The 55,872-nt window shown below is 44.0% G+C and overlaps 7 non-coding genes across 7 annotated transcripts; 5 read left to right on the top strand and 2 right to left on the bottom strand.

Moving 5' to 3' along the window:
• The first annotated feature begins 32,108 nt into the window (after positions 1-32,108).
• TRNAA-UGC (transfer RNA alanine (anticodon UGC)) lies at positions 32,109-32,180 on the top strand. Its single transcript has one exon. It is a non-coding gene; the product is annotated as a tRNA-Ala (tRNA).
• Positions 32,181-32,745: 565 nt separating this feature from the next.
• Positions 32,746-32,817, bottom strand: TRNAA-UGC (transfer RNA alanine (anticodon UGC)). Its single transcript has one exon. It is a non-coding gene; the product is annotated as a tRNA-Ala (tRNA).
• A 337-nt stretch (positions 32,818-33,154) lies between these two features.
• Positions 33,155-33,226, top strand: TRNAA-UGC (transfer RNA alanine (anticodon UGC)). Its single transcript has one exon. It is a non-coding gene; the product is annotated as a tRNA-Ala (tRNA).
• A 1,285-nt stretch (positions 33,227-34,511) lies between these two features.
• TRNAA-UGC (transfer RNA alanine (anticodon UGC)) lies at positions 34,512-34,583 on the top strand. The gene has a single exon. It is a non-coding gene; the product is annotated as a tRNA-Ala (tRNA).
• A 1,676-nt stretch (positions 34,584-36,259) lies between these two features.
• TRNAG-UCC (transfer RNA glycine (anticodon UCC)) lies at positions 36,260-36,331 on the bottom strand. Its single transcript has one exon. It is a non-coding gene; the product is annotated as a tRNA-Gly (tRNA).
• Positions 36,332-36,668: 337 nt separating this feature from the next.
• Positions 36,669-36,740, top strand: TRNAA-UGC (transfer RNA alanine (anticodon UGC)). The gene has a single exon. It is a non-coding gene; the product is annotated as a tRNA-Ala (tRNA).
• Positions 36,741-37,302: 562 nt separating this feature from the next.
• TRNAA-CGC (transfer RNA alanine (anticodon CGC)) lies at positions 37,303-37,374 on the top strand. The gene has a single exon. It is a non-coding gene; the product is annotated as a tRNA-Ala (tRNA).
• Positions 37,375-55,872: the final 18,498 nt, after the last annotated feature.

Raw genomic sequence — 55,872 nt, 5'->3', positions numbered from 1 at the left:
TCCGCCGCGAAACCAGGTTTTATAATCCGGACACAGAGTCGGACATGCACTACTCTGTGTCCGGATAAAAAAATCCGGTTTCACACGGCCGGACCCGGTCTATGGTTTCCGTCTTCTGCCATGCAGAAGACGGAAACCATAGTACGGAGACATGAACGCAGGTGTGAACCCAGCATAAGAAATAGAATAATACGGTGCAGTATTTGTCTGATATCCATTGTCTAAGTGTGTTGGGCCCTAATACAGAGATCATAAATAGATCGGTAGACGCCAAATAAAGGAATAATAACACAAGCTCTTAATTTTTCCGGATACAAACCCCTTCCTCTTGAAGGGCAGGTCCTTGGAGCTACAAAAATCTGTTCCACCACACCAAATTACCCCCAGCCACAAGCACTGGCTCAGGGGCCCCAAACACCCAGAATGGCAGTTTTCCATATATAATAAGCCACTCCCCGGGACACCCCCAGCAAGAGCCCAAAGACCAGCCAGACCAAGAGAAATAATCCTAGGGGAAACTAACCACCATGTTTACAATTTCAACCAGCTCCAAGAACCCCTTACCAATTAAAAATAACCTGTATACAGTATAGCTAGTATATACAGTATGACCTGTATACAGTATAGCCAGTATATACAGTATGACCTGTATACAGTATAGCCAATATATACAGTATGACCTGTATACAGTATAGCCAGTATATACAGTATGACCTGTATACAGTATAGCCAGTATATACAGTATGACCTGTATACAGTATAGCCAGTATATACAGGATGACCTGTATACAGTATAGCCAGTATATACAGTATGACCTGTATACAGTATAGCCAGTATATACAGTATGACCTGTATACAGCCCTGAGAAATTACATAGAAATTATTAACTTTAACTTATCCCCAGCATGGTCAGTATTATCAGAGCTGGAGGTGTATACAGGGAGTATCAGTGCGGCCGCCATTACCCTCACCACACTGTACCAGGCTGTCCCTCTCTCACCACAGGACCTCCATTACATGTGTCCTCTCAGCTCCACCATAGAGACACCCTCAGTCCCCAGGAACAGTCTGTATTATATAGTAGTATTTATGAGATATCAACTATGTCTGCTGTGTGAGGTAAATACATAAGGGCACTCTGTGCCTGTATATACCCTGAGGTAATATTGTAGTATATATGATATGTCAGCCATGTGTGAAGTAAATACATGAGGGGACTCAGCCATGTCTGCAGTGTCTATGGCAAATACATGAGAGGACTCTGTAGCTGTATATATCCTGAGGTAATATTGTAGTATATATGATATATCAGCCATGTGTGAGGTAAATACATGTGGGGACACTGTGCCTGTATATATCCTGAGGTAATATTGTAGTATATACGATATATCAGCAGTGTGTGAAGTAAATACATGAGGGGACTCAGCCATGTCTGCAGGGTCTATGTCAAATACATGAGGGGACACTGTGCCTGTATATACCCTGAGGTAATATTGCAGTATATATGATATATCAGCCATGTGTGAGGTAAATACATGAGAGGACTCTGTGACTGTATCCTGAGGTAATATTGTAGTATATATGATATATCAGCCATGTCTCCAGTGTGTGGTAAATACATGAGGGGACACTGTGCCTGTATATACCCTGAGGTAATATTGCAGTATGACGAAGGCTAGCGTCGAAACGCGCGTCGGGTTGCCGGGTTGGCGCCTTCCCCACTTGTCTCTCCTACACTCTCATACAGCATGGGTGAGTAACTTTGGATGTGCAGCTTTTTTCAGTGCATATATTGCCAATACAAACTATGTGAGTCTATCCATTTAATCTCCCTGGTGTGTTATAGCAATTTAATATATGGGATACAATTCTTAGGTGTGTATATAGCCACATTACTATATGGCTGGTTTCTGAAATTCCAGTGATGTGAGTGTATACAATAGTAGCACTTTCTTTGCCTTTATAATAATCCCTATATGTCCCTATTCACACCATACTCTTGCCATCACAGTTTTTGCACGTTGGGTCCAATTCTTGGAGATTTAAATTACCACCTGGTTCACATATAGATCTACATTGCCACCTTGTGGCGCTTTGTATGTAGTACATTCCCATTACATTGTGTTTTGGTGAGTTACATGTGGGTTTATTTTGTATACTCTGTTTTTCCATTTGTAAAATAGTTTTTGTACATTTAATATACTCCAATCCTGGCCCATCGGGATAGTGTGTTTTTGTACTTTTTGAATGGTTTTGCTTATCTCAAAAGCTGGTTTCCACTTTTTTTGTGCATTCACGTTTTCCAAGTACTAGTCTTTTTGTTTTTATTGTTTGTGTGTTAAAGGGGCTCTGTCAGCAAAATCATGCTGCTAGAGCCCCACATATGCGTGCATAGCCTTTAAAAAGGCTATTCAGGCACTGTAAATGTTATATTAAACTACCCCCCTGTTTTAAAATAATAACCTAAAAAAGAATGTGCTCTACTTACCGAACGTGCACCCTGGGCGGGCATTCAGGGTGTGTCTTCATCTTCATCCCCGCCTCTTCTTCCTCCGATGTCCTCCGGTCCCGTCTTCCACCAGCGCTCGCGAACGGGCAGTGATAGCCGGGGCGCATGCGCAGTAGCCGTACTAGAAGCCGCATGCTACTGCCCATGCGCCCAGGCCGTTTTTTCATATCAGTGTCCGCGAGCGAGACACTGGTCTATGCAGACCAGTCTAGGCTGGTCTATGCAGCCTGCAAAAGAAAGGCAGATTTTTTGCAATGCATTAGCATTGTAATGCATTGCATTAGTGATCAGACCCCTTGGGGTTCAACACCCCTAGGGGGTCTAATAAATGCAAAAAAAAAACAAAAAAAAAAACACATATAAAAGTAGTTCAAAACTGTGAAACCCATACATGTTAGGTATCCCAGTGTCCGAAATCGCCCGCTCTACAAATCTATGAAAATATTTTTCCTGTTCGGTAAACGCCGTAGCGGGAAAAATAGCCAAAAGTGCCAAACCGCCGTTTTTTTACTGTTTTGATTCGGATAAAAATTTGAATAAAAAGTGATCAAAGCAAGAACATTTCCCGAAAATGGTAGAACTAAAAAGTAGACCTGGCCCCGCAAAAAAGACGCCCTATGCATCCCCGTACACTTATGTATAAAAAAGTTACGGCCGTCGGAATATGGCGACTTTTAGAAAAAAAAATTTTTTAACACAGTTTTGGATTTTTTTTAAGGGGTCAAAATGTAAATAAAACCATAAAAATTTGGTATCCCTGGAACCGTACCGAAACACAGAATATAGGGGACATGTCATTTTGGCTGCACAGTGAACGCCGTAAAACCGAAGCCCGTAAGAAAGTCGCAGAAATGCATTTTTTCTTCAAATTAACCCCATTCTGAATTTTTTTTCCTGCTTCCCAGTACATTATATAGAATAATTAATGGTGGCATCATGAAGAAAAATTTGTCCCTCAAAAATTAAGACCTCATATGGCTCTGGGAGCAGAGAAATAAAAATGTTATGGGGTTTAGAAGGAGGGGAGTAAAAAACGAAAAACGAAAATCAAAAAATGCCATCGGCAGGAAGGGGTTAAAAAACATATTTAATGTCAATATTACGAATTATAATGCACAACAATAGCTATAGTTTAGGATTATATTTAAGCTAAAGTATTAAGAAAACACATTAGTAAATAACTATATTACATTCTGTTATACATGTTTGAAGAAGAAGTGGCAAAGAAAAAAAAAAAAACTTGTTAGTATATCGCAAACCACCTGTTACATAGTGGCTTGGAAGCACTTGTATCCGTCCCACTCCTAAGCAATCATATCATTTAGAGTTACATAATAAGGCAAGGCCAGTGACAGTAACAAAGTAAAACACTGGCCTAAAAATTGGAGCCCCAGACACACAAGGTCCTCTCTTCTACTCGTACTAGATCACTCAGCTAGTTAGACATGTATGTACAGTATTGTACTTATGCTGGGACTATGCATGAAAATCCCTATATATATATATACTGTATATAATATATATATATATATATATATATATATATATATATATATATATATATATATCAGCATGAAATTAAAGGTGCTCTAAAAGAAACAATAACTTACATGGCTCACCCTAAATACTGTACAAGCAATAATACTAAGTCATACCAGCTCCAGAATAATCCAGAGTCATGTAGGTAATAAGGAAAGACCTAGCAGCTGTCAGTGAGTACATTACACTGTTATAGGACCCCACTGAGAAATATCCCATCACATAGTATATGCCATAGTAATGGGGCCGGCTGCATTATATGATGTAACATAATGGGGATCCATATACTTATCTGGATACAGACTGTACATGCTCTTAAGACACCGGCTACATGCAGACTAAGAAATACAATAATCCGGTGCAGTATTTGTCTGATATCCATTGTCTAAGTGTGTTGGGCCCTAATACAGAGGTCATAAATAGATCGGTAGACGCCAAATAAAGGAATAATAACACAAGCTCTTAATTTTTCCGGATACAAACCCCTTCCTCTTGAAGGGCAGGTCCTTGGAGCTACAAAAATCTGTTCCACCACACCAAATTACCCCCAGCCACAAGCACTGGCTCAGGGGCCCCAAACACCCAGAATGGCAGTTTTCCATATATAATAAGCCACTCCCCGGGACACCCCCAGCAAGAGCCCAAAGACCAGGCAGACCAAGAGAAATAATCCTAGGGGAAACTAACCACCATGTTTCCCCACTGTTTACAATTTCAACCAGCTCCAAGAACCCCTTACCAATTAAAAATAACCTGTATACAGTATAGCTAGTATATACAGTATGACCTGTATACAGTATAGCTAGTATATACAGTATGACCTGTATACAGTATAGCTAGTATATACAGTATGACCTGTATACAGTATAGCTAGTATATACAGTATGACCTGTATACAGTATAGCTAGTATATACAGTATGACCTGTATACAGTATAGCTAGTATATACAGTATGACCTGTATACAGTATAGCTAGTATATACAGTATGACCTGTATACAGTATAGCCAGTATATACAGTATGACCTGTATACAGTATAGCTAGTATATACAGTATGACCTGTATACAGTATAGCCAGTATATACAGTATGACCTGTATACAGTATAGCCAGTATATACAGTATGACCTGTATACAGACCTGAGAAATTACATAGAAATGATTAACTTTAACTTATTCCCAGCATGGTCAGTATTATCAGAGCTGGAGGTGTATACAGGGAGTATCAGTGCGGCCGCCATTACCCTCACCACACTGTACCAGGCTGTCCCTCTCTCACCACAGGACCTCCATTACATGTGTCCTCTCAGCTCCACCATAGAGACACCCTCAGTCCCCAGGAACAGTCTGTATTATATAGTAGTATTTATGAGATATCAACTATGTCTGCTGTGTGAGGTAAATACATGAGGGCACTCTGTGACTGTATATATCCTGAGGTAATACTGCAGTATATATGATATATCAGCCAGTTGTGTGAGGTAAATACATGAGGGGATTCTGTGACTGTATATACCCTGAGGTAATATTGTAGTATATATGATATATCAGCAGTGTGTGAAGTAAATACATTATTATACATTAGTATAAGTAAATACATTATGTATTTACTTCACACACTGCTGATATATGATATATACTACAATATTACCTCAGGATATATACAGTCACAAAGTCCCCACATGTATTTACCTCACACATGGCTGATATATCATATATACTACAATATTACCTCAGGATATATACAGCTACAGAGTCCTCTCATGTATTTGCCATAGACACTGCAGACATGGCTGAGTCCCCTCATGTATTTACTTCACACACTGCTGACAGTTTATCAGTCTTTTATCTCAAACCGTCGATAAACTCTTGTCACAGCTGTCTCATTCACATGGGTTTATGAACAGAGATTGTTGTTAGAGATGAGCGAACACCGTTCGTTCGAATAGGTATTCGATCGAATATCATGGCGTTCGATGTATTCTTTCACAATCGAATACCAGGCCGCATATGCAGTAAAAATTTGTATCCCCTCCCACTTTCCCTGACACGTTTTTTGCACCAATAACTGTGCAGGGGAGGTGGGACAGGAACTACGACAACGGAGGCAGTGAAAAAAATAGAAAACACCCATTGTCTGCCAAAAACATGTGACCTCCCATTCATAAGAACGGCCACCGCCCTATTCATGTCATTTCAGTTTTAGAGTGATAGAGAGAGTGTGGTGTCAGACTGTCAGTGCAATACAGGGCTTTGGTTAGGCAGCAATTGACAATAATAACAGCTCTTTTCAGAGCTCAATAATAGCTAGCTAGAAAATCATGCAACGTGGGCGAGGACGTGGACGTGCATACCCAGCTGGGTGTGTAATCCACAGTCCAGGTACTGGAGAGGGGCTGCCAGCAGTGTCCTTCGTCATTATGAGCAGGGGACGTGGGCTAGGATGTGAATACCCAGCTGTATATCCACTCCACAGTCCAGGTACTGGAGAGGGGCTGCCAGCAGCAGCAGGAGACATGGGTGCGGACGTGCATACCCAGCTGGGTGTCTAGTCCACAGTCCAGGTACTGGAGAGTACAACACTGCTGCTGCATGGCTCTAGTCACCCCAAGGGCATAAAACACTGCTTTATAAAGGCTCTACTCACCCAAAGGGCCAACAAATCTCTGCTGGTGCAAGGCTGAACTAAGTTAAAGGGCCTAAAACTCTGCAGGTAGAGGCTGAAGTCACCTAAAGGGCCTCAATCTCTGCTGGTAGCTCAGCTTAAGGGCCTGTAACTTAATTTGGAAGGGCTCATGCTAAGGGCTAGAAAAGTGAATTTTGGAAGGTCTTACCACATCACTCACACACACACACACACACACACACACACACACACAATGACAGTTGAGGGTGGGTACTGTTGGATTTCCCATTGCCTATTCCATCTGTGGTTGTCATGGGCAAAGTGATTTAAAGGGGTGCTTGTTAATGTTTATTTAGCTTAAATTGGGGTTTGTGTCCATCCATTTTGGGAGTAAAGAAGGTTTCCAGATATTTTCCCACTTTGGTAGAGGTTTTTTGAGTGTGGAAAGTGTGTAGTTGTTAGGCTGTGATAGTGGGGTAATACAGGGACTTTGGTGTGTTAGATGTCCCCAGACATGCTTCCCCTGCTGTCCCAGTTACATTTTAGAGGTGTAGGCATAATTTGCTGAGGTTTCATAGTGGACTTGGTGACTCTCCTGAGTCGAATGGTGGGATCCCCTGAAACGAAGCATTTTCTCCCATAGACTATAATGGGGTTCGATATTCGTTCAAATAGTAGAATATTGAGATGCTATTTTACTGTTCGCTCATCTCTAATTGTTGTAACAAGTGGTCGTCATGCCGGAAGTAGTATGGTAACATTGTAACATGCCGGAAGTAATATGGTAACATTGTAATGGTAAAGCAGGGTTTGCACAGAGTCCACAGGTGTTGAAATAGGGTGCCCACCTGAACAAAAATGTAGTATCAATGAATATTAATGCGTCCTAGGAGGGTTATGACTTATCTTCATTCTCAAGTAGTAAGTAGAGGTGAGGTAATCAAAAAAGATTAATTTAAGGTTTGGGTCCAACAAGTTCAGTATGATGCGCACCTACTAAGAACTATCTATATAAAACATAGTGTAGAACACTCTTACAGCTTGTTAGGACAGTGCGGCAGCTGCGGCCGAGGGGTCAGGTCACAATCCGCTCCTCAGTTGTTGCGTTTTGCCAGCTGTCACATTCCCTTGCATCAGCTGGGCGTGGTTGGTTGTCTAACTGACCAGGGTGTTAGCCAATGTGCGCCCGGCGTGTGCAGCTGGGCTGGATGGTAGGGACCGCCCTTTCCCTATTTAAGGAGCCACGTCGCTCAGCCTGCTGCCCTAGTCTCATTCCAGATCCTCATTTCTGTGTGTGTGAATGGGTTCCAGGCTCCTCAGTTGACCTTAGCTAGAATTGCCCCTGAGATAGAATCACACGGTTAGTTGGGCAGTAAGCTGCCTTATTCTGAATGCTCTGGTAGCACACACTGTGTACTAGTCTCTGTCTAGCTCAGAGGTTCTGACTAGAAAGTCTTGTTTGCTGTAGCGGCTGCTCTGAGCTGCACAGGCCGCATCTGTGATTTAACATAGCACACCCGGTTGGTGTAGTGATCTGGCAGTGACACTTACTGCCAGACCTTGTTCACACCAGGCTGTTCCTGAAGTTCAGAGCCCCATTGGGCTCCTCAGGGATTTTGTTTATTAGGATTTTTTTAATAACCCTGCTGACCATAACACAGCTCCTAGGAACCTATCTATAAAACATAGTGTAGAATACTGTCAGGACTCCTAGGAACCTATCTATAAAACAATGTAGAATACTGTCAGGACTCCTAGGAACCTATCTATAAAACATAGTGTAGAATACTGTCAGGGCTCCTAGGAACCTATCTATAAAACAGTGTAGAATACTGTCAGGACTCCTAGAAACCTATCTATAAAACATAGTGTAGAATACTGTCAGGGCTCCTAGGAACCTATCTATAAAACATAGTGTAGAATACTTTTAGGGCTCCTAGGAACCTATCTATAAAACATAGTGTAGAATACTGTCAGGACTCCTAGGAACCTATCTATAAAACATAGTGTAGAATACTGTCAGGGCTCCTAGGAACCTATCTATAAAACAGTGTAGAATACTGTCAGGACTCCTAGGAACCTATCTATAAAACATAGTGTAGAATACTGTCAGGGCTCCTAGGAGCCTATCTATAAAGCATAGTGTAGAACAGTGTCAGGGCTCCTAGGAACCTATCTATAAAACATAGTGTAGAATACTGTCAGGACTCCTAGGAACCTATCTATAAAACATAGTGTAGAATACTGTCAGGGCTCCTAGGAACCTATCTATAAAACAGTGTAGAACACTGTCAGGACTCCTAGGAACCTATCTATAAAACATAGTGTAGAATACTGTCAGGGCTCCTAGGAACCTATCTATAAAACATAGTGTAGAATACTGTCAGGGCTCCTAGGAACCTATCTATAAAACATAGTGTAGAATACTGTCAGGGCTCCTAGGAACCTATCTATAAAACATAGTGTAGAATACTGTCAGGACTCCTAGGAACCTATCTATAAAACATAGTGTAGAATACTGTCAGGACTCCTAGGAGCCTATCTATAAAACATAGTGTAGAATACTGTCAGGGCTCCTAGGAACCTATCTATAAAACATAGTGTAGAATACTGTCAGGACTCCTAGGAACCTATCTATAAAACATAGTGTAGAATACTGTCAGGACTCCTAGGAGCCTATCTATAAAACATAGTGTAGAATACTGTCAGGGCTCCTAGGAACCTATCTATAAAACATAGTGTAGAACACTGTCAGGGCTCCTAGGAACCTATCTATAAAACAGTGTAGAATAATGTCAGAGCTCCTAGGAACCTATCTATAAAACATAGTGTAGAATACTGTTATACATCCGCCCGGAATGAGGGATGGACTGAATGTTCCCTGAACCCAACCTTAGGAAGATAGCTTACAATTAAAGCTTACTTCCAGTTATACAATACATGAATAATATGGGGGAATATAAGAAACTTTGTAATACATTTTAAGAAATATTTTTCCCTTCAAGTTCCGCTTCACATACAGATGTAGCCAAATGTAACTTGACTCTTGATATGTTAAATAAATAAGAATAAAGAAACAGTTTTCTTCTTCTCATCAAGGAACTTATTGGCATATTGTTTCCCAGAATTCCCAGTAAAGAATATATGACCTGTCCGACTCTGCACACCTGAAATGTGGCCGACAAAGGAATTCTCCTTACAGAGACTTAGTATTCCCCCTGACCCAGGTAACGGGAATCTGAATATTGTCTATTGTGACTGCAGGTTTATAGGATATTAACAGCGAGGTAAAGCACAAATCATCTGGGATTTCGGTGCATTTGTTATTCCAATGTCAGGTGTCATGTCCACCTCAGTGACCCCTGGGGGAAAGGAGAAGGTGAATTTCTGCAGAAGGATTGTGATAAAGATGAGAAGCTCCATTCTTGCAAGTGTCTCTCCGGCACAGGCTCTACGACCTAAAGCACAAACATGACAGATGTAGCATAGACAAAGAAAATTGTACAAATGATGTAAAAACCTACAAACCATATTAGATGTGTGTACATATTACATATACATACAAGGGGTTGGCCAAATAAGGAAACAATATTTACTAAAAGCCCCAAAACTCTTTGTTCAGTCCCAAACAGCCATCATATGTTCCCTCCATCACCCAGATGAAGACTCCTGATCCCCCATCTTTGGGCTGTATAAGCACAACAAGCCGCGCTATCAATATTAATACTGTGAATGGCCGCCATGTGATTCACCCATGTGCTCACTTTTCTAATGTGTCACCAGTAACAACTTGGCCAATCCCACTATAGTCTATAGGTCCGTGGGTGTCTGTGGGTAACCGTTTTTTTAAGCAGACAGGACCCTCCATCTTTCAGACATAGGAATACATAATGTCTATGTGTTACACTATATTTATGTATTTTATATGTAGTCTAGGCAAAGGGGGAGGGGGGATTTATATTTGTAATTATTTTGCTTTTTATTTATTTGTCATTGTTAGACGCTCTTGGGGTCTTGAATCCCAGGGAGTCTTCTGATCATTAATACAAATCCTGTATACTGTATGTGTATATTCCATATTCAGTATATGTTTGCATATCTTCCATAAGTGTGTATATTCTATAGATGTGTGTGTATATTTACAAATTTAAGTAAATTCAAAGTGAGTGAACCCTTAATATTTACCCAAAATTGGCAGATGGCATGAAAGAAAGAATAGATTCTGAAGGAGCAAAGCATTATAATATAAGGAATAATATACTGCCAGCTATACATTATACGGAATATGAGAGTCACCTGCAGATCTATATGGTCACATAACTCCACTGTGAGCTCTATTAGACTTCTAGTTCACAGGAGGGAATATATTGTCCCATATACTGAAATATTTTTATTAAATTTTTTTTGCACACACACACACACACACACACACACACACACACACACACACACACACAGTCACATGACCTTACTTCTGTGATGTCATAAAACTAGGATCTGCTTACCTATTATGTGAGGTTCTGTTCACATTTGCATATGATGATGTCATAATGCACATATTTGCATATGATGATGTCATAATGCACATATTTTCATATGATGATGTCATAACGGAACCCTGAGGGTATATAAACCCTGAGCGCTGTGACATCACAGCCATTTCTTGAGTTGATGCTTTTGCTGACACTTCACTTTGGTTCTGGAAGAGCGAACTAGTTTGTACTACATATCTAGTGATTACTTCCATTCATTCTTACTGATCTTTGATCAGGGCCCAGTAATATCGGAGCCACCTGAGAACTTAGTTCTCTAATATTTCATCAGATCCGCCTTGGTAACTAAGCCATGAGCGCCCGAGAGCTGCGTCAGCTGATAGCTGACAATGATACATGGCTGCGCCGACCGGAGAATCAAGGTAAGTGAATTGTTCAGGAAGAGAGAGACAATATTCCCCCCACCCTAGAGGAGATTTCCTGGGAGGAGTTATCCCTGGGGTCTGCTGAGCAATGTTTCAGGGTAAACAGCACATTTTCCATTCCTAGTCGTTTGGGGTGGGTTTTACTTTCCTCCGAATTCCACCCCTGCCCATGATAGAAAACAGAAGTTCTTTATTCAGGCAATTTGACAAACTGGGCCCCATAATCACAAAACAATAACCCGTCTAAAACATAACTGTTATTCCCAATAAATCAATAAAAGAAATCCCAACAACGTTAAACCCCCCACTCTAAGGGTATGTTCACACAGAGGAAAAGGTCACAGAACATTCCGCAACAGGAAAAGACAAAAGGATATATCCAGCACTCGGAATCCGGCCTAATAAAAATAAACTTAACTTTTATTAAGAATTGGTCATTCTTCCATTAACATTTTTTGATCATACGAGGGGTAAGCTAATGTCCCTTGTATGATCATAATTTTTTAATGGAAGAATGACCATTTCTTAATAAAAGTTAAGTTTTATTTTTATCAGGCCGGATTCCGAGTGCTGGATATATCCTTTTGTCTTTTCCTGTTGCTGCATTTTGGCTTAGCCGAGAGAGCCATTATCCGTGCACCGATCTTTTGGAATCCTGCTACAACGCTGACGGCTCTGACACGTGAGTAGTGCACTTCTAAATTATTATCATTTTTTCTATATTAAGAGCTGTGACCTTCATATCTTTTTCACGGAACATTCCATTTGAACATTCCGCGACGAAATGCCGATGCAGCATCAGCTTTCTATCGCGGCAACCCACTCCTGTGTAGGCCCGAATAAATGGTCAAACCATGGAATTCACGGCTGATTCTGCGCAGATAGGGCATGTCGCTTCTTTTTTCTGCTACTAGCTACCGTTCGGTCCAGTTTCTTCATATCTCCCATCACTACCTTGTTCAGAAAAGAAACTGCCACTCCCCAGACCCTTAAAGAGGACCTTTCACCGATTTGGGCGTAGGCAGTTCTATATACTGCTGGAACGCTGACAATGATCTGAATTCAGCGCACTGTCGGCTTTCCCAATCTGTGCCCCGGGTAAAGAACTATCGGCCCTGGTACCGTAGCTCTTTACAGTCAGAAGGGCGTTCCTGACAGTAACTCAGGTACATCCTTCTCCGCAGCAGTGCCTATTGCGCTGTACTGGGTGAGCTGGGAGGAACGCCCCCTCCCACCAGATAATATTTGTCTATGGACAAGCACTGTCAGCTTTCCAGCAGTATATAGAACTGCCTGTGCCCAAATCGGTGAAACGTCCTCTTTAAAAGGGGCATCCTGAAGGGGGGCAGTTCCTCTGTATACAGAGTAACTGTTCAAGCATACATCAATATGATCAGCAAAGTGAGTTTTTGCTGAATAGATTTCTGGCGAGAGGTTACCCTCTTTGAACGGGCACCGGAACAAACAAGGCTAACCCCGAGAGAAACTGCTGCTATTATTATACCCTGGGGTCTTTTCAGACCCCGGAGTATAATAATCAGAGACTCAGGGATGGTGAAGAAGCATAATAAACAGTGTAACTCACCTCTCCGGGATCCATTGTTACTCCTAGCACAGGCTTCAGGAATTTAGGGCAATGTCCCAGACGTGACGTCCCCACGTGACATCTGGGACATTACTGCTCAGATCTTTTTTCAGGGCATCCTGTCTTGGGCTGGTTAAGAGAAAAAATAAGGAAAAAATAAACTGGTAAAATTGCCGCCCCTTTGAAAGTGCTGCCTGAGGCGGCTGCGTGACCTCGCCTCAGAGGTGCGGCCCTGGTTGGGGGAAAGCTAGCGCTCACCTGTGTGGAGAGAGAACTTATGGGCTTTAATCCTTGGTGGCCAGCGCACATACAAGTCTATGACAGGGAGAGGCTGTTGCTTGTGTTTCCAGTTAATTTAGGGAACTAACAGCCCATTGGGGTTAGTGTTTACTGGGGAGAGTGCCTTCTATGCCTCCCTGTTGTTCTTAATGGCATATGCTATGGACATGCATTAATCCCCGCAATTATCAGGTTGGGCAATTATATCTCCCAAAGATCTTTGTTTGGCATTAGATTAGGCTTCTAATAATCTCTATAAATCCCCATTAGATTATTATTGTTTTGGTCCCTGTATGATTACTATACACTATGAGCAGTGGGACCGTTAGGGCTGGTTCACACGGGGGGCAATGAGGCAGATTTTGACAGCAGATTTCGCCTCAAAACCTGCCTCCATACAATGGTGGTCTATGGAGACTGCTAGCTTTCGTTTTTCTGCTAGCAGTTTTTTGCTGCTAGCGGAAAAAAGAAGCGGCATGACCTTTCTTCAGGCGGATTCCACCTGAGGAAAGCAATAGAAGTGAATGGGAGGCGAAAAACGTCTAGCATTTTTTTTTGCAAAACAAAATCCAGACCGAAAACGCCTAGCGTTTTTTTTTTTTTTACAGTCTATTCACTTTAGGAAGCGTTTTTTTTCGGGACCAAAATAAGCCAGGCGGTTTTTACGTGTGAACTAGCCCTTAGCATTGGGGATTTAACATTGCTGGGAGTTCTTTTATTTATTTATTGAGAATAAAAAAAAAAAAATTCAGACGACTTATTGTTTTGTGATTATGGGGCCCAGTTTGTCCAATATTAGTTGATGGCGTCCCTTCATCCAGTGAATGATATATATCTTTATTCAGGTTACTGTTAAACTTAACTATACTGGGGTCTCTTCTCCTCAAAACCCTTAGCAATAACAGGATCCATTCCTATGGGCTAAATGTGTTACCTTTATATATTTACAGGTCAGGCAGCAATTGTCCACAGACTGAGGTCATCCCAAGGACATCATGGAGAACCTTCTACTGGACATCAAAGAAGCAGGAATCCTATCACTGCGAGGACAGGGAGACGCGACAGAGCTCCTCCACAGCACAGAGGACTAGAAGAGAGCAGGGAAAGAAGCCGCTCTCCATTAAGACCCGCCCCTGCAGAGCCCTCCAGAATAATAGGAGAGAGTAGCAGTGATAACAACCGTCCAGCAAGTGGATCCACAGCTGACACCACTGAATTTCAAGGGCCAAATCCGGTTCCACCCCCTGAAGATCCAATTCCAAGCAGATCTCCTGTATACTCCTACCCTGCAACCCGTGCATTCAGTAGATTCATTCAGCTGCTGGACATGGGTGGGATGACCCCAACGTCACCGGCAATGCCACAGGGGCAATCACTTGAACCACATGCACAATATCTACTTTGGCACGAGAGACGGCAGGAGAGACGGCAGCGTCCGCCCAGCAGGAGAACTCTGCAAATTCAGAACTTACCCACTAGAGAGGTAATACCTCAGGAGGAGGCCCAGTCATGTGTAATCTGCATGACTGAATATGACATCGGAGAGCAAGTCACAGAGCTTCCCTGTACTCATAACTTTCATCAGGGTTGCATCTCGACCTGGCTCCGCTCTCACTCTCAGTGCCCCCTGTGCCGTAACCACTGCTTCCAATGAAGCCCCATGAAGGGCTATGAACAGAGAAATCCCAAAATAATGGAAGGTAAGCCATCTATATTTCATCTTTTCCCTCCACCCTATCAGATGTATGTGACATGTAACATAGAAATAATAACATTTTATCTTTTTCTATCCAGAAAGAATATCCAAGCCTGGAAAAAGAACAGCCTGAACTACAATCCGTTACAGGACACGGCAGCTCCAGACCCGGATGGTGCCATATATTTTATTCCATGGCAAATTCTTCCTAAAAAAAAAAAATGTAAATAAAAAAAAAAAAAAAAAAAAAAGATTGTGTAAATTGTTTTTCCTTTTTTTACTGTATATAATAATATTTTGTGATCTAGGAGCCTATAATGATAAGTAAGACAGAGGTATCAGTTACACCAAATACACGACCGCACCAACAGATATACATGGGCCTAAGTGCACAAGGAGGCTCAAGGCCCCTCTGTTATTCTCCAACTCTCTCAAAACACCTGGGAGGGGCCCTCAGAAAGGTTGACTGCCTGGACTCCCAGGGTGGACAAGTGTCCTCAGCCCAGCAGAATAACATAACATGAGCACTCTATGTGCCAGTCATATCAGAAAAGCAATGTGACTGACACATTTAGCATTAATGTCACAAAAATGGGGAGTCATCTGCAAAAAGGGGGTCTTCTCCCAAAAGGGTTTGGGCCGCCGGACAATTTTTACAAAACGCTTTGTGCACCAGGTCTCCCAGAGGCCAATATGTCAAATTTAGCAAGTGTTTGTATATGTAGACACAAGTATAATAAATGGCACATGGTAGGTGGGGCCCTGTTTCAGATTTTGAAACTGGTCCCAAAAACTGCCTGTATGATGGTGAAGAGGGGACTAGAACACATTCACATTCAGACACTACAGACCTACACAATTCTGGACTCCTAAAAATCTGTTACAATCGTTCACCCCCTTCTGCTGCTCATACAGATGCTCCAGCATGTTTAAGGGGGAGTTTCATCAAATCAGAAGATGGCAGATAAGCCAGTCCAAGAGCAGATTATTTGTCACTGCTAGAGATGAGCAAACAGTAAAATATTCCATGTTCGTTATTCGTTACGAATAGCAACTCAATATTTGACTATTCGAACGAATATCGAACCCCATTATAGTCTATGGGAGAAAATGCTTCGTTTCAGAGGATCCCACCATTCGATGCCAACACGTCTGCAATGCAACTGGGACAGCAGGGGAAGCATGTCTGGGGACATCTAACACACCAAAGTCCCTCTATTACCCCACTATCACAGCCTAACAACTACACACTTTGCACATTCAAAAAAACCTCTATCAAAGTGGGAAAATATCTGGAAACCTTCTTTACTCCCCAAATGAATGGACAAAAACCCAAATTTAAGCTAAATAAACATTAACAAGCACCCCTTTAAATCACGTTGCCCATGACAATCACAGATGGAATAGGCAATGGGAAATCCAACAGTACCCACCCTCAACTGTCATTGTGTGTGTGTGTGTGTGTGTGTGTGTGTGTGTGTGTGTGGATGTGTGTGTGTGTGTGTGTGTGTGTGTGTGTGATGTGGTAAGACCTTTTAAAATTCACTTTTCTAGCCCTTAACATGAGCCCTTCCAAATTAGCTTACAGGTAGGGTTGAGCGATCGTGTTCGGAAAGATCTGATTCCGATCAGCAATAGAGAAAATTTCACGATCACCATCGGAATTCCGAACACGATCTATTTATGTGGGATCGAGATCGATGAACTTTTCCCACAATGCTTTGCTTTGCCTTCACACTGAGTATACGCTGTATACTCAGTGTGAAGGCTCCGCTACAGTTCCATAGGATTGAATGGAAGCAGCCGGCACACAGCCTTAACCCCCTGCGCACTGGCTGCCTCCATTCGTTCGAATGGGAGGCTAAACTAAACATTTCTAGCAGCTACTTACCTCTAGAGATGGCTGCTCCGGTGCCCTCCTTCTTCTTGCCTCGCTGCCCCGCCTCCCAGGTTAGTGTTTAAAGTGCTAGGTAGGCAGGGCTTGCGACTTAGGAGAGTGTGGGCGGGTACAGGGCGGGGAGACTTGATGTCTTCCTTCCCAGTACCCGCCCACACTCTCCTAACCTGGCAGGGAGGGGGCAGTGAAGGGAGAAGAGCAGCGTGGAGCGGCAGCGAGGCAAGGAACAAGGAAGGCACCGGACCAGCCATCTCTGGAGGTAAGTGGACACCAGGGGGGAGTAAGTTCACCATCATCATCCTGCTGAGATGGAGCCACTAAACGAACCCTTGCCTTCAAAGGCATGTCCTGGAGCTGCGACTGAGCCAAATCTAAACACAGAGTCTTTTGGAACTGAACAAAATTCAAAGTGTCCAAAGACTTTAGAGACTGTTGAAAGTAATGGGATCCAGAATGAGGAGTTCATCACAAGGCTGACAGACACAACTCCACATGCTGCAGCACAAGCAACCAGCAGTCAGACTAAGATGGTCTCTTCTTCGAGCAAAACACAAGATTCTTTGGCAGCCTGCTTTGTCTCCCCGCCCAATATTCCTGGCAGGAGTGCTGAAACACCACTCTCTTCCTCCTCCGCCGTTGAATCGACCTCAGCTACTGGCATGGGGAGATGTCAGCAAGCCGCGCTGAAGCTCATCAGCTTGGGGGACAGACAGCACACTGCCTCCAAGGTCAGGGATGCCATCCTGGCTGAGATGGAAATGTGTTTTTCCCTGCTGCACCTGGGGCCAGGCATGTTTGTCATGTGTGATAACGGCAGGAACCTGGTAGCGGCTCTGGAGTTTGCCAGCCTCCAACATGTTCCATGCCTGGCCCACGTCTAACTTAGTGGTGCAACGTTTTTTGAAAACATATCCAAATGTACACGAGCTACTGGTCAAAGTGCAGCGGTTGTGCGCCCACTTTCGCAAGTGTACAGGAGCTTCTGCTAGCCTCCGAAGCCTCCAGCAATGCCTCCATCCGCCAGAATAGAGTGTTTGAGCAGCAGAGACCTTTGATGGAGTACCATGTCCAAAACCCAAAGGTTCCTCAGAGTCAGCTCTCCCAGTTTCTGCACCATGAGTTTCCATGGGTGGCAGACTTATGTGAAATCCTTTCCCATCCTTTCCACTGGACACAAAACATTAGCATGCGCTCATCACAACTCCGGATATGGCAGCTGCGTTAAGCAGGGTGTAGGGTACAACGCAGACCAGGCCTGAGCTGTGGTTATGTTAGGGAACCCTGGAACGAGGACACAAGAGACAGTGAGCCCTAAGCTTATGCCCCCATCTGTCCCTTCCTATTGCCAGGCCCTATTCTAAGTAATAGGCGACAACCACGAAGACAGACCCTCCCTGAGTATGTGACACACAAAACGCAGACAAGACAAACAACAACAATGGGAAGTCAACTTAGCCAAGGGTCAGTAACGAACGAGCGATGCAGTACCAAATCAGAGTCCAAAAAGAGAAGTCAGTGAGGAAAGCCAAAGGTCAAGTATAATAGAGTAATCAAAACAGAGACAGTAAGAGCAGGTATGCGCACGGCAATAGCAAGCGCTGGTGTGAATAGGAACCAAGGTTAAATAGGGAGGAAGAACCCACCCCTGGAGTTGACAGGAAGGCAGCTGTCAATCACAGGGCAAGGCCAGATTAACCTCTAGAGGATCAGAGCAAACTGAAGGTGAAGGAGATGGGTGCGGTGGAAAATCAATTACCAAGGTGAAAGAGTAGGGCAGTGTTCAGACAGTGCAAGGAGAACCAAACGGAACAAATCACAACCAAACACATCTCCTGCGCTGCAGCATGCGGCCGGATGTTACAGTACCCCCCCCTTTTACGAGGGGCCTCCGGACCCTCGCCAGATGGACCAGGTTTCGAGGGATTTTGGCGATGAAAAAGTTTGACCAAACGTGGCGCATGGAGATCCACACCAGAAACTCAAGTCCGCTCCTCTGGACCATACCCCTTCCAATGTACGAGGTATTGGACTGAATTCTGCACTCGACGGGGGTCTAGAATTTTTTCTACTTCATATTCTAGTTCCCCTTGAATCACCACAGGCACAGGTGGACTGGACAAAGGAAGGACGGGCGAAACATATTTTTTCAAGAGTGACTTATGAAAGACATTGTAGATACAGAAAGTATTAGGAAGTTGTAATTTAAAAGAAACTGGATTAATACGTTCTGTGATGACATAAGGCCCAATATAACTCGGCGCAAATTTCCCTGAGGGAACTCTAAGATGCAAATTCTTGGAGGATAACCAAACTCGATCTCCCACCCTGTATTCTGGACCAGGTAAGCGTCTTTTATTAGCCTGACGTTTTTGGTATTCTTGGGCTTTTACCAGGCTCAGGCGAGCCTGGGCCCAGACTGTGCACAGTCGTTGATAAATCTGCTCAGCATTGGGATTAACAGACTCAGTACTATAGAGAGAGGAGTACCTGGGGTTAAAACCATAATTACAATAGAACGGCGACATTTTAGTGGTGGCATTAACCCTGTTGTTTATTGCAAACTCTGCTAGAGGAAGAAAGGCTCTCCATTTTTCCTGAGCATCAGACACAAAACACCTTAGATATTGCTCCAAGGTTTGGTTGAATCTCTCCGTCTGACCATTTGTCTCAGGATGGAATGCTGATGAAAAAGACAGAGAGATTCCCAAACGACCACAAAATTCTCTCCAAAACTTAGATAAAAATTGCACACCACGATCAGATACAATATTTTCAGGGAAGCCGTGTAGGCGGAATATGTGATCAATGAAGTGCGAGGCTAGACGTGGAGCACTTGGGATTTTCTTGAGCGGTACAAAGTGACACTTTTTTGAGAATCTATCCACAACCACCCAAATCGCAGTTTTCCCTTGGGAACAGAGCAAATCAGTAATAAAATCCATTGACAGATGGGACCACGGTCTGCTAGGTACAGGAAGAGGATGAAGAAGGCCCTCTGGTAACCTTCTAGGTACCTTCATCCTAGCGCATATCTCACAGGCTGTTACAAACTCCTGTACATCCCAGGACCAACTAGGCCACCAGTATGAGCGAGAGAGCAAATACTTGGTACCAGAGATGCCAGGATGTCCTGCTAAAGGGGAGCAGTGAATCTCTTCCAACACACGGAGACGAAGGTTGGGGGGTACAAATAGTTTCCCAGTCGGCGTATTTCTGGGAGCCAGATCTTGCAAATTAACCACAGACGTAGCAAGATCAGGGTTTATAGTGGCCATTACCACACCAGGGGACAGGATTTTTTCTGGCACAATCTCTTGGTCCCCACTGGGACAAAAACTACGGGAGAGAGCATCGGCTCGCACATTTTTAGTACCAGGACGATAAGTTACAACAAAATTAAAACGCATGAAGAACAAGGCCCATCGAGCCTGTCTAGGGGAAAGTCGTTTAGCCCCATCCAAATACAACAGATTCTTGTGATCAGTAATTACTGTAATTTTATGTTTAGCCCCTTCAAGGAAGTGTCTCCATTCTTCGAACGCCCATTTGATGGCTAAAAGTTCGCGATTTCCTACATCATAATTGCACTCTGCAGGGGAGAACTTCCTGGAGAAAAATGCCACAGGTTGCAAACATGTGAGAGTCTCTGGACCCTGGGACAAAACCGCACCAACCCCCACTTCTGATGCATCAACCTCCACCATAAAGGGTTGCTCCAGGTCTGGTGGCACTAAGACCGGAGCTTCCGCAAAACATGACTTTAATCGTTCAAATGCCTGTTCTGCCCCCAAAGACCAGTTGGTCAAGTCTGCACCCTTTTTTGTTAAATCCGTTAATGGCTTGGCAATTATAGAAAAGTTTTTTATAAATTTTCGGTAGTAGTTGGAAAAGCCCAGGAAACGTTGCAGTGCCTTCAGACTAGAAGGGCGTTCCTACTTTTTTATTGCCATGACCTTAAGTGGGTCCATACAGAATGAATCAGGGGTAATGACATAACCCAGGAAGGTGACTTTTTGGACTCCGAACAGACATTTGGATAATTTAGCAAACAGATTGTTTTGGCATAATAGCAACATAACATTCCTGACGTGTTCCACATGTGTAGCCCAATCTGGAGAAAAGACCAAGATGTCATCCAGCTAGACCACCACATAACGACCTAAGAGATCTCTGAAAACATCATTCATAAAATGCTGGAACACTGCTGGGGCATTACACAGACCGAAGGGCATAACCAGATACTCAAAATGCCCCTCCGGAGTGTTGAATGCAGTTTTCCACTCATCTTCCTCCTTGATCCTGATCAGATTATATGCCCCCCCGGAGATCTACCTTAGAAAACCAGCGGGCACCCACAATCTGATTAAATAGGTCTGGAATCAGTGGAAGTGGATACTGGTTTCTAACAGTAATTTTGTTTAGTTCGCGATAATCTATGCATGGTCGTAAACCCCCATCTTTTTTATCCACAAAAAAGAAACCAGCTCCCATGGGAGAATTAGATGGACGAATGTGACCTTTCAGAAGGCTTTCCTGGATGTATTCCCGCATAGCCTTACGTTCAGGGGCAGAGAGATTGAAAATCCTTCCCTTTGGGTATTTAGAATTCGGAAGGAGCTCAATCGCACAGTCATACGGTCTATGCGGGGGTAACACCTCAGCAGATTTAGCATCAAATACATCACAGAAGTCAGACAGGAATTCAGGAATAACCGTCTCCTCACTGAGACAATTGGAGGTACACAAAGCTATGCAATGAGAAGAGCATTGATTTCCCCACTTTACCAATTCTTTAGTGGCCCAATCGAAGGTAGGGTTATGGAGACTTAACCAGGGAAGCCCTAAGATAATGTCAGATGACAAATTCTCCATAACAAAGAAGCTTATGATCTCAGTGTGTATTGAGCCCACTTGTAATGAGATCAGTGGTGTTTTAAAACGAATTTTACCCCTGGCCAGGGGAGTAAAATCCGCTCCAGTCACCACTAGGGGAGTGTCTAATGGCACAAGATCAAGACACACAGCAGAAATAAATGAAAGTTTAACAAAGTTAGTGGCCGCCCCAGAGTCTACCAGGGCCTGCCCAGACACAGATCTGTCACCACAGGACAGAGAAACAGGTAATGTCAATTTATGAGAGTATTCAGAAGATACCTGGTTGCCTGAGTGGTTCTCCCGATTACCACTCAGGCCCTGAAGTTTTTCCGCCGGCGTGCGTGGTTTGACGGAACTGTCTCGGACGAAATGACCTGGTTTACCACAATACAGACAGAGGTTATTCTGGACACGATATTCCCGTCTAGCCTTGGTATTCAGCGCTCCCAGCTGCATAGGCTCGTCCCCAGGGGTGACAGGAGAAGAATTAGAATTTTTAACAGGAAGAGAGTGGTAGACAGAAGGCTTAACAGAATCAGACCCTACCCTCTCTTTACGTCTGTCCTGGAGTCTCCGGTCAATGCGAACAGCTAGGGTCATGGCCTGTTCTAAGGTGGGGGGATCCGGGTGACCTACCCAAACATCTTTAACTGAGTCATTGAGACCTTGTTTAAAGAGAGCCCTCAATGCTGCATCACACCAACCTGTGGTTATACTAAGTTTCCAAAACTCAGAGCAATACAGTTCAGCGGAGTGTTTACCCTGCCAGAGGGTAAGAAGTTGTCCAATTTGGTTCGGCTCTGCGTAAAGATTTGAAAAATTTTTCCATGTCTGTCCACTCCTCTGCCTCGGGGGGAAGTTTAAGGGCCCAAGTCTGTGGATCCCCCTGTAAGAGAGAGATGACCACCCCCACCATCTGAGACTGAGATGCATGAGGATTGACACGAAAGTATAACATGCATGACTCCCGAAATGTCTCAAACTTCCCTCGGTCCCCAGAAAACCGATCCGGGAGTAACATTTTAACCCTGGGAAGGGAAATTACGTTAGTAGGTGTAGCAGCAGCCTCTGCTTGTTTTTGGGAGAGGTTGTGCACCTGATTAGCCAGTTCAGACAACAAACCTGCTAAACCCTCCATCCGAGATACCAGGTTTTGCACAAAAGCCATAGTAGGAGGGGAACCCCCCCCCCCCCTTTTTTTTTTTTTTTTTTTTTTTTTTTTTTTTTTATGGGCTTGCTATTATGTTAGGCAGTGTTAGGGAACCCTGGAACGGGGACACAAGAGACAGTGAGCCTTAAGCTTATGCCCCCTACTGTCCCTTCCTATTGCCAGGCCCTATCCTACGTAATAGGCGGCAACCACGAAGACAGTCCCTCCCTGAGTATGTGACACACAAAACGCAGACAAGACGAACAACAACAATGGGAAGTCAACTTAGCCAAGGGTCAGTAACAGTCGGGCAATACAGTACCAAATCAGAGTCCAAAAAGAGAAGTCAGTGAGGAAAGCCAAAGGTCAAGTATAATAGAGTAATCAAAACAGAGACAGTAAGAGCAGGTATGCGCACGGCAATAGCAAGCACTGGTCTGAATGGGAACCAAGGCTATATAGGGAGGAAGAACCCGCCCATGGAGTTGAAAGGAAGGCGGCTGTCAATCACAGGACACGGCCAGATTAACCCTTAGAGGAGCAGAGCAAACTGAAGGTGAAGGAGGTGGGTGTGGTGGAAAATCAATTACCACGGTAAAGAATAGGGCAGTGTTCAGACACAGTGTTCAGTGCAAGGAGAAACCAACGGAATAAATTACAACCGAACACGACTCCTGCGCTGCAGCGTGCGGCCGGATGATGGCACCAACACCCGGATGGGCAAAGATGTTACAGTATCACACTTAGCTTTTGGGGGTAGACCCTTAAAAATTGGATTGAGCTGATATAGCGTGACTGAATTTCTGGGTCTCCCACCTAGGTTTTTGGGGTACACACCCTGAATATCTGGATTGAGCGTACATAGCCTGAACTAATTGCTCTGTATCCTTGTTTTGGGGTTACACAGCCTGAAAAGCTGCTTAGCACGTATGTAGCAAGAAGTAACTGCTGTGGATTGCTGCTATGTTTCAGGCCCCCCAAAAAAATTCAAGGCTTTTTCCAGCTTTATGAACTTGTAATTGCTGTGGATTGCTGCTATGTTTCAGGCCCCCTCCCCCCAAAAAAAAAAATAAAAAAAAAAAATTCAGGGCTTTTTTCATCTCTATATGAATTAGTCACTGCTATGGATTCCGGCTATTCTGTGTGCGGACAGCTAAAAATGAAAGCTGTTTCTCCGCTATATATGAAGTTGTATCTGTTGTGTATCCCTGTTTTCCACCGTCCGGGGAAAGCTGGACTGATGTCCCTACAGTGTATAGCTCTGAGAAGAGCTGTTGGCTTTCTTCATTACTTCTTGCCTGCCTATCTGAAGCTAATTGCTATCTAGCCCTCATCAGATATGTTTCTCTCCATATATCTGACTGCAAAAATGTCGAATAGGGCGGCGGCCGTTCTGATGAATGGGAGGGCACATGTTTTCGGCAGACAATGGGTGTTTTCTATTTTTTTTCACTGCCTCCATTGTCGTAGTTTCTGTCCCACCTCCCCTGCACAGTTATTGGTGCAAAAAACATGCATGGGAAAGTGGGAGGGGATACAAATTTTTACTGCGTATGCGGCCTGGTATTCGATTGTTAAAGAATACATCGAACGCCATGATATTCGATCGAACGGCGTTTGCTCATCTCTAATCTTCAGGAAAAGTTTCGAAGCTTACCAACAGTGACTATTTGCATGAAAGAACTCATAACGTTCATAGATAACTGATTACAGCATAAACAGATTCAACAGTCGCTTAAAACATTTAGAATAATCGATCTGCCATTGCAAACTCACCTTGATTCAGCATCGCAGGAAATGACAGAAGTTGGTGTACGGTTCTTTTGCAAAGTTCTAAAGAGTTTTCAAACGATGAAGCCAAATTTGCAAATTTTGTAGAATTCCGTAATCGAAACATGCAATGGCGATCACTCAAAAGCTTACAACAGTTCTGTTAACTTGTGTAACTGCAGTTTCCGGCTACAATATTGTGTTCCATGCAGACACATGCTTTTAATGAGAGAAACCGAATCAATCCCTTTGTATGATAGGAACTGCTTCCACAAAAATACTGGGAAAATTTGCAAATTGAGCCTAGTTTTGAAGACACAGAATTTGATTTATATTGTGCTGTGGAAGAACAAGAGACTATTGACGAAGAACCACGCAGTAGTACTGCTAAGTACAATCTGGCGTTACAATCCCTATCTCAGTTGGCGGATATTTTATCTAATCACGGAACCTCAACCTTTCTAAACTACTTGGAAGAAATCAAGGTTATCCAAAACAATGCCAGACGAGGTTCTTCGTTATTACAACCCAGCTTGTCATAGAACCAGTCTGTACATCAAGATGTTGCAGGTGCTGGGACTTCAAATGTTCCGGATATAGTTGATGGAAATACGCCACCTTCTACAAGCTGCAAATCTTCATCTGCGCGTCCGCAGGTAGTTGTGCCTTTTCAGGCTATAGGCAAAGATATGCATTTCACATCTAAAATTAGAGTAAAAGGTCGTCCTAAGAAAAAGACCAAACAATTAACATTCAACAAGAAGGAAATTGACCATACACCTAAAAATTCTTCAAACAAACGCCCCTTAGAAGGTAACAAAGTGCAGAAGGTATCCACAAAGAGGAGAAAAAGGGAAACAACCAAAACACAAAAAAAATTGCAAGGAAATGGAGAAATGTCTGATTTGCCACTTTGATTTGGGGAAAAAGTCTAAAAAATTGACAACTTGTTTTTCTTGTTGTTCCACACTACATGAAGATTGTTATAGAGTGGATGGATGTCCGCAGTGCGAGGAAGATTAGCCATTGTAACATAAATGTCCTAATAAAGTGAAAATTTACTGGGATAAATATGATACATCTGCAGTTCATTTAAGTTTATAGGCACGGTACACGGATGGTACCTAAAAATAGCCAGGAGTTCATAGGTACGGTACCTAGAAATAGCCACATCCAGATTTTAATTCAAATTATTATTATTATTTTTTTTTTTTTGCACACACACACACACAGTCACATGACCTTACTTCTGTGATCTCATAAAACTAGGATCTGCTTACCTATTATGTGAGGTTCTGTTCACATTTGCATATGATGATGTCATAATGCACATATTTGCATATGATGATGTCATAATGCACATATTTGCATATGATGATGTCATAACGGAACCCTGAGGGTATATAAACCCTGAGCGCTGTGACATCACAGCCATTTCTTGAGTTGATGCTTTTGCTGACACTTCACTTTGGTTCTGGAAGAGCGAACTAGTTTGTACTACATATCTAGTGATTACTTCCATTCATTCTTACTGATCTTTGATCAGGGCCCAGTAATATCGGAGCCACCTGAGAACTTAGTTCTCTAATATTTCATCAGCTCCGCCTTGGTAACTAAGCCATGAGCGCCCGAGAGCTGCGTCAGCTGATAGCTGACAATGATACATGGCTGCGCCGACCGGAGAATCAAGGTAAGTGAATTGTTCAGGAAGAGAGAGACAATATTCCCCCCACCCTAGAGGAGATTTCCTGGGAGGAGTTATCCCTGGGGTCTGCTGAGCAATGTTTCAGGGTAAACAGCACATTTTCCATTCCTAGTCGTTTGGGGTGGGTTTTACTTTCCTCCGAATTCCACCCCTGCCCATGATAGAAAACAGAAGTTCTTTATTCAGGCAATTTGACAAACTGGGCCCCATAATCACAAAACAATAACCCGTCTAAAACATAACTGTTATTCCCAATAAATCAATAAAAGAAATCCCAACAACGTTAAACCCCCCACTCTAAGGGTATGTTCACACGGAGGAAAAGGTCACGGAACATTCCGCAACAGGAAAAGACAAAAGGATATATCCAGCACTCGGAATCCGGCCTAATAAAGATAAAACTTAACTTTTATTAAGAATTGGTCATTCTTCCATTAAAATTTTTTGATCATACGAGGGGTAAGCTAATGTCCCTTGTATGATCATAATTTGTTAATGGAAGAATGACCATTTCTTAATAAAAGTTAAGTTTTATCTTTATTAGGCCGGATTCCGAGTGCTGGATATATCCTTTTGTCTTTTCCTGTTGCTACATTTTGGCTTAGCCGAGAGAGCCATTATCCGTGCACCGATCTTTTGGAATCCTGCTACAACGCTGACGGCTCTGACACGTGAGTAGTGCACTTCTAAATTATTATCATTTTTTCTATATTAAGAGCTGTGACCTTCATATCTTTTTCACGGAACATTCCATATGAACATTCCGCGACGAAATGCCGATGCAGCATCAGCTTTCTGTCGCGGCAACCCACTCCTGTGTAGGCCCGAATAAATGGTCAAACCATGGAATTCACGGCTGATTCTGCTCAGATAGGGCATGTCACTTCTTTTTCCGCTACTAGCTACCGTTCGGTCCAGTTTCTTCATATCTCCCATCACTACCTTGTTCAGAAAAGAAACTGCCACCACCCAGACCCATAAAGAGGACCTTTCACTGATTTGGGCGTAGGCAGTTCTATATACTGCTGGAACGCTGACAATGATCTGAATTCAGTGCACTGTCGGCTTTCCCAATCTGTGCCCCGGGTAAAGAACTATCGGCCCTGGTACCGTAGCTCTTTACAGTCAGAAGGGCGTTCCTGACAGTCACTCAGGTACATCCTTCTCCGCAGCAGTGCCTATTGCGCTGTACTGGGTGAGCTGGGAGGAACGCCCCCTCCCACCAGATAATATTTGTCTATGGACAAGCACTGTCAGCTTTCCAGCAGTATATAGAACTGCCTGTGCCCAAATCGGTGAAACGTCCTCTTTAAAAGGGGCATCCCGAAGGGGGGCAGTTCCTCCGTATACAGAGTAACTGTTCAAGCATACATGAATATGATCAGCAAATTGAGTTTTTGCTGAATAGATTTCTGGCGAGAGGTTACCCTCTTTGAACGGGCACCGGAACAAACAAGGCTAACCCCGAGAGAAACTGCCGCTATTATTATACCCTGGGGTCTTTTCAGACCCCGGAGTATAATAATCAGAGACTCAGGGGAGGTGAAGAAGCATAATAAACAGTGTAACTCACCTCTCTGGGATCCATTGTTACTCCTAGCACAGCCTTCAGGAATTTAGGGCAATGTCCCAGACGTGACGTCCCCACGTGACATCTGGGACATTACTGTTCAGATCTGTTTTCAGGGCATCCTGTCTTGGGCTGGTTAAGAGAAAAAATAAGGAAAAAAATAAACTGGTAAAATTGCCGCCCCTTTGAAAGTGCTGCCTGAGGCGGCTGCGTGACCTCGCCTCAGAGGCGCGGCCCTGGTTGGGGGAAAGCTAGCGCTCACCTGTGTGGAGAGGGAACTTATGGGCTTTAATCCTTGGTGGCCAGCGCACATACAAGTCTATGACAGGGAGAGGCTGTTGCTTGTGTTTCCAGTTAATTTAGGGAACTAACAGCCCATTGGGGTTAGTGTTTACTGGGGAGAGTGCCTTCTATGCCTCCCTGTTGTTCTTAATGGCATATGCTATGGACATGCATTAATCCCCGCAATTATCAGGTTGGACAATTATATCTCCCAAAGATCTTTGTTTGGCATTAGATTAGGCTTCTAATAATCTCTATAAATCCCCATTAGATTATTATTCTTTTGGTCCCTGTATGATTACTATACACTATGAGCAGCGGGACCGTTAGGGCTAGTTCACACGGGGGGCAATGAGGCAGATTTTGACAGCAGATTTCGCCTCAGATTTCGCCTGCTAGCGGAAAAAAGAAGCGGCATGACCTTTCTTAAGGCGGATTCCACCTGAGGAAAGCAATAGAAGTGAATGGGAGGCGAAAAACGTCTAGCATTTTTTTTGCAAAACAAAATCTAGACCGAAAACGCCTAGCGTTTTTTTTTTTTTTTTTTTTACAGTCTATTCACTTTAGGAAGCGGTTTTTTTTTCGGGACCAAAATAAGCCAGGCGGTTTTTACGTGTGAACTAGCCCTTAGCATTGGGGATTTAACATTGCTGGGAGTTCTTTTATTTATTTATTTATTGGGAATAAAAAAAAAAAATTTCAGACAACTTACTGTTTTGTGATTATGGGGCCCAGTTTGTCCAATATTAGTTGATGGCGTCCCTTCATCCAGTGAATGATATATATCTTTATTCAGGTTACTGTTAAACTTAACTATACTGGGGTCTCTTCTCCTCAAAACCCTTAGCAATAACAGGATTCATTCCTATGGGCTAAATGTGTTACCTTTATATATTTACAGGTCAGGCAGCAATTGTCCATAGACTGAGGTCATCCCAAGGACATCGTGGAGAACCTTCTACTGGACATCAAAGAAGCAGGAATCCTATCACTGCGAGGACAGGGAGACGCGACAGAGCTCCTCCACAGCACAGAGGACTAGAAGAGAGCAGGGAAAGAAGCCGCTCTCCATTAAGACCCGCCCCTGCAGAGCCCTCCAGAATAATAGGAGAGAGTAGCAGTGATAACAACCGTCCAGCAAGTGGATCCACAGCTGATACAACTGAATTTCAACGGCCAAATCCGATTCCACCCCCTGAGGATCCAATTCCAAGCAGATCTCCTGTATACTCCTACCCTGCAACCCGTGCATTCAGTAGATTCATTCAGCTGCTGGACATGGGTGGGATGACCCCAACGTCACCGGCAATGCCACAGGGGCAACCACTTGAACCACATGCACAATATCTACTTTGGCATGAGAGACGGCGGCGTCCGCCCAGCAGGAGAACTCTGCAAATTCAGAACTTACCCACTAGAGAGGTAATAACTCAGGAGGAGGCCCAGTCATGTGTAATCTGCATGACTGAATATGAGATCGGAGAGCAAGTCACAGAGCTTCCCTGTACTCATAACTTTCATCAGGGTTGCATCTCGACCTGGCTCCGCTCTCACTCTCAGTGCCCCCTGTGCCGTAACCACTGCTTCCAATGAAGCCCCATGAAGGGCTATGAACAGAGACATCCCAAAATAATGGAAGGTAAGCCATCTATATTTCATCTTTTCCCTCCGCCCTATCAGATGTATGTGACATGTAACATAGAAATAATAACATTTTATCTTTTTCTATCCAGAAAGAATATCCAAGCCTGGAAAAAGAACAGCCTGAACTACAATCCGTTACAGGACACGGCAGCTCCAGACCCGGATGGTGCCATATACTTTATTCCATGGCAAATTCTTCCTAAAAAAAAAAAAGTAAATAAAAAAAAAAAAAAAAAAAAAAAAAAAAGATTGTGTAAATTGTTTTTCTTTTTTTTACTGTATATAATAATATTTTGTGATCTAGGAGCCTATAATGATAAGTAAGACAGAGGTAGCAGTTACACCAAATACACGACCGCACCAACACATGCTCCAATATATGGCAGATATATGTAAATGTGTATATTGTGTAATGAGGAGATCATAGCTCCAGGGGCTGCGGGGAGGGCAGATATACATGGGCCTAAGTGCACAAGGAGGCTCAAGGCCCCTCTGTTATTCTCCAACTCTCTCAAAACATCTGGGAGGGGCCCCTGGATATGATAAAGTGGTATAGGTGAACTGTCTGGCGGTATTATATGAGCAGGGAATACAGGGCCGCATCTTTTTTGATTGATTATTATGTAACACAAAACATCGAGATGCCGGGGATTGAACCGAGGGCCTCATACATGCAAAGCATGCGCTCTACCAGTGAGCTACATCCCCTCATACACAGTGTGAAAACGCTCATATTTCTGAGACTACATACCACCTATATGGCAGTATTACATTGGTATTATTATTATTATGGGCAGGTATATGGCACTTATATATGCTGGTACTATTCTGTCTACATTTCAGGTCTGTTATCAGGGGTTGTAACTAGCAAAGACTGGGCCCCATAGTAAACACTGACTGGGCCCCCACAGCACCTACGGGGTATAGTGCACATAGAACATATAGGGGGTTAAAAAGGGTCTCAGACCCCACAACATTGTATATTCATGATCTTTTCTTAGGACAGAACATCAATATTTTAGTCTCTGAAAAATGACATGAAAGTGTTTTTTTACGTGTACTGCGTGGTAGCACTACTAATGTGTATAGTATGGGAGTATTATCCGTGTGCACTATATGGTGGTATTATTGTTTTGCACAGTGTGGCAGTATCATTTATATGCACTCTATGTTTTTACTATTTATTAGTATGACAGTGTTATTTCGGTGTGCTGTATGTGGGCGCTGTATGGCTACATTATATCTATATGGCGGTATTATTATTATTGGAGTATTTTCAGAAGTTTCTCATATGGGATGTAGCTCAGTGGTAGAGCGCATGCTTTGCATGTATGAGGCCCCGGGTTCAATCCCCGGCATCTCCATGTTTTGTGATAAACAACTACAAAAACATCAAAGATCCATAAAACTGATAAATGTGCCGGAATTCAGAAAACATCTGCCTGTCTGTATTATAAAGGCTGAATATTATCTGTCCACCATTTTAGAATCCTATGTCGATAGTGACCACTAGGGGCGGTGTAGCTGACACAATACATGTATAGAAATACATGGCCAGTGATGTAATAAATAGTCCTCCTTATCTCTATAGCGCCATCCTATGTCATTGTGGTTTCCAGCTCAACTCTAGGAGCCTATATATAGAAAGAAAGCTAATAAACTGTTACACTGGAGCCTTCACACCCCACTGTCAGTATGAGTGCCCTGGATATGATACGGTGGTATAGGTGAACTGTCTGGCGGTATTATATGAGCAGGGAATACAGGGCTGCATTAAATATAGGGCATATGGTGCACTCCTACTGGGCCCTATGGTAGCGGGGGCCTCTTGGGACACCAGGACAGTCCCAGTTTACATCTGCTGTGAGGCATTAGGAGGCAGATTGCTGAATCCAGGAGGGGCAGCACTGAGAGCATTTGTTGGGGGAACCTTGCGAGATTTGTCTCATGAGATCTCCCGGTGGTTTCGTCCAGACCGGAAATGTGCAAAATGGAACTGCTGTACATGTCACTGAGCTGTTAGTGTCCTTGTGAACACGATATAGACTGGTGTCCCTTCTATAGGGGATGTAGCTCAGTGGTAGAGTGCATGCTTTGCATGTATGAGGCCCTGGGTTCAATCCCCGGCATCTCCATGTTTTGTACAGATTATCTACATACAATACAGATGCTACATTTCAGAGCTCAGGTGTCTGGATGATCCTCAAACAACTGGATTCTGTCAAAAAATAAGCTTCAAAATAAAAAAACATTGTATCGTTCACCATCATATAATGTGGAAACATAAGCGCATGGTGGACAGTAGGGGGCAGTCAACTCAAACACAAAAACATCCATGTACGCACTTCAACTTGTAGGGACATATTGGATACGGATCCTTGTAGACCAGGGCTCGGCTCCACAGTGACAGGAGGCGCAAGATGTCGGGCACATGACAATTTATACAGGATTTCTGGCATATCACGTTCGTGGTAGGATGTGAAGTCACCAGGTGCTGCAGGGTCACCGGCAATGTATTACTGTACATGTATTGTGTGGACTAGACTGCCCCCTAGTGTCCATCATTTTCTCTACAGACAAAAGGTTATGCTCTTTTACATTAAATTCCGTCTTCGTATTATCCCCGAACATATTTCGTGAGACTTCATGCCTGTATATCAGTTTTACTGTCCTTGTTTTGTAGTTGTTTGTCTGAAAGGGTGGAGATGCCGGGGATTGAACCCGGGGCCTCATACATGCAAAGCATGCGCTCTACCACTGAGCTACATCCCCTATAGAATATTCTTACCAATGCTCCCAATGCATCTGGGAAAAATAGTCTTGGTATCCATCATTCGCTTACACTTCAGCCCTCCAGGGGGCCCTGTACGTTGCATACCACGTTGCTGCCAACCACATCCTGACACTGTTCAGCCTCAGCTACATGATATGAGACGTATGGGGCCCCCTAGAGGACTGAAATGTAAGGAAAGGTGGCTGTGGGCAGCGGCAGGGATCGGTAACTAAACAGGGCCTAATACCTGCTGGGGTTATTTCCCCTCAGTACAGGAGGTCAATGGAACGTGTTGTTTCATCTCAGAATTGGGAACATTAATAGAACAATTATATAGGGGATGTAGCTCAGTGGTAGAGCGCATGCTTTGCATGTATGAGGCCCCGGGTTCAATCCCCAGCATCTCCATGTCATGTGATTAACACGTACAAAAACATCAAAGATCCAAAAAACTGATAAACATTCAGGAAACATCTTCCCGTATCCTATTAATATTATAAAGGTGAAAATTTGTGAGTTTGGATGTTTGTGGGTTTGTGTATTTGGATGTTCCTCAATCACAGCCAAACGGCTGAATGGATTTTGGGGAAATTAAACACACACACACATATTTGCCAGGAAAAGGTAGTAGGCTACTTAAAATGTGGCATATATGAAGCAGAGCACGGCCCGGCGTCATAGCACCCGGACGCCGGGGCCTCGCTCTGCCTCATATAGGACACACACAGGCAGAAGCCCGAGAACTATATGCACTGAGCGAGCAGAGAGAGCGGCGGGGGAGCGTGGCCAAGGTGAGTGCTACTACACTGGGGCCGATGTAGGAGGGGGACATGAAGCTGGGGGCAGAGATGGAGGGGGGACATGAAGCTGGGGGCAGAGATGGAGGGACAAGAAACTGGGGGCAGAGATGGGGGGACAAGAAACTGGGGCAGAGATGGGGGGCAAGAAACTGGGGGCAGAGATGGGGGGACAAGAAACTGGGGGCAGAGATGGGGGGACAAGAAACTGGGGCAGAGATGGCGGGACAAGAAACTGGGGGCACAGATGGGGGGACATGAAGCTGGGGGCAGAGATAGAGGGACAAGAAACTGAGGGCAGAGATGGGGGTACAAGAAACTGGGGCAGTTATGGGGGGACAAGAAACTGGGGGCAGAGATGGGGAGGGACAATAAACTGGGGGCAGAGATGGAGGGACAAGAAACTGGGGGCAGAGATGGGGGGACAAGAAACTGCGGGCAGAGATGGTGGGACAAGAAACTGGGGGCAGAGATGGGGGGACAAGAAACTGAGGACAGAGATGGAGGGACAAGAAACTGGGGGTACAGATGGGGGGACATGAAGCTGGGGGCATTTATGGGGGGACAAGAAACTGGGGGCAGAGATGGGGGGACAAGAAACTGGGGCCAGAGATGGGGGTACAAGAAACTGGAGGAACAAGAAACTGGGGGCAGAGATGGGGGAACAAGAAACTGGGGGCAGAGATGGGGGGACAAGAAACTGGGGCCATAGATGGGGGTACAAGAAACTGGAGGAACAAGAAACTGGGGGCAGAGATGGGGGAACAAGAAACTGGGGGCAGAGATGGGGGGACAAGAAACTGGGGGCACATAATGATATCCAGTAGTATCAACACAATAGGGCTACACGTAGTATATTGTCTCAGGAATTGGAGTATTTTTAGAGGTTTCCTATAGGGGATGTAGCTCAGTGGTAGAGCGCATGCTTTGCATGTATGAGGCCCCGGGTTCAATCCCCGGCATCTCCATGTTTTGTGATAAACAACGACAAAAACATCAAAGATCCATAAAACTGATAAATGTGCAGGAATTCAGGAAACATCTGCCCGTCTGTATTATAAAGGCTGAATATTATCTGTTCACCATTTTAGAATCCTATGTCGATAGTGACCACTAGGGGGCGGTGTAGCTAACACAATACATGTACACTCACCGGCCACTTTATTAGGTACACCATGCTAGTAACGGGTTGGACCCCCTTTTGCCTTCACAACTGCCTCAATTCTTCGTGGCATAGATTCAACAAGGTGCTGGAAGCATTCCTCAGAGATTTTGGTCCATATTGACATGATGGCATCACACAGTTGCCGCAGATTTGTCGGCTGCACATCCATGATGCGAATCTCCCGTTCCACCACATCCCAAAGATGCTCCTCTATTGGATTGAGATCTGGTGACTGTGGAGGCCATTGGAGTACAGTGAACTCATTGTCATGTTCAAGAAACCAGTCTGAGATGATTCCAGCTTTATGACATGGCGCATTATCCTGCTGAAAGTAGCCATCAGATGTTGGGTACATTGTGGTCATAAAGGGATGGACATGGTCAGCAACAATACTCAGGTAGGCTTTGGCGTTGCAACGATGCTCAATTGGTACCAAGGGGCCCAAAGAGTGCCAAGAAAATATTCCCCACACCATGACACCACCACCACCAGCCTGAACCGTTGATACAAGGCAGGATGGATCCATGCTTTCATGTTGTTGACGCCAAATTCTGACCCTACCATCCGAATGTCGCAGCAGAAATCGAGACTCATCAGACCAGGCAACGTTTTTCCAATCTTCAATTGTCCAATTTCAATGAGCTTGTGCAAATTGTAGCCTCAGTTTCCTGTTCTTAGCTGAAAGGAGTGGCACCCGGTGTGGTCTTCTGCTGCTGTAGCCCATCTGCCTCAAAGTTCGACGTACTGTGCGTTCAGAGATGCTCTTCTGGCTACCTTGGTTGTAACGGGTGGCTATTTGAGTCACTGTTGCCTTTCTATCAGCTCGAACCAGTCTGGCCATTCTCCTCTGACCTCTGGCATCAACAACGCATTTCCGCCCACAGAACTGCCACTCACTGGATGTTTTTTCTTTTTCGGACCATTCTCTGTAAACCCTAGAGATGGTTGTGCGTGAAAATCCCAGTAGATCAGCAGTTTCTGAAATACTCAGACCAGCCCTTCTGGCACCAACAACCATGCCACGTTCAAAGGCACTCAAATCACCTTTCTTCCCCATACTGATGCTCGGTTTGAACTGCAGGAGATTGTCTTGACCATGTCTACATGCCTAAATGCACTGAGTTGCCGCCATGTGACTGGCTGATTAGAAATTAAGTGTTAACGAGCAGTTGGACAGGTTTACCTAATAAAGTGGCCGGTGAGTGTATAGAAATACATGGCCAGTGATGTAATAAATAGTCCTCCTTATCTCTATAGCGCCATCCTATATCATTGTGTCACCGGCAATGTAATCCTTTACATGTATTGTGCAGACTAGACTGCCCCCTAGTGTCCATCATTTTCTCTACAGACAAAAGGTTAAGCTCGTTTACATTAAATTCCGTCTTCGTATTATCCCCAAACATATTTTGTGTGCCTTCCTGCCTGTACATCAGTTTTACTGACCTTTGATGTTTTGTAGCTGTTTGTCTCAAAAGGTGGAGATGCTGGGGATTGAACCCGGGGCCTCATCCATGGAAAGCATGCGCTCTACCACTGAGCTACATCCCCTATACCATGTCTCTATTAATGCTCCCAATGCATCTGAGAAAAATAGTCGTGGTACCTATCATTCGCTTACACTTCAGCCCTCCAGGGGGCCCTGTGCATTGCATACCACATTGCTGTCAACAACGTCCTGACACTGTTCAGCCTCAGCTACATGATATGAGACGTATGGGGCCCCCTAGAGGACTGAAACGTAAGCAAAGGTGGCTGTGGGCAGTGGCAGGGACCGGTAACTAAATAGGGCCTAATACCTGCTGGGGTTATTTCCCCTCAGTACAGGAGGTCAATGGAACGTATTGTTTCATCTCAGAATTGGGAACATTAATAGAATTGCTATATAGGGGATGTAGCTCAGTGGTAGAGCGCATGCTTTGCATGTATGAAGCCCCGGGTTCAATCCCCGGCATCTCCATGTTTTGTACAGGTTTATCTAAATACAATAAAAATGCTAAAATTTAGAGCTCAGGTGTCTGGATGATCCTCAAACTACTGGATTTTGTCAAAAAATAAGCTTCAAAATAAAAAGATTGTATCGTTCACCATCATATAATGTGGAAACATAAGCGCATGGTGGACAGTAGGGGGCAGTCAACTGAAACACAAAAACATCCATGTACGCACTTCAACTTGTTGAAACACAAAAGTGTTTTTTTACGTGTACTGCGTGGTAGCACTACTAATGTGTATAGTATGGGAGTATTATCCGTGTGCACTATATGGTGGTATTATTGTTTTGCACAGTGTGACAGTATCATTTATATGCACTCTATGTTTTTAGTATTTATTTGTACGACAGTGTTATTTCGGTGTACTGTATGTGGGCGCTGTATGGCTACATTATATCTATATAGCGGTATTATTATTATATATTTCCACTTTACTAATCACATAATGATATCCAGTAGTATCAGCACAATAGGGCTACACGTAGTATATTGTCTCAGGAATTGGAGTATTTGAAGAGGTTTCCTGTAGGGGATGTAGCTCAGTGGTAGAGCACATGCTTCGCATGTTTGAGGCCCCGGGTTCAATCCCCGGCATCTCCATGTTTTGTCTTACATAATAATTTGTTCAACTTTAAGCAGAAATATCTGGATGTGATCCAAGAAACTGTAATATCTGATAAAGCAAGTATCAAAATATCCTTCACTGTCATGTGCAGTATTCCTAAAGATGTATACATAATGTGGCCAGTAGGTGGCAGTGCGCTCATACACAGAAACATCCAGGTATCTCCATGTTATGTGATAAACAACTACAAAAACATCAAAGATCCATAAAACTGATAAATGTGCAGGAATCCACAAGATGTCTGTCTGGACGTAACACAAAGGACGGATTCAACTATCAAAATGTCATCCTGCATTTACGAATCCCCAGTACAGTCAGTGATGGACACTAGGGGGCATTATAGTCAGCACAATACACTGCCTGTGGTATAATGAACAGGCATTTTTTATTTATATAGGGCCCATCATATTCCTCCATATAACATTGACAGCCCTGCTGCCTCCACTTCTGCTTCAGCCCTCCAGGGGACCCCGTCTGCCCCACATGATGTCAATGTTTCCTATTGGGCCCAGTCTTTACCAGTTCTGTCCATGGTTACAGACCTAAAATGTAGACAGAATTTTTTTCTGCCCTTTTGTATTTGGAGATGCTGGATCTGTGTATGTAGATATAGATATATCTGAAGACGGATACTGAGTGCGACATCTATAAAATAATACCGCCAATATAATAGAATAAATTAATCGAAAGTTACAGAAGGAGACGTAACAAGGAAATCCAGTATAAAATAACACGTGTCAGACATCTTGCACCGAGCCCCGGTCTACAAGGATCTGTGCCCAATATGTCCATATAGAAGCTGATCTCATCCTTGTGTGTTTCTGTTTATGAGCAGACCTACTGGACACTTTATGCCTATATCTCTACAATCTAGTGTATGGTGTGAAGGATATTTTGATACTTGGTTTATCAGTTAATACAGTTTCTTGGATCACATCCGGATATTTCTGCTCTGAAGTTGAGCAAATTTATCTTTTTTTACTGCCTATGTAGGCACACACTCTCCCTGATGTGGACGAGTGTCCCCAAACCCTGGTCTATAGTCTTTCACTCTGCCAATCAGTATCCCTACGCTATGCTGAGGATGGCCCAATAGGCCGAAACAGCGCTGTCCATAGCTGGGAATCTGTTCCTTTTGGGACAGAAATACTGATTTGGCAATTAAATCCACATGATGATTAAAAGACTTTATAACTGAGTCATTCATGATGTTAAGGATGCTGCCCTCTATAGGGTGGTGTACAGAGTGCACTCTGTTCTCCTAATTCCATCCAGGAGAATAGATTTGCATATTTTTTACCCAACTTCCTTTGGGATCTCAGAGGAGGTGGCCTCAGTGCCGAGAAACACATCTGAGTCCCCTTAGCAATATGCATTAAGAGAACCGTGAAGCAACCAAGTGTAGTCAGCTAGCATAGCATCGAGCATGGCTAAATGCAGAGAAAGACGTTGTACCACTTTCAGTGATGGTAACTTCAGTGCTGCAGTTGGCAATGGACGGTGTAACGGGATTAGCTGAAGGATCGCTGTCTTGACCACTTTTTGGCACAAAATGAAAGTCCAATCAAGCCAAGTATGGTGCAAGGATATGATGCAAGGACACCTACACATCTGTCTCTGACACATTGGGGAGTTGACGCTGATTCGCCCTTTTGGCCTGCACCATCATGCGCTTCTTCCCAGCCACTCCCCATCTCCCAGGCGTTTCATTGCAGGCAGAAGTACAGTGCAAGCCACCCACATGCCCAAGCCTTTAATGGCGTCATCAAAAAACTGCAGGCCCTGGAGATGTTGACGTTTATGCTTCTGGATACCCAGGCCTTCCGTCACCAGATGGCAGCTGGGGCACCTCCCTATGCTGGGCCTAGCCATTACTACTTCTCTTGGTTTGCTATCCCTGCTTTGCGCCTGCACGTGTCCCATAACATCAGTCGGGCCCAGAGCTCCGCGCTTTGCTGCAAGGTCCACTTGACCACCAATGCATGGACAAGCGCCTGTGGTCAGGGATGCTGCTTATCTTTAATGACAGGAAGGGTGAATGTAGGGGAGTCTGGGTGTGCAAACTGGGGTGGCCTATCTCCTCTCCCAGCCCAAAATTCATGCCACAGGTTATCTGAAAGCCTACTGCGCTGCAACCTCCACCCCAGCTACAAGCTGGAAACGCTGTAACACTGGCGTGGGGAGATGTCAGCAGGACATGCTGAAGCTCATCAGCTTGGGGGACAGACAGCACACTGCCTCCAAGGTCAGGGATGCCATCCTGGCTGAGATGGCAATGTGTTTTTCCCTGCTGCACCTAGGGCCAGGCATTTTTGCGTACAGTGGGGCAAAAAAGTATTTAGTCAGTCACCAATAGTGCAAGTTCCACCACTTAAAAAGATGAGAGGCGTCTGTAATTTACATCATAGGTAGACCTCAACTATGAGAGACAAAATGAGAAAACAAATCCAGAAAATCACATTGTCTGATTTTGTAAGAATTTATTTGCAAATTATGGTGGAAAATAAGTATTTGGTCACCTACAAACAATCAAGATTTCTGGCTCTCACAGACCTGTAACTTCTTCTTTAAGAGTCTCCTCTTTCCTCCACTCATTACCTGTAGTAATGGCACCTGTTTAAACTTGTTATCAGTATAAAAAGACACCTGTGCACACCCTCAAACAGTCAGACTCCAAACTCCACTATGTTGAAGACCAAAGAGCTGTTAAAGGACACCAGAAACAAAATTGTAGCCCTGCACCAGGCTGGGAACACTGAATCTGCAATAGGCAACCAGCTTGGATTGAAGAAATCAACTGTGGGAGCAATAATTAGAAAATGGAAGACATACAAGACCACTGATAATCTCCCTCGATCTGGGGCTCCACGCAAAATCTCACCCCGTGGGGTCAAAATGATCACAAGAACGGTGTGCAAAAATCCCAGAACCACGCGGGGGGACCTAGTGAATGAACTGCAGAGAGCTGGGACCAATGTAACAAAGCCTACCATCAGTAACACACTACGCCGCCAGGGACTCAGATCCTGCAGTGCCAGACGTGTCCCACTGCTTAAGCCAGTACATGTCCGGGCCCGTCTGAAGTTTGCTAGAGAGCATTTGGATGATCCAAAAGAGTATTGGGAGAATGTCCTATGGTCTGATGAAACCAAACTGGAACTGTTTGGTAGAAACACAACTTTTCGTGTTTGGAGGAAAAATAATACTGAGTTGCATCCATCAAACACCATACCTACTGTAAAGCATGGGGGTGGAAACATCATGCTTTGGGGCTGTTCTCTGCAAAGGGGCCAGGACGACTGATCCGGGTACATGAAAGAATGAATGGGGCCATGTACCGTGAGATTTTGAGTGCAAACCTCCTTCCATCAGCAAGGGCATTGAAGATGAAATGTGGCTGGGTCTTTCAACATGACAATGATCCAAAGCACACTGCCAGGGCAACGAAGGTGTGGCTTTTTAAGAAGTATTTCAAGGTCCTGGAGTGGCCTGGCCAGTCTCCAGATCTCAACCCTATAGAAAACCTTTGAAGGGAGTTGAAAATCCGTGTTGCCAAGTGACAGCCCCAAAACATCACTGCTCTAGAGGAGATCTGCATGGAGGAATGGGCCAACATACCAACAACAGTGTGTGCCAACCTTGTGAAGACTTACAGAAAACGTTTGACCTCTCTCATTGCCAACAAAGGATATATAACAAAGTATTAAGATGAAATTTTGTTAGTGACCAAATACGTACTTATTTTCCACCATAAGTTGAAAATAAATTATTACAAAATCAGACAATGTGATTTTCTGGATTTGTATTCTCATTTTGTCTCTCATAGTTGAGGTCTACCTATGATGTAAATTACAGACGCCTCTCATCTTTTTAAGTGATGGAACTTGCACTATTGGTGACTGACTAAATACTTTTTTGCCCCACTGTATGTGATAATGGCCGGAACCTTGTAGCAGATCTGGAGCTTGCCAGACTCAAACACGGTCCACACATGGCCCACGTTTTCAACTTGTTGGTGCAAAGGTTCTTTGAAACCTACACCATTGTGCCTGATATACTGGTCAAAGTGCGGCCATTTTCGTAAGTGAGAAGTAGCCTCTACTAGGCAGAAAACATTCATAGCACACTCCTGTCATCTTCGCACCGTTGGCTGGTGGAGGAAGACGAGGGGGATGAAGTGCCATTTCATGTCACTGTCCCACACAAGGCTTGAGGGTGCACTTTAGTGCATCCCATTGCTTCAGCACGGATGGTGTGAAGGGGAGTGAAAAAGGGAGGAAATAGAGAGTGACCCTTACAGTTGGGGGTAGCAAAGTCATGCCAAGTAACACACTGGCACACATGGCTGATTTCATGTTGGGTTGCATTTCAAGAGACAAAGGCATAGTTCACATCATGGAGAGCAAACAATACTGGATTGAAAAAAAAAATTGGATTGAGCTGATATAGCGTGACTGAATTTCTGGGTCTCCCACCTAGGTTTTGGGGTACACACCCTGAATATCTGAATTGAGCGTACATAGCCTGAACTAATTGCTCTGTATCCTTGTTTTGGGGTTACACAGCCTGAAAAGCTGCTTAGCACGTATGTAGCAAGAAGTAACTGCTGTGGATTGCTGCTATGTTTCAGGCCCCCCCAAAATTCAAGGCTTTTTCCAGCTATATGAACTTGTAATTGCTGTGGAATGATGCAATGTTTCAGGCCCCCCAAAAAAATTCAAGGCTTTTTCCAGCTTTATAAACTTGTAATTGCTGTGGATTGCTGCTATGATTCAGGCCCCCCCCCCCCAAAAAAAAAAAAAAAAATTCAGGGCTTTTTTCATCTCTATATGAATTAGTCACTGCTATGGATTCCGGCTATTCTGTGTGCGGACAGCTAAAAATGAAAGCTGTTTCTCCGCTATATATGAAGTTGTATCTGTTGTGTATCCCTGTTTTCCACCGTCCAGGGAAAGCTGGACTGATGTCCCTACAGTGTATAGCTCTGAGAAGAGCTGTTGGCTTTCTTCATTACTTCTTCCCTGCCTATCTGAAGCTAATTGCTATCTAGCCCTCATCAGATATGTTTCTCTCCATATATCTGACGGCAAAAATGTCGAATAGGGCGGCGGCCGTTCTTATGAATGGGAGGGCACATGTTTTCGGCAGACAATGGGTGTTTTCTATTTTTTTCACTGCCTCCATTGTCGTAGTTTCTGTCCCACCTCCCCTGCACAGTTATCGGTGCAAAAAACACGCCAGGGAAAGTGGGAGGGGATACAAATTTTTACTGCGTATGCGGCCTGGTATTCGATTGTTAAAGAATACATCGAACGCCATGATATTCGATCGAAGAATTATTCGATCGAACGGCGTTTGCTCATCTCTAATCTTCAGGAAAAGTTTCGAAGCTTACCAACAGTGACTATTTGCATGAAAGAACTCATAACGTTCATAGATAACTGATTACAGCATAAACAGATTCAACAGTCGCTTAAAACATTTGAATAATCGATCCGCCATTGCAAACTCACCTTGATTCAGCATCGCAGGAAATTACAGAAGTTGGTGTACGGTTCTTTTGCAAAGTTCTAAAGAGTTTTCAAACGATGAAGCCAAATTTGCAAATTTTGTAGAATTCCGTAATCGAAACATGCAATGGCGATCACTCAAAAGCTTATGACAGTTCTGTTAACTTGTGTAACTGCAGTTTCCGGCTACAATATTGTGTTCCATGCAGACACATGCTTTTAATGAGAGAAACCGAATCAATCCCTTTGTATGATAGGAACTGCTTCCACAAAAAATACTGGGAAAATTTGCAAATTGAGCCTAGTTTTGAAAAAACAGAATTTGATTTACATTGTGCTGTGGAAGAACAAGAGACTATTGACGAAGAACCACTCAGTAGTACTGCTAAGTACAATCTGGCGTTACAATCCCTAACTCAGTTGGCGGATATTTTATCTAATCATGGAACTTCAACCTTTCTAAACTACTTGGAAGAAATCAAGGTTATCCAAAACAATGCCAGATGAGGTTCTTCGTTATTACAACCCAGCTTGTCATATAACCAGTCTGTACATCAAGATGTTGCAGGTGCTGGTACTTAAAATTTTCCGGATATAGTTGATAGAAATACACCACCTTCTACAAGCTGCAAATCTTCATCTGCACGTCCGCAGGTAGTTGTGCCTTTTCAGGCTATAGGCAAAGATATGCATTTCAAATCTAAAATTAGAGTAAAAGGTCGTCCTAAGAAAAAGACCAAACAATTAACATTCAACAAGAAGGAAATTGACCATACACCTAAAAATTCTTCAAACAAACGCCCCTAGGAAGGTAACAAAGTGCAGAAGGTATCCACAAAGAGGAGAAAAAGGGAAACAACCAAAACACAAAAAAAATTGCAAGAAAATGGAGAAATGTCTGATTTGCCACTTTGATTTGGGGAAAAAGTCTAAAAAATTGACAACTTGTTTTTCTTGTTGTTCCACACTACATGAAGATTGTTATAGAGTGGATGGATGTCCGCAGTGCGAGGAAGATTAGCCATTGTAACATAAATGTCCTAATAAAGTGAAAATTTACTGGGATAAATATGATACATCTGCAGTTCATTTAAGTTTATAGGCACGGTACACGGATGGTACCTAAAAATAGCCAGGAGTTCATAGGTACGGTACCTAGAAATAGCCACATCCAGATTTTAATTCAAATTATTATTCGTTCCAGTTTCTTCCTATCTCCCATCACTACCTTGTTCAGAAAAGAAACTGCCACTACCCAGACCCTTAAAGAGGACCTTTCACTGATTTGGGCGTAGGCAGTTCTATATACTGCTGGAACGCTGACAATGATCTGAATTCAGCGCACTGTCGGCTTTCCCAATCTGTGCCCCGGGTAAAGAACTATCGGCCCTGGTACCATAGCTCTTTACAGTCAGAAGGGCGTTCCTGACAGTCACTCAGGTACATCCTTCTCCGCAGCAGTGCCTATTGCGCTGTACTGGGTGAGCTGGGAGGAACGCCCCCTCCCACCAGATAATATTTGTCTATGGACAAGCACTGTCAGCTTTCCAGCAGTATATAGAACTGCCTGTGCCCAAATCGGTGAAACGTCCTCTTTAAAAGGGGCATCCCGAAGGGGGGCAGTTCCTCTGTATACAGAGTAACTGTTCAAGCATACATCAATATGATCAGCAAAGTGAGTTTTTGCTGAATAGATTTCTGGCGAGAGGTTACCCTCTTTGAACGGGCACCGGAACAAACAAGGCTAACCCCGAGAGAAACTGCCGCTATTATTATACCCTGGGGTCTTTTCAGACCCCGGAGTATAATAATCAGAGACTCAGGGGAGGTGAAGAAGCATAATAAACAGTGTAACTCACCTCTCCGGGATCCATTGTTACTCCTAGCACAGGCTTCAGGAATTTATGGCAATGTCCCAGACGTGACGTCCCCACGTGACATCTGGGACATTACTGCTCAGATCTGTTTTCAGGGCATCCTGTCTTGGGCTGGTTAAGAGAAAAAATAAGGAAAAAAATAAACTGGTAAAATTGCCGCCCCTTTGAAAGTGCTGCCTGAGGCGGCTGCGTGACCTCGCCTCAGAGGCGCGGCCCTGGTTGGGGGAAAGCTAGCGCTCACCTGTGTGGAGAGAGAACTTATGGGCTTTAATCCTTGGTGGCCAGCGCACATACAAGTCTATGACAGGGAGAGGCTGTTGCTTGTGTTTCCAGTTAATTTAGGGAACTAACAGCCCATTGGGGTTAGTGTTTACTGGGGAGAGTGCCTTCTATGCCTCCCTGTTGTTCTTAATGGCATATGCTATGGACATGCATTAATCCCCACAATTATCAGGTTGGGCAATTATATCTCCCAAAGATCTTTGTTTGGCATTAGATTAGGCTTCTAATAATCTCTATAAATCCCCATTAGATTATTATTGTTTTGGTCCCTGTATGATTACTATACACTATGAGCAGCGGAACTGTTAGGGCTAGTTCACACGGGGGGCAATGAGGCAGATTTTGACAGCAGATTTCGCCTCAAAACCTGCCTCCATACAATGGTGGTCTATGGAGACTGCTAGCTTTCGTTTTTCTGCTAGCAGTTTTTTGCTGCTAGCGGAAAAAAGAAGCGGCATGACCTTTCTTCAGGCAGATTCCACCTGAGGAAAGCAGTAGAAGTGAATGGGGGGCGAAAAACGTCTAGCATTTTTTTTTCAAAAAGAAATCCAGACCGAAAACGTCTAGCGTTTTTTTTTTTTTATTTTTACATTCTAATTACTTTAGGGGAGGGGAAAACCGCCTGTCATTTTCTGAAAAAACTGCTCCAAAAAACGAATCAAGGTAAAAAAAACCGCTTCCTAATTAGGAAGCGTTATTTTTCGGGACCAAAATAAGCCAGGCGGTTTTTACATGTGAACTAGCCCTTAGCATTGGGGATTTAACATTGCTGGGAGTTCTTTTATTTATTTATTGGGAATAAAAAAAAAAAATTTCAGACGACTTACTGTTTTGTGATTATGGGGCCCAGTTTGTCCAATATTAGTTGATGGCGTCCCTTCATCCAGTGAATGATATATCTTTATTCAGGTTACTGTTAAACTTAACTATACTGGGGTCTCTTCTCCTCAAAACCCTTATCAATAACAGGATCCATTCCTATGGGCTAAATGTGTTACCTTTATATATTTACAGGTCAGGCAGCAATTGTCCATAGACTGAGGTCATCCCTAGGACATCGTGGAGAACCTTCTACTGGACATCAAAGAAGCAGGAATCCTATCACTGCGAGGACAGGGAGACGCGACAGAGCTCCTCCACAGCACAGAGGACTAGAAGAGAGCAGGGAAAGAAGCCGCTCTCCATTAAGACCCGCCCCTGCAGAGCCCTCCAGAATAATAGGAGAGAGTAGCAGTGATAACAACCGTCCAGCAAGTGGATCCACAGCTGACACCACTGAATTTCAACGGCCAAATCCGGTTCCTGCAGAGCCCTCCAGAATAATAGGAGAGAGTAGCAGTGATAGCAGCCGACCAGCAAGTGGATCCACAGCTGACACCACTGAATTTCAACTGCCAAATCCTGTTCAACCCCCTGAGGATCCAATTCCAAGCAGATCTCCTGTATACTCCTACCCTGCAACCCGTGCATTCAGTAGATTCATTCAGCTGCTGGACATGGGTGGGATGACCCCAACGTCACCGGCAATGCCACAGGGGCAACCACTTGAACCACATGCACAATATCTACTTTGGCACGAGAGACGGCAGGAGAGACGGCAGCGTCCGCCCAGCAGGAGAACTCTGCAAATTCAGAACTTACCCACTAGAGAGGTAATAACTCAGGAGGAGGCCCAGTCATGTGTAATCTGCATGACTGAATATGACATCGGAGAGCAAGTCACAGAGCTTCCCTGTACTCATAACTTTCATCAGGGTTGCATCTCGACCTGGCTCCGCTCTCACTCTCAGTGCCCCCTGTGCCGTAACCACTGCTTCCAATGAAGCCCCATGAAGGGCTATAAACAGAGACATCCCAAAATAATGGAAGGTAAGCCATCTATATTTCATCTTTTCCCTCTGCCCTATCAGATGTATGTGACATGTAACATAGAAATAATAACATTTTATCTTTTTCTATCCAGAAAGAATATCCAAGCCTGGAAAAAGAACAGCCTGAACTACAATCCGTTACAGGACACGGCAGCTCCAGACCCGGATGGTGCCATATACTTTATTCCATGGCAAATTCTTCCTAAAAAAAAATGTAAATTAAAAAAAAAAAAAAAAAAAAAGATTGTGTAAATTGTTTTTAGTTTTTTTTACTGTATATAATAATATTTTGTGATCTAGGAGCCTATAATGATAAGTAAGACAGAGGTAGCAGTTACACCAAATACACGACCGCACCAACAGATATACATGGGCCTAAGTGCACAAGGAGGCTCAAGGCCCCTCTGTTATTCTCCAACTCTCTCAAAAGATCTGGGAGGGGCCCTCAAAAAGGTTGACTGCCTGGACTCCCAGGGTGGACAAGTGTCCTCAGCCCAGCAGAATAACATAACATGAGCACTCTATGTGCCAGTCATATCAGAAAAGCAATGTGACTGACACATTTAGCATTAATGTCACAACAATGGGGAGTGATCTGCAAAAAGGGGGTGTTCTCTCACAAGGGTTTGGGCCGCCAGACAATTTTTACAAAACGCTTTGTGCACCAGGTCTCCCAGAGGCCAATATGTCAAATTTAGCAAGTGTTTGTATATGTAGACACAAGTATAATAAATGTCACATGGTAGGTGGGGCCCTGTTTCAGATTTTGAAACTGGTCCCAAAAACTGCCTGTATGATGGTGAAGAGGGGACTAGAACACATTCACATTCAGACACTACAGACCTACACAATTCTGGACTCCTAAAAATCTGTTACAATCGTTCACCCCCTTCTGCTGCTCATACAGATGCTCCAGCATGTTTAAGGGGGAGTTTCATCAAATTGGAAGATGGCAGATAAGCCAGTCCAAGAGCAGATTATTTGTCACTGCTAGAGATGAGCAAACAGTAAAATATTCCATGTTCGTTATTCGTTACGAATAGCATCTCAATATTTGACTATTCGAACGAATATCGAACCCCATTATAGTCTATGGGAGAAAATGCTTCGTTTCAGAGGATCCCACCATTCGATGCCAACACGTCTGCAATGCAACTGGGACAGCAGGGGAAGCATGTCTGGGGACATCTAACACCCCAAAGTCCCTCTATTACCCCACTATCACAGCCTAACAACTACACACTTTGCACATTCAAAAAAACCTCTATCAAAGTGGGAAAATATCTGGAAACCTTCTTTACTCCCCAAATGGATGGACACAAACCCCAATTTAAGCTCAACAAACAGTAACAAGCACCCCTTTAAATCACGTTGCCCATGACAATCACAGATGGAATAGGCAATGGGAAATCCAACAGTACCCACCCTCAACTGTCATTGTGGATGTGTGTGTGTGTGTGTGTGTGTGTGTGTGTGTGGATGTGGATGTGTGTGTGTGTGTGTGTGTGGATGTGGATGTGTGTGTGTGTGTGTGTGTGGATGTGGATGTGTGTGTGTGTGTGTGTGTGTGATGTGGTAAGACCTTTCAAAATTCACTTTTCTAGCCCTTAACATGAGCCCTTCCAAATTAGCTTACAGGTAGGGTTGAGCGATCGTGTTCGGAAAAGATCTGATTCCGATTGGCGATCGAGAAAATTTCACGATCGCCATCGGAATTCTGAACACGATCTATTTATGTGGGATCGAGATTGGTGATCTTTTCCCACAATGCTTTGCTTAGCCTTCACATTGAGTATATGCTGTATACTCAGTGTGAAGGCTCCGCTGCAGTTCCATATGAATGAATGGAATCAGCCAGCACACAGCCTTAACCCCCTGCGCGCCGGCTGCCTCCATTCATTCGAATGTGAGGCTAAACTAAACATTTCTAGCAGCTACTTACCTCTAGAGATGGCTGCTCCGGTGCCCTCCTTCTTCTTGCCTCTCAGGTTAGTGTTTAAAGCACTAGGTAGGCGGGGCTTGTGGCTTAGGAGAGTGTGGACGGGTACAGGGCGGGGAGACGTGACGTCTCCCCTCCCAGTACACGCCCACACTCTCCTAACCCGCCCACACTCTCCTAACCTGGCAGGGAGGGGGCAGCGAAGGGAGAAGAGCAGCGTGGAGCGGCAGCGAGGCAAGTAACAAGGAAGGCACCGGACCAGCCATCTCTGGAGGTAAGTGGACACCAGGGTGGGCTAAGTAGCCAGAGGATTAAAAAAAAATCCTCTGGCTACTTTAGTGATTCACTAAAAAACACTTCTAGCGGTAATGGTCCTCTAATATGGGACTCTACATTACCTCTACAGGGTTCTGAGCAGGTGTTAATAGTCCAAACAACATGCTCCAGTACTTTAGGTGTAGATCAGAAACCCCTTTCCTTTCCAACACCAGATTTAACAAAACTTCACCATCATCATCCTGCTGAGATGGAGCCACTAAACGAACCCTTGACTTCAAAGGCATGTCCTGGAGCTGCGACTGAGCCAAATCTAAACACAGAGTCCTTTGGAACTGAACAAAATTCAAAGTGTCAAAAGACTTTAGAGACTGTTGAAAGTAATGGGATCCAGAATGAGGAGTTCATCACAAGGCTGACAGACACAACTGCACATGCTGCAGCACAAGCAACCAGCAGTCAGACTAAGATGGTCTCTTCTTCGAGCAAAACACAAGATTCTTTGGCAGCCTGCTTTGTCTCCCCGCCCAATATTCCTGGCAGGAGTGCTGAAACACCACTCTCTTCCTCCTCCGCCGTTGAATCGACCTCAGCTACTGGCATGGGGAGATGTCAGCAAGCCGCGCTGAAGCTCATCAGCTTGGGGGACAGACAGCACACTGCCTCCAAGGTCAGGGATGCCATCCTGGCTGAGATGGAAATGTGTTTTTCCCTGCTGCACCTGGGGCCAGGCATGTTTGTCATGTGTGATAATGGCAGGAACCTGGTAGCGGCTCTGGAGCTTGCCAGCCTCCAACACGTTCCATGCCTGGCCCACGTCTAACTTAGTGGTGCAATGTTTTTTGAAAACATACCCAAATGTACATGAGCTACTGGTGAAAGTGCAGCGCTTGTGCGCGCACTTTCGCAAGTGTACAGGAGCCGCTGCTAGCCTCCGAAGCCTCCAGCAACGCCTCCATCTGCCAGAATAGAGTGTTTGAGCAGCAGAGACCTTTGATGGAGTACCATGTCCAAAACCCAAAGGTTCCTCAGAGTCAGCTCCCCCAGTTTCTGCACCATGAGTTTCCATGGGTGGCAGACTTATGTGAAATCCTTTCCCATCCTTTCCACTGGACGCAAAACATTAGCATGCGCTCATCACAACTCCGGATATGGCAGCTGCGTTAAGCAGGGTGTAGGGTACAATGCAGACCAGGCCCGAGCTGTGGTTATGTGCGGTTTGCAGTAAGGGGACAGTGAGCAATTGGAAGAGGAGTTGGTGGACAACGAGGCCACCGACCCGACATGGACAGGGGTGATGTCTAGCGGGTAAAACAGTGTAGATGTCGAGGCAAGCTAATCAACAAAAAAGGTTCCTAGAAGCAGAGGCATAGACTGGGGTGATGTATGTCTAAGGGCGAAAGCAGTGTAGATGTGGAGACAAGCTAATCAACAAAAAAGGTGGCTAGAAGCAGAGGCATAGACTGGGGTGATGTTTAGGGGCAAAAGCAGTGTAGATGTGGAGGCTAGCTAATCAACAAAAAGGTGGCTAGAAGCAGAGGCATAGACTGGGGTGATGTCTAGGGGCAAAAGCAGTGTAGATGTGGAGGCAAGCTAAGCAGCAAAAACGGTGGCTACAGGCAAAGGCATACAAACTCCACAGAGGGGCCTAGTGTCACCAGAAGGGACAAGTATAGGCGCATGTTATGGGAATACCTGGCCGGCCCCAGCTCTGTTCTCTCCGATCCCTCTGTGCTCTACAGCCTACACTTACAGTCCTATGAATTAGTTTGGGCACTCCTATTAATCTTAAACATTTTTAGTTCTAAATATTTTGGTGTTAGCAGCAGCCATTTCAGTTTGATATATCTAATAACTGATGGACACAGTAATATTTCAGGATTAAAATGAGGTTTATTGTACTAACAGAAAATGTGCAATATGCATTAAACCAAAATTTGACCGGTGCAAAAGTATGGGCACCTCAACAGAACAGTGACATTAATATTTAGTAGCTCCTCCTTTTGCCTCTAGTCACTTCCTGCAGCTTTTAATCAGTTCCTGGATCCTGGATGAAGGTATTTTGGACCATTCCTCTTTACAAAACAATTCAAGTTCAGTTAAGTTTGATGGTCGCCGAGCATGGACAGCCTGCTTCAAATCATCCCACAGATGTTCAATGATATTCAGGTCTGGGGACTGGGATGGCCATTCCAGAACATTGTAATTGTTCCTCTGCATGAATGCCTGAGTCGATTTGGAGCAGTGTTTTGGATCATTGTCTTGCTGAAATATCCATCCCCGGCGTAACTTCAACTTCGTCACTGATTCTTGAACATTATTCTCAAGAATCTGCTGATACTGAGTGGAATCCATGCGACTCTCGACTTTAACAAGATTCCCGGTGCCGGCATTGGCCACACAGCCCCAAAGCATGATGGATCCTCCACCAAATTCTACAGTGGGTAGCAAGAGTTTTTCTTGGAATGCTGTTTTTTTGGACGCCATGCATAACGCCTTTTTGTATGACCAAACAACTCAATCTTTGTTTCATAAGTCCACAGGACCTTCTTCCAAAATGAAGCTGGCTTGTCCAAATGTGCTTTTGCATACCTCAGACGACTCTGTTTGTGGCGTGCGTGCAGAAACGGCTTCTCTCTCATCCCTCTCCCATACAGCTTCTCCTTGTGCAAAGTGCGCTGTATTGTTGAGCGGCAGCGAGGCAGTGCACAGATGCACAGTGACACCATCTGCAGCAAGATGATGCTGCAGCTCTTTGGAGGTGGTCTGTGGATTGTCCTTGACTCTTCTCACCATTCTTCTTCTCTGCCTTTCTGATATTTTTCTTGGCCTGCCACTTCTGGGCTTAAGAAGAACTGTCCCTGTGGTCTTCCATTTCCTTACTATGTTCCTCATAGTGGAAACTGACAGGTTAAATCTCTGAGACAACTTTTTATATCCTTCCCCTGAACAACTATGTTGAACAATCTTTGTTTTCAGATCATTTGAGAGTGGGCTGTCCATGCTCGGCGAGCATCAAACTTAACTGAACTTGAATTGTTTTGTAAAGAGGAATGGTCCAAAATCCCTTCATCCAGGATCCAGGAACTGATTAAAAGCTACAGGAAGCGACTAGAGGCTGTTATCTTTGCAAAAGGAGGATCTACTGAATATTAACCCCTTAACGACCGGCCCATAGTAAAATTACGTCGACACTGACAGGTCCTTCCTGACTGCCCTATAGTAAAATTACGTCGGGCAGTCAGGGAAGGATTCCCTGTCAGTGTCGACGTAAATGGAGCGGATCTTAGCTGTATCTGACAGCTAAGACCCTGCTCCATTACCCTCCATCGGAGGGGGCTCCGATCGGGTTTTTTTAACCTCTTCAGTTCCGTGATCAAACATGAACTGAAGCGGTTCCGCTGTGTTGCCAGTCTGATCGGCACCCCCCGCGGCGAGATCGGGGGGTGCCAGTGTCTCCAACATGCAGTCTGGGGTCTGGCCAGTGACCCTAGACTGCTAAAGACCCCCGATACCTGGTTGATCCTGCCCGGGTTTAGAGGAAGTCAGCAGCCGGCAGCCCCTGCGACTGACTTCATCTAGACGCTGCAAGACACTGACAGCTGTGTCCTGCAGCGTCTGATACAGAATTAGTGATGCTTTTATCAAAGCATCACTAATTCAAGTGTCCTAAAATGACACATGAAAAAGTAAGAGAAAAAAGTGAAAAAATAAATAAATAAAGTTTATAATACAAATGAATAAAGCTATAAAGCCCCAAAAATTCCCTTTTTGTATAGAAACAATCTGTACAATAAAACTGAAACAATATTTAATGTACACGGTGCACGTCGGAAAAAAAAAGGGAAAAATCACGCCGAAAGTAGCGATTTTTCGCATCTTACCTTACAAAATATGCTATAAAAAGTGATCAAAACGTCATAGGCACCCCACAACAGTACCAATAAAAAGCTCATGTTGTCCCACAAAAAGTAAGCCCCCAACCAATACTGTCAACCAAAAAATAAAAATGTTACGCCTCTCAAAAGATGGCATTGCAAAAATCACTGGTTTATGTCCCCAAATGTGTTTTTATTCTACAGAATTAGTATTGCATAAAAAATACTGTAAATGAGGTATTGCCATAATCGTACCGACCCACAGAATAAAGGTCATATGTCGCTTATACTGTACGCTGCATGGCGCAAAATTTAAAAGGTAAAATTCCATGCCAGAATTGATTTTTTCTTTTTTATATCCAGCAAAAAAGGGTTAATAAAATGTATTCAATAAGCTGTAGACACCCAAAAATGGTGTCATTACAAAATGCATCTCGTCCTGCAAACAACAAGCCCTTATATGGCCACGTCACCATAAAAATAAAGAAAATATAGCATCTAATAATGCGAAGGCAAAAACCACCAAAAATCGCCAAATCATTAGAACACAACTGGCTGCGTCAGGAGGGGAATATATAAGCTGTGCGAGCGAATATCAGGGGACTCCCCAGATTTACAGCTTATGAGGGAAAAGACACCAGAAGTGACCCCCAAAGTGACTCCCCCAACCATAGGAGCTACTGGGACATAGTAGGCAATTTGGTGTCTGCAATGTCATCCGCACAGCTTATATATTCCCTCTTCACCATCCACTGTGCAGTCACGTCTGGGATACTAATACTCACTACACCCCCTGAGAAATTCTTTGAGGGGTGCAGTTTTCAAAATTAGGTCACTCCTTTGGAGAATCCACTTTTCTGTTACCTTTACAGGCTCTACAAACATGATATGGCATCCAGATACCAAACATCTGAATCTGTGCTCCAAAAGCCGCATCGCGCTCCTTCCCTTCTGCGCCCTGCTGTGTGCCCAAACTGCAGTTTATGTCACATGTATGACACATGTATGACACTGGTGTACCCCGGATAACGTATGTAATGCCATTTGTGGGTATAAACTGATATAGGGGCACAGCCGGACACAGAAGGGAAGAAGGGTTATTGGGTTTTTGGAGCACAGACGGTTTGGTTTTTGGATGCCATGACACTTTTGCAGAGCTGAAACGCCAGTAAAGTGGAATCCCCTGATATGAGACCTTATTTTGGAAACTACACCCCTGAAGGATTTCTCCAGGGGTACAGAGAGCATTTTTAACCCCCAAGTGTTGCTATAACGTATTATCCATAAATGAATATGAAGCAAGGTGAGAGGTGAAAATGACAATTTTTCCAGGAATCCGTCATTTCAGTGCCTAATATGTTGCGCCCGCCTTGTATCAGAGATGAACGCTCTAAAAGCTGTTGTGCCCGGGATACCCGCTTAACAGTTTTTGGAGTGTGTATCTCTGCTGATATAAGTTGGGCACAACATATCGGGCACTGAAATGGCGAATCTCTGGAAAAATTAAATTTTTAACTTCTCATTATCAGCTACGAGTTCATTTCTGGAAACTAAATAAATGCAACCCTCAAGGGTTAAAAACGCTCGCTACGCCACTTGAGAGATGCCATCAGTGGGGTAGTGTCCAAAATGGCGTGACATTGCTGCGGATTCCACTTTATTGGCAATTCAGGGGCTTTGCAAAAGTGGCATGACGTCCAAAAACCAAAATCGCGCTCCTTCCCTTCTGTGCCCGGCTGTACCAAACAGCCATTTCTACCCACATATGGCATTAAGTCTGTTATCTGGGGTACACCAGTGTCATACATGTGGGCATACACCGCCATTTGGGTACACATCAGGGTGCAGATGTGACGGAGCGATATGTGATTTTGGAGTGCAGATTTAGATTCTTCGTTTTTGGACACCATGTCACATTTGCGGAGACCCTAAAATTGCCCCTACAAAATGGGGTCACTTCTTGGGGAATTCCAGTTCACTGGCACCTCCAGGGCTCTGCAAAAACGTTATGGTGCCCAGAAAGTCCCTCTAACTCTGTACCCCAAAAGCTAAAAAGCGCAGGGCTCCTTCCCTTCTGAGCCCTACTGTGTGCCCAAGCAGCAGTTTACACCCACATATATAATTTTTTGCCCCTCGGGACGGCCCCTTAATAGTTTTAGGAGTGCAGGTCTCTGACAACACAAAGTGGGTGCAACGTATTGGGCACCGAAATGGCATATTTCTTTTAAAATTTCAATTTTCATTTTGTACATTAATTTTTGGGAAGAATTTTTAGACTCAAAGTGATAATACACCTTAACCCCTTAGTGACCAGCCTATTTTGGACCTTAATGACCAAGCCAAATTTTGGAAATTTGCCCTGTGTGACTTAATCAGTAAATAATTCTGTAACAGTATAGCGCATCCAAGCGATTTTGATATTGTTTTTTCGTGACATGTTGTACTTTGCTGAGAAGGTAAAATTAGGCTGATATAACTTGTGTAAATTTATTAAAAAACTCGCAAATGCTGAAAATTTTGAAATTTTTTCAATATTTTCCATTTTCAACTGCGATATCTCACATATGCACAATAATACAGGCCAAAAAATTTAGTAGTTATATACTTCCAAATGTTCCTTTTGTGTTTCAAGCATATTTGAAATAATTTTAACATATTTGAGTAACTTAGACAATTTAAAAATTTGGAAATTTGGAGTATGTGATTTTTTCCTGTACCAAGCTTTGTTTGCAGACAGGAATTGGTGGCATAATGACAGAAACTCCCATTAAATGACGCAATTTGTAAAACTCGCCCCCTTCAGGTATTCTTTGAGGGGTTTAGTGAGTATTTTGATCAAA

The sequence above is a fragment of the Leptodactylus fuscus genome, chromosome 3 (genome assembly GCF_031893055.1).
Source record: "Leptodactylus fuscus isolate aLepFus1 chromosome 3, aLepFus1.hap2, whole genome shotgun sequence".
In the NCBI taxonomy this organism is placed as follows: domain Eukaryota; kingdom Metazoa; phylum Chordata; class Amphibia; order Anura; family Leptodactylidae; genus Leptodactylus; species Leptodactylus fuscus.
The sequence above is the reverse complement of the archived record's forward strand: the minus strand, read 5'-3'. Positions and strand labels throughout refer to the sequence as shown.